The sequence below is a fragment of the Delphinus delphis genome, chromosome 9 (genome assembly GCF_949987515.2).
Source record: "Delphinus delphis chromosome 9, mDelDel1.2, whole genome shotgun sequence".
Lineage (NCBI taxonomy): Eukaryota > Metazoa > Chordata > Mammalia > Artiodactyla > Delphinidae > Delphinus > Delphinus delphis.
Genome location: NC_082691.1, coordinates 97,545,943 through 97,618,031, shown reverse-complemented (window position 1 = coordinate 97,618,031; position 72,089 = coordinate 97,545,943).

The window sequence follows — 72,089 nt, the reverse complement described above, 5'->3', positions numbered from 1 at the left end:
TGACTCTAACTGCATAGAAGTGAGCAAATCCTTGTTGAATTTCATTAAGCTTTATGTAACTTGATTCCAACGTAGATGCACCACACAAGACAGCAGCAGGGAGCCCGACTTTGAAGGTTAACCTTTATCGCCATTTTCTACGATATGCATTGATCACTAAGACCACCAACCCATGGCAACAAAGCCGGGGTGAAAGTACTGGAAAAGGGAAGAAGAACCTTACATATCTTTGGGGATAATTTTTCCTGGTAAAAAATATTCTCTGGAACTAATTTTACCTCTTTCCTAAATATCAAAACATTAAAGAATATATCACTGTGTATGTTTATGAAAGCATTTCAAACACATGTAAATCATAAGGATAACTTAGACTATGGCCCTCGGGAGCTTGCCGTACTTTTCAGCACTTTTACAGTATACCACAAATGGGATCTCTTCAGCAAGCAAGCTCAGAGCCAACGAATACATCTTTATTTCCAGATTTCCTACTATCAGGGGAGGTTTTAAAATCTGGATGCTATTAAAAAAAAATAATCAGTTACTTCAAGCTATTATTATGAATAGTCTACCCCCAAAATGAACTAAGTAAGAGTTTAACAAGCTCTTTTTCAAAATTTACAATTAAGAAAATTATCAACTTGGTCTTCAAAATGCAAACGCCTTTTTTTTTTTTGAATAATTGACCCAACCCTTCATAATTGTGCAGTAGGAACACGAACAGCAAGTAACTACCAACTCAAGGCATGTCAAATTCACCTGATACTTAAATGGACAACATGGAATTGAATGTGTAGCCACTAACATCCATAACCAAGATGTGTTTATAATGGTAATGTTATTAACCATAGATAAAGAAATGCTTTTTTAAATGTCTCTCTAAAATTAATATCACTAATAGGACCATGCAGATATGAATAACGAATGAATGAAGAGAAGGGCTTGATGGGCATAGTTTAAGTAAATTCTCCAACTCAACCTCAAAGGGGAAAAAACGAGTCTTATTTCACTGCTGGTTTTTAACCACATTCATCTAGTTCAATACTAAATAAGCTTATTACTGGCAATTTTAATATTTGGGGGTTTGATAGGGGAAAATAAACGGCCCTCTTTTCTCTCCCTGAGTTCTCAATTAGAAAAGAAGCCACAGATGGAGAGCAAATATCACCCTTTACATAGTAATTGCTAATACGGAGGAAAAGTACTTCAATGCGTGGCAACCATGGGATGCATCAACCTTAATTCTGAAATTAAACAGACCTTCTAGCCATAGGAAGAGTTGAACATCGTAAGGCTCCTCATATTATCACGGAAGTTATTGCAGAAGCATAGCCTACTCTTGTATGTCTTTTAGTAGAATCTATACCTTCTGCAGGCAGCGTGGAGGGAAGAAGGAGGAAGGGCTCAGCTCAACTAGGTCCTTCTCCCAAAGTCACCTAACAGGTAAATCACTCTACCTAACCTGGGGTGGAATTCGAACGGATTACCATTCACTGGAACAGTAGAGATAGAAGCTAAGAATGTTACAAGTGCAGTTTTCTCCACATAACAGAAAACAGTAAGACGGAGAAGGAGGTTGCGCCTCAAAATCCCAACATCTTTAGTTGGTCAGAACTACAACAGACAGGTTCTCTAGATCCCAGGAGATGGGAAGATGCAATGTTTTAACTGAGCACCCTGTTAAGAAGTAGTCTCTTTTAAGTTTCTCATTTGAAAAGTTAAAGCCCAAAGATCATTTCATCATTATTCTTACATAGTAAAATGGCAAAAATAAACACATAATTTCTTCCAGCAGCCAAATATGGGATGAATATAGAAATATAATTTATTTTTCTACAAGCTACTTATCTTAAAATATGTATTTCTCTAGAAAACTGATAACATCCAATTTCAGATATAGATATAAATATAGCACTCACTTTATTTCCATAACACTGTATTTGTGAGGCTTAAATTATTATGTGCTCTGTTGTTTAACTTAGTACACAGTGATGAATGATAAAATAAAGCACTTCTCAAATCCATTAGATATGGGAAAACTTTGAAATTACACATTTATTTCTTTATCCCATCAATATCAATCACTACAGAGAGACAACATGCAGAAGTTGGTTCTCTATATGTTTAATACTTTTAAGGAAATCACCCACTGGATTTGAAGTAAGAATCTCTCCCTATTCTGTACAACATTTACAAGAAATAAAATCTACTTTAAAAAAGAGAAGCAAGCCAAGGGGAGGTACATCAAATTCTTTTTATGTTTCAATCATGAAAAGGATACATCAAACAAGAAGACTTACTAGTTCACTTTTAAATACTTATTAAGATTTTCTCTGGAAGAATTTATAATTAAGGGAAGTGATTTAAAATCTCAAAGAAGTTACACACCTTGAAATGTCCTGCCAATTAGAATAGAAAAAAATATTAGAAGTGTGATTTTTAAATATATATGATGCACATCAAATAACTTTGATGTTATTTATCTAAAGATGATACGCTATATGTTTATACCTGTATAAAAGTTAATAAAAACTATTTTGAACTTGTGGATTCATTTTTTTACCTACTTTTTCCATGTATTGATGTTACAGGAGAAAACTTAGACAAAGATCCCTGTTTCCTGAATATCAGTGCCTACAATGAAATCGGGATTATATATTTCTCTCTAGTGAGTAAATAATACTTTTCATTAGTTTGCATTAGGTAAATAATATACTGCCTCTTATCAATCAATAAATTTTGCTAGCCTAAAGCACTTTTTAAGTTAAATTCATTTTATTAAAACAAACTCATTACTATGTACAAGCTCAGTATAAACTAATGGTATTTGCTTTTATATTTACTTATATATTTTATATTTAATTCAACTATTTGAAAGATACCATTTTAAGGGTGGTATATGAATAAAAGAGAGAAAATAGAAAAATATACTATTGTTTTGATATTGTTGGTTTATTTACTTGGAATACTTGCACAAAAAGACCTATCTATAAACTTGTAAGCAACTTAAACCCCTTGAAAGACTTGTTAGCAAATATATAAATATACACATATTTTACATATAATAAATATATATCTATATTAAATAATATTATATCTCTATATATTACATAATATATATTTAAAGGATTTTACCATGTGTATGTATATGTATATATTTATACACATTTGCACTCATATATGTAAAAACATATTTGTCACAAAGTATTGGAGCACACTTCTCAAATGTGACAGTCAGTGAAATTATAGTTTAATGGCTATATAAAATAATGTAAAGTGACTTTTATCAGAAAGCACTGTTTAAGCCAAAATTTAGTAAACTTTGAGAACAAATTAAATTCACTAAATGTCAGCTCAAGCTCATCATTTAGAACTGTACTGTCAGGGTCTTTCAAATATGTTCAAATAAATGCAACTCCCTAAGAGTAAAATATTCCACTTAAACTCTACATATGTGCCCTGTACAGATACATTTACAAGAAGGGAGGCTCTACGATTCCATGGGCTCAGCAGCAGCTCATTTCCACTATCTGGCAAGAAATTAAATTCCACTTCTACTTCATCCTAGAGATAAGCTTCTTTAAAGTTTATTTTAGTTTAGTTACAAAATAGATAGTATCAACAGGAACAGCATAGGCATATATAGTTCAATAACAGAGAAGAAGAAATATGCCAGAAACCAATGTATATCTGAAATGGTATTGTTATCAAATTTAAAAATATTACCTGCCTCTTCAAAAAATGTCCATCATATTAAAAAGTTATTTGGGGACTGAAAGTCTTAGCATAGTCATCATATTTTAAAAATGGGTACCAAATAAAAACATTACTTTTAGACTTTTAGGCTACTTTTTATCTTGTGATGACCTCTCCTGGTTGAGTTGTTCATTATCTTACTTTCGTGTAGTTACCATTTTTTCTCTCCTTTGGATGCTTTTAATATTAAGAATTTAGCTATCAAACTTCTTCAGAGCTGCATATACTATAAATTCAATTTTTCATTAAGGGTAGAAGTATAAATTTAAAGTACTGAGTACGTGAAGCTCATTCTAATCAGTAAAATCAATATCATTCTTATTTATTTAATTCATCTCTAGGATGGGGGCAACTTTGAGTTTTGGTCACAATTTAGATTCAAATGAAACAAAAAGTCATATTAATTAAGCCATTACACGTTTTCAACAATGAGGAATAGGAGCTAAATAAATAATCTGAATAATTGAACATAACCATTAACTATCTTAAAAGTAATGGTCTCTGCTCTTCCCTCTTCCCCTGTGGCCAAATTCTAAGTTGTAAGAACTAAGAATATATTTCAGAGATAACAACCTTCCCATTCTTAAAATATACTAACCCAATAACTGAAGGTAAGCCATTCTTGACACACGGTGAATTTTTCAGATTGATTCATTATAATTAAAGTCTACAGAAAGATCAGGAAAAACTCTGGCTGTGAGGGCCTTCAATCCGTGAACACAGTAAATTGAATGTATAATGAGCTTATTTTCTGAGAAAAGTGTCAATTAGTTCTATATAACCAGACCTTGACATGGAAACTGAAATTTCATCAGAATAGTTTTCTCAGAATCTAGTAACATGTTTATGTAAATATGAATACCGAGCATTAATAGCTGCACAATTTATATTTAAATCTATAAAACTGACATTAAATATTAATAACACATCATGTTTTTGAGGTTTAATCTACTTTGGAAAAAACTATAAAAGTTCGTTTCAAGTTCATTACAAACTCAGATTACCAGTTAGTGGCTTCTCTATCTTTAAATGCAAGGAAAGAGAACCAAGTACTCTATTTCGGAGAATATGTCAAACAGTAATACTGGTTCATCATATGATAATATTATTTAGTAGATCCTTTAGCACAACTTATGAAGTCCTTTTTCAACGTTTATTCTTATCAATATTTACACACTGGGATAAGAGCATTCATATTAACATATGGACAAAGATGCATTAATGAATCCCAGGATATGATAGACAGAAATAGTACTACTTCATATATGAATACTGGAAAACACTAAACTTTTTTTCCTGCATGGAAAACGCTTATTTTGAAACTCTAAAATCTCCATGATGATTCTTTAACAAGTCGTCCATTCTCAGAAACAAGTATGTCTTATGAATATTACCCTAAGATTCCTACAGGCTATTTTCTAGTATTTAACTCTTTCTGAACCAAAGGAGCGCTCATGCATTTCCTCTCTAGATGCACAATACGCACTTCTAAAGCAATGCAGACGATGGGCTGGAATCTTCCATTTCTTTCTACTTTTTCTAACCTCGTGAACAAATGAACAATCTTTTCTAGAAAAACTAGCCAAAACACACAGAGATAAACATATTTCACAGCATCATTTTTTCTGAGAACTCTTTTAAGAAATCTGTTCATTACTGCATTAATGCTATTTTGCACCGACTGTCCCAAGTCCTAGACTGCATTGCACTTAGCTGCCAGAGAATTAAAGCAATTTCAGCTACAATATTGGATTCACTGTCTTCCATTTTAATAAGCAAATACTAAACGCTCATTAACTTGGGGCTGGGGTGAGGGGGGGCGAATAGAAGTCCATAGGAGCCCAAAAGACGCTCCTTTTTCACTCCCATAGCCATGCTTATTTAAGTTAAAACCATAAATAAAACGAAGAAACTTATTTTTGCCATGTTTTCACTTTTCATTCACTGACCTACCTAAGCAAAAGGCAATGAACTTCCTCTACACAAACACACCAAAGTGGAAGAATAAGTCCTAAGACGCTGTCCCCGACACTAATGACTCTAACCCAGCAGTTGCCAACCAATCTCCACGACCAGAAACAACTTTCTAGAAACATCACCAGCTTCAAAAACCCTCTCCCCGCAACCCGGAGCGCGGGGTTTGGAGTATCCCCTGCTGCAGTGGCCGCAAGTGCGTGACAGAGAAGCCACACACACACATCAGGCTGCGACACCTCAGAAGGCACCTCCGAGTTGGTACCCTGGGGTGGAACATCAATGCGGCACTGAAACTGCTCCAGCGCAGAGCGAGCTCGCGGGAGGGCTACTTACGGGACGTGGCGGGAGCCGTCCAGGCTCTGCAGAGGATGCTGCCGACCAGCCAGAAGGAAAGCGCTGCCCCGCAGCCGGCTCCCCGAGCCACCGGCATCCTTCGCCTCCTGGCTCGCGGTACTCCAAAGGCTCGCTGCAGAGAGATGCCGTCAGGCTCTCTGAGGGGTTCTCGAAGGGAGATGGGCCGTCCTCAGGCACGACCGAAAGCCAAGCCCCTCCTACTTCCTCTTTTCTCCCCTCACCCGCGCCGGGCTCCAGTCCGGCGGGGCTGGGAGCTGCAGGGCGGTCGCAGCCTTCGTCTTCCCTCCGCGCGGGTCTTGCCTCTTGCTCCTGCGAACCAACGCCAGGGGGAAGAATTCAAACCGAGAAGGAAAGGGAGGGGGGAGCAGAGGAGGGGACACCTACCCCGCCCTCTCCCTCTCGGGAAAAAAAAAAAGAAAAAAAATCACCAGGGGACGAGGCGGAAAACCAGAAGAGCGGAGGACGCAGAAGGAGCAGGGAGCACGCCGGAGACGGCGGTGCTGAGGTCGCCACTGCGGGCGAGCGCTCCCCCGGCCGCTGGGCAGCGTGACTCGGAGGGGTTTCCAGTCGCCCACCAGCTCACATGGAGCGACTGTGTTTGCGCGGAGCGGAGCACGCAGCCGGGCCGGCGGAGGGGCGGGCGCACGCACGGCCTCAGCGCGGCGCGGCGCGGGGCAGCATCTCCCAGGCGGTGCAGCGCGAGCAGCGGCGGCTGCGGCCGGAGGGCTGGAAACGCCGTCGCCAGCAGCGCCTGCGAAGCCGGGCGGCGGACGAGGCGGGGGGAAAACCCTCCCTCCTTTCCCCCCTCTCCAGGCCCCTCCCTGGCTCCTCCTTCGCCGCCGCCTGCTTCTCCTTACCTTACCCCTCTGGCTGTCACAAACCTTCCGCCCTGCCCTCGCCTCGCTGGGAAACAGGAGAGAGGAGGAACCCAGGGGCCCGGGTCCCTCAGCTGGGGCGCGGGCCGAGGAGGGAGGCGCGCGCCTCTCCCCGGGTGGGAGGCGGTGCTGAAGTTGGGAATTCGCAGTGTGATCTTGGAACCCGGCTCCAACCCTGACTGCCCCCTACCCAGCTGCAGGAAACAGAACCCCTTCGCTCGGATGCCTTCTTCTCCTGTCTCTCCTCCCCTTCAGATAGAGATGGTACAGGCCCCGGGAGCTCCGGCCCCCCGGGAACTAGAATCAGGCGTCCGACTGGCAGGTCTTCCGAGTGGTCCTAACACCAAGTGACGGAGCTGAACATCCCGACTGGAGCGGCAAGGACTGCAGACGCCGCTAATGCAGATGTTTTCAATATGTAATTAATTCATACTCAGTGCACACGTACACCCAGCACTCGCTGCTGCCGGGAAAACTCCATTCAGGCAAACGCGCACACAAACAGATACAAACACAAAACTGAAATCAGCAGGCATACAGGTAACTACTTCAAGGTATCGGATGCGTTGCAAGTACGAAGAATTACGAATATCTAGGGAGACCCAGATTTTCTTTTCTCATTCAGATCATTTCAATAATAAATCTCAGGCTCTTCTCCCCCGCTCACACCTCTCCGGACACCATCCTCCATATAGTTTCCTTCCAGCCAGTCTACATATAGTACTGGGGATTCTTATATCTCTGCAGAACCAATCCTTTTACTGACTCTACTGACACAGTTAAGAATTACTGGTCATCTAACTATCTAACGATGTTTACGGAGGGCTAAGGGGGAGGAACCATGTCTTTCAATATTTTGCCATGAATAAGCATTCGCCTTTCAAGATAAATAAAATTTTTATGGAGACTTGCCTACTCCTGGAATATACTCTGAGTTTAATATTATGGTTATTTCTCAGAAAGGTCCACTGTAAACAGTGCTGTGTGTTCACTGCATAATTTGTATGGTGGTAATGGGCCTGATTCAGCATTCTTTATTAGAGCTTTGTTTCCTATTAATTTAAAGGGATGTTTTGTCCTAGTAAGAACTACAGATTGGGTACAATCTGGAAAATGAAGACACACAGAGATGACTAACGGGGGAAACTGCATCCTATTGCTGTAAAACTCGCCTCCTATAAAATGATACAGTAGATGCATTCTTATGGAATATAAAATGCCCTTTTTCTATTTTAATTCCCACAGACTGTCAGAAGTCAATGAGCGCTTGCGAAAACACTGTGGTAGAGAACTGTCCTCGACCATCTGTAAGAACTCAAAGAAACCAGTCATAGGAGAAAAATACTGTGCAGGAGCACAACTTTTCAGAAGTCAGTTTTTAAACTATGTCTGTCTATTTTAACCATTGCAGTAAATGCCACTAAAGTAGGGCTCAAGTTGTTTAATAGAAGAATAAAAGTGGGAGCAATTGAAAGTATTACCATTTCAGTATCTCAGTGGATGCTATTCAGTGGCTATCTACTTCAGGCAGGTTTGAACTGAGTCCATCTATTAGGGTACTGAGTTTAAAAAGCTGGCAGAAGATTTCTATTTAATTGTTTTGTAACAGAAAATGACATACCTGAGGGTGTTGCTTTCCTACAAAAACATTCTGACCAGTTTGTAATCATTTCTCTTAAGGAGTAAAAACAAACAAAACAAAACTTTGTTTTAATGACGCGTGTAACCACCCTGCGTCACCACTGTGCTATATAGTATGGTCTTACTTCATGCCAGTGTGAGCTAAGACCCTGCCTTTATCAATTTTCAATGTACTTTGCCATGTTTGAAAGTTAACAATGTCACATTCTTTGTAGTGCAACTACCTTTGCTTGAAATTTGTGTTAACTAGATACGGACATTGGAATTTACAATTATACTTAAATAAGACTTCAGTAGTTTCAGGATCAGACATTCCTTAGATTCTAATGCTACATTCTCCATATCCAGTTCACCCTTTTCATCATTAGATATTAAGAAGATTCTTTTTGACTTCAATTATAACTCTTAATGAGAAGGTAGGAAGTACCAAGCCCATTTGGCCTAGTCAACCTTTAAGAACCTGTAAAAGTGAGAAGCCAAACAATAGATTCAGGATACTTCTATCAGAAGCCTATTAGATACAGTAAACATGGACTGTCTTATTCCAGAGAGTGAACTCATCATGGATATGTGCATTACACTGTATTTGAAAAGAATCGAAGACAGCATATGATGAAGTGAAATGTTTCTTTAGTTCAATGTAAGAATATAAGGTCAATCAAAGTTTGAGAATAGTAAAACTAAGTGGACCAAAGGCACACAAAGAGAAAACAAAAACATGATGAGGAAAGAAGATGGGCAAGTGGTATTATTTTGGAAGTGAAGTAATATAAAATAAGAAAGGATAGACAATTCCTGTTTCCCACCACTCATGTCCTCTTTTCTTCTTCTACAGAAATTATTGGGCTTATTTTTTTATATTAACATGACCCCATAATTGGAACAAGTTATTGCTTCACAAACAACATATGCATCATTCATTTATATCTCCAATATTTGTTGAGTTTCTACTGTTATTGAGCTGGACGTTGTGCTAGACACTGGGATTATACCTCTGAGTAATCAATAACCCTCTTGACCTCAGAGTTGGTGGCTAATGATTGAATAAAGAGATCAAGATAAATATGCATAACGTTTATCCTGACATCTATTCAGGTAAATATTGACTGGGTAATCTAGTATCTTCATATTTTCTTTAAAAAATGAAGATCATCAAAAAACTTTCTTATCACAATCATCATCATAAGCATTCCAGAGACCTGTAAGTATTCTGCCACCCGGTAAATTATCTCAAAAGTCGTCCCCAAATTCTGGAACTTCACTGATGAAAAGAATCACAATATTTTGGTTTTAATAACACTTTGAAGTGACTAACTCTATTAATGAAGCACTGAAAAAATTCAGGACTTTCCAATAAGTAAAGAAACAATTAGTATATCTCCAGGTGTGGTCCTTAGAGTGGAATTTGCTTCTGGAAATCAAGATGTTCAGCTATGCCCAGAAATCAATGAATTCCCCCAGGAAAATGAGTCTAATGAGGATAGAAACTCTTGCCACTCTGACTGTATACTCCAAGAAGAATTGAGTAGCTGGATGTACAGGATCTGTCTGGGATGCATTCTCTAGTAAGGATGAACATAATGAGATCAAGTCTTACAGGAAAGCTCCTGGTATACAGAAAGTCACCTGCAGTCTGGGCCTTTGGCAATGCTAATTGGCCCTGGGCACAGTGAGATACTTCCCATTATAATCAAATATTAATTGTGAGAAAGCCTGTTTGAGGAAAGTGGCATAAACTAAAAGTAGCTTCCAAAACCCCGGTCTATTTTAAAGGTCTCAGAGAAATGCATGACAACTACTGCTATCTAGATTACACTCTCTGAAGATATTTGTTTAGAAACAATTCATGTTTAATGATTTATTGTTTTAATATTAATAGAAAGAGTACAGTTGGGGAAAGGTGGTCTGAATGCATGTATAAAACATCTTTGAAATCAATGATCAAGGTTAGGAAACTGGGAGGAAGCTGGCTGAATCAATATGTAATATTTGGAATATAGAATCTGATCTTAACTTTTATTGCATTCTTCACTTTCTGTACACCAGCTTTCTTTTGATTATAGTCTAATGTGAGTACATAAGAATCACATAACTCAGAATAATTGTTCTTCCAGAATTGCAATTAAGAGTTACTTTTTTCTATAGCATTTTAGTGCTTTAGCGCCAACAAACCTAACCCACAATTTATGTAGTGATTACTTTCAGAAATCTCCCATTATTTGATGATCTCACAGATTAAGGAAAATATAATTTCAAATTAGTGTCCCCAGAAAAATGCCATAACTTTGAAAAGTAAAATATAATATTTACCTTTCAGACAAGGAATTACTGAATAAAGGATATAAAGAAAAATACACATGCTTTGAATATCAAATTGTATGGTAATTTCATACTAATATTATGGATGTAAAGAGGGAAAGAGAAAGCTCTTAGAATTGACTTTTTTTTTTTTTTTGCGGTACACGGGCCTCTCACTGTTGTGGCCCCTCCCATTGCAGAGCACAGGCTCCGAACGCGCAGGCTCGGCGGCCATGGCTCACGGGCCTAGCCACTCCGCGGCAGGTAGGATCCTCCCCGACCGAGGCACGAATCCGTGTCCCCTGCATCGGCAGGCGGACTCTCAACCACTGCGCCACCAGGGAAGCCCTAAAATTGACTTATCTTTTTATTACCTTATCATTTCTCTTTAAAGTCTTGTGACGTCAAATCAAATCATAACTATAGAGAAGAAAGGGAAGGGTCGAGGAAAAAAGTGAATGAAGAGAGATAGAGTTAGCCTATACCAATCACTTCCTTGTTGTAAACGCTTATGAAAATACCTAATTACGTAAAGGAATGATGGCTAAACAGTAATTATTTAGCGGTGAATGTGATTTTTAGGTTTCTGAAAATTCAAAAACTTTTTAAGCAAGTTCAATATTTCTAAAGTCTCAGTTTGATTTTAAAATAGAATTTTATTTAGATGCGACATTAAAACTAGCTAGAAATGGGTTGCCAAAAAAAACCCTCAAGAAATAAAAGTTATATTCAAGGAACAAAAGAATTTCCCCCCCAAAAAAACCCACTCCACCCAAAACACAATAATATTAAGTAGATTACTTTTTTTTTTTTTTTTTTTCAGTACGCAGGCCTCTCACTGTTGCGGCCCCTCCCGTTGCGAAGCATAGGCTCCGGACGCGCAGGCTCAGCGGCCATGGCTCACCGGCCCAACCGCTCCGTGGCATGCGGGATCTTCCCAGACTGGAGCACGAACCCGTGTCCCCTACATCGACAGGCGGACTGCCAACCACCGCGCCACCAGGGAAGCCCAGGTAGATTACTTTTGAATGTTATAATCGCATAGAAAGGAGAATCAGGTGATCATACAAGAAACCATTTATAGGGTGGGTGTTGAGTCTGGTCTCTGGGTCTTTGTTTCGGCTCTACAACTCTCTGTGACATACACAATGTACGCCTTAATTTCCTCATTTATAAGATTAGATTATATTTACATCTAAGGAATTAAATTATTTCGAGGATTAAAAATAATTTATATATCTGGCTTATATAAAGTGCTTATTTATGCTATGACATAAACGAATTGTACCAAAATTCTACTCTGAATTCCAGTTCATGCCTCAATATATTTATGTTGCAAATTCATTCAAAAAATTTTGGATAGGGACTTCCCTGGTGGTCCAGAGGTAAAGAATCTGCCTTCCAATGCAGGCGACGCTGGTTCGATCCCTGGTCAGGGAACTAAGATCCCACATGCCACGGGGCAACTAAGCCCCCATGCCACAATTATTGAGCTCACGTGCCTCAACTAGAGAGCCCATGTGCCGCAAACTACAGAGCCCATGTGCCACAACTAGAGAGAAGCCCTGCGCCACAGTGAAGATTCTGTCTGCTGCAACTAAGACCCAACACAGCCAGAAGAATAAATAAAATAAATAAGTATTTTAAAATAAATTAATTTTTTAAAATTGGTGAATTAAAAAAAATTTTGGATAAAAAATAAGGCTTCCATCAGAAAAAAATGATTTCAAATTCTCTGGACATAAAGACAAGCAGTTTATTAATTGATGCTAAATATTACCATCTTTCCCACAGAACAAAATGCATACTGAAATAAAATTTTAGAAATGTGTTTGGAATTTGAGAGGACTGTGAGAAAGTGAGAGCTGTAGAGTGTAAGGCAAAACGTCGGGACCTTCCGAGACCTTCTTCAGGTTTAGAAAATTATCATTATTTCAATTAAAAGAGTGAAACACAGTTGTTTTCAATTATTCTAAGCATTAAGGTGAGGGTATCCTACTGAGACTGGTAGAGAGGTATAGATTTTCCTCAGCAACAATGGACACCCATTTTCTAAAGCAATATTTTAAGGAGAAGGAGGTGACAAAAGAAATTTTCAAAACTATAGACGGGGCCCTGAGAGGAATGAAATAACAAGGAAAATTCAATTAGATTGGCGATGGGCAAAGGAAATCTGGAAGAAGAAAGTTCATCTAAAAGAAGTTGCAAGCTGTGTATTTCCCCCTCTGGGTTGTTCAAATTTTTTCAGTCTGTTCATCCTCGAGATATTTCTGGACCAAGATCTATAGAATCTCCAGCTGACTTAAAGAGAGAAACCCTCTGCACTCAGAAGTTTTAGTGTCAGTGAAGGTAGAACCACTAGGTTGGATATTAATCCTAATGCTTCACACACAGTCTAGATACGAATGAACTCATTTCTGAGGCAGAGAGTCTAGAATTGTCTTGAATGGTCCCATTTTCTTCATTGCTAATATTTTTCTAGATACTTAGCAGATGGGAGAGCATACAGTTATGGTGGGGATCATGTGATACACAAAAAGCAACTTTTCGGCAGCAATAACAACATCAACAATAAACTCACCATCTAGTATATAAATTATTAACACTTAACCCAATTTAGAAAATGCTTTCCATGTTAAATTACATCTTTACATGCTGTACTGTGTGATGCCTACCTGTTGAATGCCCAAACATCTAAGATCCTCCAAGTTTACCTTAAATATTTCTTGGACTTCCATCTTCCATTTTCCTCTCATCAGTTTTTGATAACGCCAGGCCAACTGACACAGCTGAAGGGCATCAGGAACTTTCAAAACCCAATATAAGTATTAGATTAAACGAGTAGTCAGGTTAGACCAGGGAACATAATAAAGCAAATAGTGCATATTGTTCTGGGGAATCTGGGCATTTTAAGAACAAAACAAATAAACAAACAAAAGAATAATGAGAGGGCTTCCCTGGTGGCGCAGTGGTTGAGAGTCCGCCTGCCGTTGCAGGGGACACGGGTTCGTGTCCCGGTCCGGGAAGATCCCACATGCTGCGGAGCGACTGGGCCCGTGAGCCATGGCCGCTGAGCCTGCGCGTCCGGAGCCTGTGCTCCGCAACGGGAGAGGCCGCAACAGTGAGAGGCCCGTGTACCGAAAAAAAAAAAAAAAAAGAATAATGAGTGTTCTCACTGTAAGAGTTACCATCACTAATTTGAAACTCCAGATTGCTAAGAACATTCTTTTTACTCCATCCAAGAAACTGCTTTGACTTAAATCTCTGTACAATTTATTATGTCCTCAGTTTGCAGTGGTGAAGATATTGAGTGGAACAGGCTTGGAGGTGATAATTACTGCCTAAACGTTTTAAGCTAATTTGCAGAGTTACTGCCAAAACATTTAAAGCTAGATTCCATAGTTCCTAGTGTTCTTAACTCCTGGGAGGATGCAGTGCCTCGTCAGGCAATAGGAAATGATAAGGCCTCTTTTACTTACGCAGAGTTGAAGAAAATTACAGAACCTATAGCTGTGTTTTATATCACCTACATAAAACCAAGAATAAATTCAGTTTCACTGGGATCTGCGTGATATTTGTAAAATGACTTTCAGAGATGCCTTTAACTACATGCTTCAGTATAAACATGGTTAATTCTTCTTTTTAAAAATGTTTTCCATTTGAATATATAAATGTTAAAGTTCTCCTAGTATAGCAATGCTACTAACACCTAAATACCTTTGGTATTATAATTTAATGACACTTAAGGTAGTTTATGTGATAATATAATAATTAACGATCTCTTGGTCTATTGAACTTTCTGCTTGGTAAGCATTTAGCCAGGAACAGGGAGGAGAGAAGGAAGAAGGTTTTTCCATTTATGTCTTATTTAACGGTATTTCTCATGTGTAATTAGGTCATATATACCTGCTTTAGTATGTTGAGTAGACGGACGTAATTGAAACTTTCTTTAATAATCCATAAATTCGGTAATCCAATCTTTCATTTTAACTGCATATACTATAATTGATGGTATGAGATCGGGTTTTTTCTAATTTCAGAATTAGTGTGGTGTCTTTCAAATTTGCTTTTTTCTGATCTTCTCATCTTCTTAAATCCCTAAGGGCCCGTGCAGCAAGTTGGGACTGAACTTACCACATGGCAGGTAATTCTGCACGCTCTTAAAGACCTGATGGGAATGAGGGTCAAGATGCACAGAAGTGGATGAACGTTAAGACAGGCTGAGCTTTTCATTTTAATGTGGTTTATCATTCTGTGTTGTGTTGTTTTGTTTGGGGCATGGTGACGCATTTCCTGGGGCAAAGAAGTAGTACTAGATGGTAGTAAACAATTATTTGACGGTTGTCTCTGATTATATCACTTTGGGACTGTGGTTATAGCTTTCTGGAAGAAGAGATTCTATCTCTTTCATAAGTAACTTCAACTCATATCTTATATATGCCAGTTCTCATATATTCAGTTTATGCCATCTTCATAAATGCCCAATACAGAAGACAATGCTGGTTTATTGTGAGTTCCAGTTACTGACTTTAGGCTAATAATTGGTTGTTACTATAAAGGTTATGGACTGACCTGTTGGCATTTTCATTCCTCAGAAGGTTCTGCATCCTTTCGTCCCTCATCCAGAAATTCCCAGTGGAGATTAAAAGTCATTTTCAGACTTCCATATTGGGAGTTACTGAAATAAATTAGCTAAAACTTTCATTTCGTGAGGTAATTTAAATTGTGTGTGGGGGGAAGAGAAGGGCAAAATGCACACGTACCAAATTCTTATAAGGCTATACTTATTATTCTCAGTTTAGGTATAATCTTGATAAATACACTTTGCATTTAATAAATCATGAGTAATATCATATGCCAACACTCAAGCACTCTCCAGTGTGTAGCATACTTCATAGTTATGTAATTTAAGAGTAAAAATCACTAGCATCTACTTTTAAAAGATTTGAAAGGTGACAGTGTTCATTTTTACAATGTATAATGTCTAGAGTTAGTGAGAAGGGCTTTCATCATATTGCTTTTAAAATTCATGTGCTGTGGAGGTGTTTACATTCACACTGGGGTGAGTTACCAGAAGGATGGGCTCAAGGGAGACTTTTCTGTTCTTTCTTCTGTCAGAGTCCATTAGTTGAATTCTACCAGATGCAGGAAAGGATGAATTGGGTAGGGAATGGCTTATGCTTAACGTTTCGTAGACACTCAGTACATTATTCTCAATTGATTAAAATGTGTCTCTTGTTCAGGGTCATTCGAATTATTGGTTTACATGTGTGATCAAAGAATCTTAATAAGAATTCTCTCAGTTTTATTGATGAAGGAACTGTAAGGACTTTTCTGATGTTCGCCCTCCTTCTTGATGTTGGTATTCTGATAGGAAAAGTCATAGGGTAGCTTCAACAGAAGATAATCAACGTCACCCCAAAAGGATCAACTTGGCTAAGATCGTCAACTCTGATGATTGCCCACTGACTCCTTAGAAAGGAGGATGAACACACACAAAAATTAAAGTAGTAACACAACATCTGGTGACTTCACAGATGTGCTTGGGAAGACCCAAAGCTATTGTATGAAATCAATCTGTGACCCCAGGCTTGCTCTCTCAATCTTCCCTCCCAAGTCACCATCACTGCCTCAAACAAACAGCACAATTTGTTCCATCCTTTCCTCCTCATCCAATTTGATACCCTATAGGGGAATTTGTGTGTGGTTTATGACTCACAGAAAGATACAATAAGGACAAGCAGAGGAGTGGATAAAGATATAGCTAAATGACACACAGTGAGGTTTGTCCTGGGGAAATGGCATTGGTGCTGTTCGCACTTGAGTAAGTTTCACCTAAACTGTGAATTGAGATTTGAACCTTATAGTTTAATAGAGTTACAAAAGTCCATGCTATTATAATAGTCACACACACACACACACACACACACACACACACACAAACTAGCCAGAATATTCCCAGGATGCCCTTTTGAAAGTAGAATGGGATTGCATAAAACTAAACTCAAAATTTCAAAACTGAATCAAACTTTACTGCCTTCAGTGGTGGAAATCAGTAATGCAGTTGTATTCCCCTTATGCTTTGGGGAGGACTTTTTAAATAAATATTTAGTTAAAGCAGATACCACATAGATTTGGAATTCTCTGGGTAAAGCATTCTCATTAACACATTTCTCAAATTTAAGTTTCTCAAATGAATTCCCCTTCTCTCGTCGCTACATTTGAGGATTATTAAAAACGGAAAAAATTGCCTTGTAATAATTAACAAACTAATTATCTACTTCAGACTACTCTGGAAAGAATATATACAGAGAAATTAAATAACTTCTCCCCCTTATTTAACTTCAAAGACCACATAGCCTATGCTTCTTATTTTCAGAGATAAGAAACTGTGTGTGTGTGTGTGCGTGCGTGCACGTGTGTGCGTGTGCGCATGCGTGTGTGTGTGTGTGTGAAAGAGGGAGAGAGAGAGAAACAAAACATAGATATTTTAGTTTCTCTAAGCAAAGTAAAGAGGGAAATTGTCCAGATAATTACAGCCGTCAAGCACTTTTTGTTTACTTATCCCTGTTGAAGAGTGTTATTGGAAAATACCTTCCTCCATTGTACAGAAATTGCTTATAGTGTACAAAGAAATTTAAAGATGGCCATATTCCACTCTCACTTTAGAATAAATAACAATAATTAAAACAGAAATCAAAACCAAGTAAACAAAATACCATCAGAGCATGAAACAGTTTGCAAAGGTCTAAGTCTTGAAACATCTATTCCTGAATTGAGACCATTAGCTCATATTCTACAGTGTCTGTAACAGTAAAATCAAGGGACTAAAACTGGGTGAAGGAAAAAGTACTCTACAACCGGTTACTTTGGATTCCCCAAAACAACAATATCAATTTAAAACACAATCAGAAATATGTCAAATCCAAATATTAACTCAACTTTTGTACTATTTTCTTTTTCTCTTAGTTCTTAAAATACAGAGTGATATGTTAATTTTGATTGAACAGTTATTAAAACATTAGAGGAAAGGTTTCAAAGATCTTAATATTTAAATTAATCCCCAAATTGTAGTTTTGAATAGTACTTATAATTATTTTTTAAAAATCCTGGAGAAGGAGTCAAAGGAAGAAAAGAAAAGAAATTAAAACTAAAAACAAAACAAAACTGTAATTTATGGTCTACAGTCCTATAGCAGGCAGAGTATGAGATTAAGAGTAACATGATATGATGTTTTTTAGATAAAAAAAGAGTAGAAGTACTTCCTCTTTTGCTCTAACTGGAAAGACTGCTAAAGAAAATGGGTGTTTCCATACACCAAGGAAAGAGAATTCCTGATTAATCTAAAAGGCATCATTAGTACCGTTTTTTTTAGATTCCATATACATGCGTTAGCATACGGTATTTGTTTTTCTCTTTCTGATTTACTTCACTGTGCATGACAGACTCTAGGTCCATCCACCTCATTACAAATAACTCAGTTTCATTCCTTTTAATGGCTGAGTAATATTCCATTGTATACATGTGCCATATCTTCTTTATCCATTCGTCTTCCAACCTAGTGGCAGGGTAGGAATAAAGACGCAGATGTAGAGAACGGGCTTGAGGACATGGAGGTTGGGGGGAAGCGTAAGTTGGGATGAAGTGACAGAATAGCACTGACATATATACACAGCCAAATGTAAAATAGATAGCTAGTGGGAAGCTGCTGCACATCACAGGGAAATCAACTCGATGCTTTGTGACGACCTAGAGGGGTGGGATAGGGTGAGTGGGAGGGAGGCACAAGAGGTAGGGGATATGGGGATATAGGTATACATACAGCTGATTCACCTTGTTATACAACAGAAAGTAATGCAAGATTGTAAAGCAATTATACTCCAATAAAGATATTAAAAAAATTTTTTTAATGAAAAAATAAAAGGCATCATCAGCCTACTGTTCACACAAATTTTGTTTCCTCTGTTTCACCAGAAAATAATCTCTACTCTAATTACCCCCTACTCCAGGAAAAATAGAAATATTTATAAGTTGCTCTATTTACATTCAAAATAAAAATAAATTTAATTAATGTCAAGAAAATAATTTTATAATTTAGATAAGATTAATTGACTAGAAGAATGTCACTAAGAAAACTGACACTTTTTTTAACCACTAAATGTTCATATCTGGGCATTTTAAGAACTGGCAACATGGAGGCTGTTTTCTTTTTTCAACAAGCACGTTTGCCTAGCACTTCAAAGTCCACATAATACATTGAAATCATTCTCATTTCATCCTTGAAACCATTTTCATTCTACTGTTTGGGGAAAAGAATATCAGAAAGGAATATCAAATAAAATTAGTGATGCAAACATACATCATACAAACTTTTGCTCATTCATTCATTTCATTCCACAAATTTCATGACTCCCTTCCATGAGTTAGGCATTGTTCTAGGTTTTAAGTATAGAGCAATGGACAAGACCATTAAGATGCCTGATCTTCTAGGTCTTACATGATAATAGGGTGGGATGAAATATTATGCAGTGATAAATGATAGGTTAAAGTTAAAATTAATGTAATTCAGAGCCTGGTAGGCTACCATAGATTGAATGATTAACAAGGACTTCTTATGGAAGTGAAGTCTTTTTCTTGCTGAGACCCAAAGAACAAATCAATCATATGAAAGTGTAAAGGAAAAGAATTTCTTCTCCTCCTTCTTCTTCTTCTCCTCCTTCTCCTTCTCCTTCTCCTTCTCCTTCTTCTTCTTCTCCCACAAAGGGAATAGTTTTGCAAGACTGTAAAGTGACAATGCATTTAGTACCATTGTGATGTGGTAGCTTAGTTGGATTAGAGGCCACTGAGCAAAAAGGAAAGGCGTAGCTGATGAGGTCTTCAAAATAGACCAGCTAGACAGGGTGACAGGACAGGAAGGAGAGACGTCAATTAGCATAGTCAGGCCAGATAATGGTAGTTTAAACTGCTATAATTCTAATGGAGATGGAGAGAAATGGATATTTTGGGTACAGTTTTGAAGTAAGGTCAATAGGACCTATTAATGGATTATATATGAATAGAAAAGGAAATCAAGTATGCCTGCTATTTTTATGCATTTATGTGTTTAATATTTTAAATTTTTTATTAAGTAACTGGATGCATAACGATACCATTTACCAAAACGAGGAGGAGTGGGGCAGAAGAAGATTTGGCATGAAATGAATTATTCTCTTTCAGATAATTAAAATTTGTAATGCCTCTGAGAAATTCAAGTGTAGATGTCCGGTATGTGGGTAGATGTCTGGTCTGGAGTTTAAGATAGAAATCAGGGGTGGAAATAAATTATATAAAAGTGCCTGAAAAGAATGTGAAGATTGAGAAGGGAAGGAAAGTAAGGATTGTCTCTGAGCCCTCCAATATTTAGAAATTCAGCTGTGCAGGAGGAAAAAAGCAGAAGTGACTGAGACAGAGAGGCCAGTGGCTAGGAAGAAAGCTAAAAGCTTTTGTGTTAAAAAAAATTAAGAAAAGCAAGAGTTTTGAATATTGAGATAGAATGAATTAAATTTTTTCTGGGCAACATTCATGAGCCCTTTTTAGTTAACTTTCATGTGCTTTTACTCCCACCATTCTTTACTACCTGCTAATGTTTCCTTGTTTCAGGAGTGAACATAGAAGCTGCGTTTTCTAATTTGTGCTCTCCTCGTGCACACTTGGGGCTGGAGGGGAGCTGTCTCCCTGAGTGCCTGTTAAGGGTGTTACCTATATGCCACGTGGACATTAGCATGAGTTTAAAAATAGGGGGTGTGCCTCCAGGAGGAGGGGAGATGGCCCCCTGAATGCTCTGGTACACACATATATCCCTTCAGACTCAGCCTACTGATGCCAGAGGAAAGTAACTCCTGGGCTGGGGAGCCAGGATTCAGGTTGCAGAGGAAGAAGAGGCATAGAACCACACCTATCTCAGCACAGTGCCTTTGACTTTTCTAGGTAGCGCAGGAGTATTGCTGTAGACTTGCACTTTAATTCAGTGTCTTAGATAGATTTTATCATGGTCCTTAATGATAATTTATAGCTACCATAAGTAGATAGTGTTATGGGCTGAATTGTGTCCCCTGAAAATTCATACATTGAAGCCCTAACCACCAGTACCTTAAAATGTGACTGTATTTGGGGATAGGGTTTTTAAAGACATAATTAACTTAAAATGAGACCTTTAGGATGGGCCTTCATCCAATAATGACTGGTTTCCTTGTAAGGAGAGGAAATTTGGACACAGAAAGATCTGGAGAAAAGATCACAGGAGGATGACACAGGGAGAAGATGGCCATCTACAATCCAAGAAAGGGACTCCTTGAGCTCAGACTTCTAGCCTTCAGGACTGTGAGAGGATGAATTTCTCTTGTTCATGCTGTCCAGTCTGTGGTGCTTTGTTATGGCAGCCCTAGCAAACTAACACAGGGAGAAACAGTTTTCTACCTGACACAGTTAAGGTGGAGAATTACAAATGTTCAATCCTGAGTCCTAAAGACAGTTTGTCTGAATCCTCTTTTCCACCTTTCGTATTTCTCTTGATGTATAAGAATGAGAATTGAATGAAACAAGAGCTAAGCTATGTCACTTAGTTGAGTAGTCAGGCATGGTAGCCACGGGCAGTAGCTCCGTTCCCTTTCCGGCAGTATGTCATATTTGGTTAAGTGTTCAGTGAAGCTGCCCATTATTATACATTACATGAGATTGCTAATGTAGAAATATGGAAATGAAGTTAACCCATCTGCAGTGTCTAGAGTATATTGTAGAACCCTGGTTCTGTCTAGTATCCCTTTACTGCATGGGAGTCATCTGTCAAGACAGGTCAATATCAAGTTTCTTCCTTCAAAAAGTTTTACCATTCTCAGAGCTTCAACAATCAACTATTTCTTCTATATATTTCTAAATAGAAAAACACCTTTTTAAAATGGAACTTTGGGGACTAATACATCACCACTAATAGGATCCCTGTCTCACCTGCGTGTGTGGGTCACAAAACCACGGGGACACTGAATGGAGTGAGTTCTGCAAACTGCATGGTGTTTCCCAATCTCATTGTGCTTGAGTATTAATATAGTTTATATATAGTAATTAGATAGCATATAATTTACTATAAATTATTTTTCTTATAGTTTCCATTTATATTAGAGTTAAAGCATTGTATTGATTTTTTTCTGGAAATTGTGTGTTTTAGTAGGTTATATTATCTACGACCTTTGATTCAAAAAAATGTTATAAAATATTTGTTTAATGTAGTGTTATGCCTGCTGGGGTTGGCTGCTTTCTCATCATCATGATAACGGGTTTTCATTCAAGTGTTCTCCTTGCAGTTATGCCTTTCTAAAACATGAGAACCCCAAAACAGATTCTCTGCCTATTTTAATCTCTAAATTATTTTCTAATTTAAAGTGATTGGAAAGGAAGAAAACATTTATTAGATGGCTGTCCAAGTGACTCTTTTTATTCAGATGTGCCACCACTTCAACAGTTTTTGAAGGACAGAATGAAGGTCGTCATTTCAGTGATGTGACTCTCGATATGCTCTCATTAGCAAGCATATTTTTTCACTGTTTCCACCTTAGACCCGAAATTCAGCATAATTAATCATATCTACGTTGGCGGCTCAGAAGCTGGTTTGCTACCTAGCTAAATTCCATGAAGCTAACCAGGTTTTTGATGTATCACTTAGCAGATATATATAGCACTTCCTAAGTGCCAGGAACCATTCTAAACTTTTTCAAACATTAGCTCATTTTAATCTTTACAACAGCTACCGTATTATCCCCATTACACAGAAGAACAGACTGAGGCACTGACAAGTTAACCTGCTCAAGGTCAGTGATATTCAGTAAGTCACAGAGCCTGGGTATCAATCCAGCCAATCTGGCCCTAGAGGCTATGCACTTGCCTGTGCTTCAGTGCCTTCTAAATTTGCCATTCAGCAAATGAGAAAGAATTTTGCAATAAAAAATGTGATGAGCAAACAGAATTAGGCTACATTGCTTGTTTTCAATAAAGAGATCTTTCAGTTTCCACTTATGTTAAATTAAATCGATCATCCTATATCAGGTATGAATAATCAATTGAAGATTATATTCAGGTAAAGATCATTTTAATCATTTTTAATACATAGGCAATTACATGAAAGTTGCAACTGCAATTTCCCTGTAATAGAAGAGGAGGAAATAAAAGACACAATATTATACATATTATGACATTTTGAAACAAGGAGGGAAGAGAGAAAGGGAGAGAGGGAAGAAGGGAGGGGTCGGGGAAGAGAGAGAGAGAAAGAAAGAGAGAGAGGGAGAGAGAGAATTTAGGGTAAAAAGCAGAGGAAAAATTGGGAGGAGACCAATGATTGATGAAAGGGAAACGTGAGCATTTTTTGTCCATCTGCTCATGGCAAATTTCCAGCATTTGACATTCTTTGCTTTCCTCATCCAAAGATTTATTAAAAATGGTATCCTTTTTTGAAGCCAGCTCAAACCTCCCCTATTTCCAGGATTGTTTTTCCTGGGAAAGCTGAAACAGTCCTGATTTTCTCCCTTTCTGGATGGACGCGCTTCCTGGTTTATACTTGGACATGTGCTGTCTTTCTGTGGCTTCCTCCATTTGACTGTATAATACAGTTAGAGCTTTGTTCACATGGTTCCTATTTTCTAAATGTGCCCAGAACATTTTAGTCTTTGAAGTAATTAGAACATTATGCAAACATTGAAGAAAACCATCCAGGATCTGTGTATTGATGACATTTTATAAATGGAAGTTGTTGCTAGGGAAGCCAAGCTACTTATATATCAATCAATTCAAATTATTGTGAGAAAATTCTGGTGAAGCAGAAATAGTGGAAGGCGAATAAAAAAAAAAAATTCCATCGGATGGAAACATCGTTATTATTGCTGCTGTTGTTACTGATTTTGCAGTTCCTTCTAAGTCTCCTTTATTTATTTTTATTTAAAAAAAATTCTCAAATGTTTAGCATTTCCTTAGCCTGCGATCCTTTGAGGACTTCCAAATATCACCATTTGGTCAATATTTACATTTTGATGTTATTTTCTCTCCCTGAACAAGAATCCTCTTTGAATAGGACAGCCACATAGTTCTGTTTGATTTCTCTGAGCGCTTAGAATTTGGGATCTGCGTCTCATATTTTTTCCTATATATAATAATATAGGAAAAATAATATAATATATAATACTATATTGTTATAGTATTCCTATTTCTTGTTGTTTAATTTCTTTTCAACAATAGTCCTTTTACTTTTTTTTAACTAAGTAAAGTTATCAATAGTCCTGGACTGAAGCAGTCACATGTCTTAGCAATCAGGAGAATATAAATTATCTCCTCTCTTAGGCTGGTCAAAGCAATACACGTCTCACATTTCTGATGGTTAAATTCAACGGAAAGTTTACAATAAAGAAATTGAGCCCTGCAGAATAAATGTCTATCTCTACCTGGGTTCTGAAGAGATCTGAGTATCCGGGGAATGAGACGCTCCAGATGCATTTCACTGTAGAGATTATAATTTTTTTTTCCAGGGCATGATCACTTAGTATCCTCCTAATTTAGTCATCCTATCAGTAGAAAACAGTTGCAATATGTTTTTCAATTAAAATTCATACAAATGAAGAGGAAAGACAGGGCCGATAGAAATCAGAAGCTGTAGGAACCAATGTATTATAATGATGAGTAATCATAAATCTGGATTGCAAGATGTCCACTGGCCTTCACTGATTTTATCTGACAATAGTCAACAACGTTTTTATAAAATATCTTGTAGTTCTACGCTCAATGGTACATTGCAAATACTGACCTTTACCTAGAGGAAATCTCTACTCTTTATCTTAATATCAATGGCTTTAAATTTGTTCTATTTGAAAAAAATGTATTTAGTGTTTGTGAAATCATCATGTTACATCAATTTCAGTGGAAAGACCTTGCCCCTCACGCCGCTCCATGATGCTAGTTGAACTTAAAAGAAAACAAACACTATTTAAAATTTCTTAAGAAGCCTGTCATTCTCTTATAGGTTAGTACATCCTAATTTCAATATAATTTAAACTCTTCATTTGAGATCTTTCAAATCAAAGTAGCTTTGATATAAACATTCATATAAATACATAGTTATACATATATATTCACAGGCACACAGATGTGTGTACATGTAAAACACATGTACATGCTTTATAAGTCTTCTGATTTAACTTAATGTAGCATAAATATGCCCATTTCAATAAGTATTCTTTATAGTATGCTTTTTAATCATTTCATAATTTTCAACTGAAAAGTTATGGGTCACATCTAGAATTGACTTCTTCAGTCATTTACTGTTGATTATTTATATTATTTTCGATGCCTTACATCTATAAGTAATACTGCACTGAACATCGTGTGCACACACTTTTGCACAAAGTTCGGCTAACTTCTTCAGCAATGGCTTGGTGAGTGTGCTGGCCATTCTCTATTCCTCTTGAGTGTCTCCTGCCCTTCTCTGTTGGGCTTGGGGCCCATAAGCCTTATCATGGGGCTCTTGGCTTTCCATTGGTTTCCCTTGTCCAGTGGAAGACACTGGCAGATTAGCTGGTGGGAGAAGAGAGCAGTTTGGGGTATTAATTCTACACTGCCCCCACCATCTAATCACTGGCCTCTGGTCTGACAGGGACTGAGTCCTGTGGTTTAATCTTCTCCCTTTTTCCTTCACACTTGAGTCTCATCAGTTATTGATTTGCCCTCTTGTCTGAGAGGTGAGAATGGCCTCCCCGTGTTCCCAGTCTCTGAATGCTTCACCACGCCTTGGTTCTCTTACCTGGCCACACCTCTGTAAATAGCACATTCATTCATCTCTCCTCATTTCTATCCTTTGGGTGAGTCATCTGTTGTCTGCCTATGCACAGCATAGTACACGGCATCCGTTGATTACTAATGAGGATAAATGTTAAGCGTGTGTGTATGTGTGTGTGCATGTGTGTGTGTGTGTTTACAGATCAAATACTAGCTAGCAGACTGTCGAAAAAGCACCATCTATGGACTAGTGTTCACATTTCAGCTCAAGCACACATTAGCTATGTGGATTGAGGCAAGACCCCCTCTTCTTTTAAAACATCCGTAAGCCTTCTTTTTCTTTTTATCATATATGTGATAGCGATAACGATAGTGTTCGAAGTAAAGTGATTGGATGTGAGGTCTGTGGTCCCCTCCAACCTTAAGCCTGTGATCTTACTTCTCCAGCAGTAACAAGACAGAAAGAGACCCTGCCTAGTTTGATAATGCATGACTGATACAGCGAACTACACTTCATGTGTTAAGTTACTGACGCATTTGTATGGCAGCTTTGTTTTTCATTTTATTTTCTCCAAAGACTGATAAATATGATGATTTTTTTAAACAACGCCACATGAGGTAGACTTAACATTTTACTGTGTCAGATCCCATTAACCCATTTAAAAGTCAGATCCCATTAACCAAAAGTAGCCATGCTAATAAGAGAAATGGAATCCCGCATCTCTATCAAGTCACGTTTACTTATTTATTGCTTTTTCTGAACTCCTTGGTTAGCAAATTTCATTTTTGTTATCCATAAGTTATCCAGAAAAGGCTAGAAACGCTATCTGAAATTAAATACGTCACTTAATCTATTGCTATAGATCACATTATTTCTCTTAGCAGAGGGAACTTCCTAGGAATTTAAAAAGGCTAGGGGTCTCGAGGCACATGGAAGGAATGGAATATTTCTTGGAACACGAGCAGCATGAACCCCGGAAGCAGGTCGTTTGTCCTGGGGGTAATGGTGTGAGAGAAAGGTAACGCAGAGCCTCTGAGAGTTTCAATGGAGCGGAAAAAGTGGAGAGAGAGCTTACAATATTTTTTGCAAATGTCTAAAATTTGCAGTGCAAGGATGAAGGTTGCGAAGAACATACAGGGTGTGACGTACTTGCTTTGCATTTGGGTTTGATGTTATTGACTCACCTTCAGTGGGTCTTGTGCTTTGAGTTGTGTGTGCCATGGATTTGCCCTGCTTCTTCTGCCCATCCTCCGTGAGCGCAGCCTGGGTTTGTGAGACATCTGTGTAGGGTTAGGAGGGCAGCAAAAGTTGTTGAACAGAACGGAACGAACAGGCTCGTGCATAAATTCAACTTGTAAGTGTGGAGCCATCCATGCTCTGCTGAAATGCTGAGCAACCATTGCTGAGGAAGAAAGAGAGAAGTCTCTAGCGAGGTGATTTGGAGAGATGAATGGATAATTGAGTGGATGGGATATTTACTAATGCTATTTCTATGCATTCTTTGCAAGAAAAAAGAATGTACAAGAATATCATAGCAGATCTCAAAAGGACATGTAGATGTTTAAAAACACATTTGGGCTTCTATGTTTAGTAAACTAGATTTTTAAACATTTTTCTCTAACACTTAACAGAAAATCTGGCATTCAAGCAAAGTATCATTGAAACAATAACAGCAAAAGCCCTCTCCTACCCTCCCCACAGAAGAGTGTAAAGGCTCTCCCCCAGAGGACTCAGGTGAGCGGAAGGGAAGACCGCAGGCCCTGCGCTTGAGGGCAGCTGGCCAGCTTGGCCAGAAATGGCCAGGGCTCCATGACCCTTTGGCTCTCGTGGGAGAGTGTAAAGTTCTGTCAGCTCATCCATTTGGATAATTAGCAAAAGATATTATTTCCCTGCTCCATCTGCTTGCATTTTTGCTAATAATTGGAACTCTGAATAATGTTCCCAAGTCCTTTAGCTCTCTGTCACCACCACTGAGCACATAACCTCTTTGGGGAAAGGCCGGGCACTGAGAACGCTTAGGCTCTTCTCCTGTGGGACAGACGACCGTAAAACCCTGGGACTCTCACCACAATCATCCAGAGGCACGTCGGGGCTCACTGGTCATGGAGCTGACCGAGGCCAGGGTGGCAGAGACCACTCCATTTGGAAAGCCACAGCTTATACCCTTAAGCACAGACAGCTGTCTTGTAAACGCGGGGCTTAGCAAACAGGAGCTGACCCAAAGGGAAGAGTAAAACCATTTAGTCAATCAGAGACCAACTTTAAGAAATTACCTCCTAATGGTGGGTTGGATGTATGCTATATTTTTAAAAATCCTATAGCAGTTCTCTTATGAGTATGAGATTATGGATTTCTCCAGACCGGGACCTGGCCTCATCCTTCTTTCTGCATGGTAATTCGCAACAGTAGTGCCCTCAATTAAGTCCAGTTGGCTGGCTGCCTGAGAACACTTCCAACCAGTGAAGAATGAACTGAATAGAAGCAGAAAGAACAACTTTTGCATTTTGAAATGAGTGTTACATTATCCTTTCAACTCTAAAGCCCTTCTCACATTTTTTTTTTCAAAGAGCCTGTGAGTTGAATCTCAATAGGAAAAAATGCTTCACATCCACCCAAGCATTCATTCACTCATTGTTTTTATTGAGTAGCTACTATGTGCCAGTGGCTTTGGTGGGCACTGGAGAGGCCCAGTTGACCCCATTTCTGCAAGACAACCACTATATTTTTGCAGGGTCAAGTGCTCTAATGTATTACCAAGATAGGTACATTCAAGTTAATAGTAATTAACATTTGCTGCTAGATTCTATGACATTTAGAAGATTTTATTAATAATAAATTAAGAGAGGAAGTAGCTATTTAAAAACTAAATTCATTCTACTAATGATGCATGTTTTTCCTGAAAATTCATTCTACTGAAAATATATGATTTTTTTTTCTTCAAAGAGCTAATAAGTGATAGAACTGGAATATCGACATATTGTTAAATGTTTTTTCTCTTTTCTTTCTCCTTTCCATGACATAAGAATGGGGCTACTGTTCATTTCAAAAAGAGAGCAATTTCAGTGTTTAAAAAAGATTCTCTTAAGCAATGTTTTCATGTCACAATTAAGATGTAAGAGGTTTTAGAATAGAAAGATCTTTATATTGTAAAACAAAGTTGCTCTTGTCTGTAACAGACAGAAATGAAAGCAAACATGCTCTTGTCTGTAACAGACAGAAATGAATGCATTTCAATGGTCAATTTAAAAAATATATTTCCATTATGTTTAATACTTTTGAACTACTGGTAGGAAAAACATAATTTACAGATATGTATTTTGGGTTTCAACTTTTCTAAAAATTTAAATGCCACAGAATAAGTCAATTTTCATTATAGTATAAAATTAATCAGACACAGTTAGTTGTTACGTATTTTACAAAATATAATCTGTTGATCAAGTTACTGGATTTTTTCCTGAACATCCCTTTCTCATAAAACTCCCGGCAATTAAGTTGATGTATTATTGAGATAAATTGTATGTCATTTTAAAATAAGTTATGTCTTTCTGTTGGTTTGAGTGCTAAATCGATGTCACTGCTTTATGCTACATTTCTGCTCATTAGGCAGCCAAGTTGGACTTGATTTTAAAACTTGGTGTTTTTATAAAGACCACCATTCCCAACACTTCATTTTGTAGATGAGTATAATGAGACTTAAAAGTTTAACAAACTGGCCGATATCACAGCACTAAGCCAGGGCTGGGTCTCGTAGGCTGATTTTATGGTTTCATCCATTGATATTCTACCAGTTGGTTGATAAACAGCTCCCTGGAGAAAAAAGCATTGAATTGTAGCAGGTGCTAATTTCCAGGGTGTGCATAACTCTCACCATGGCTGATTTCAGGACACCAACCTGATGTCACTGAATGAGCTACAGAGATGTGCAGTAGCTCACTGCTCTACGTTATTTCCAAAACATGAATTTGTATTCATATTTTTGGTGTGTATGACAAAATACAGATAAAATAGATTTAAATAACTTGAAGAGCAGAAATAACAGTATATTAGCATAACTGGGAATTGATGAGTGTTTATTGTCTTTGTTTTCAATACAGTTTAGTTAACTAATATAATTGCATATACAGTTTATAAAATTTATATAATTTTATATAATTAAATACTAATAGTGGCTTTGTTTAACAACTAGCTTACTGAATCCCTGAATATTTAACAATTGGCTCTTACAAGCTGGGACAGGAAGTTTCTAACACAACACTGGATCACCAAAAACATATGGTAAGTCAGTTTGGTTGGTTGAAAGTGTTTTCAGTGTGTCTCCTCTCATTGTTCTTTTGTGTGTGTGTGTGTGTGTGTGTGTGTGTGATAGTGATATGTCATGAAATTGTTCCATACCAGTATCAAGTCTGAGACAAGTGATGGCATAAACTGCAAGATTGTAAATGTTTAAATTGTATATCATTGCAGAAAGTTTCTGCAAAATAGTTAATCATTTTCTTAACATTTTTAAATCCATGTGTTTAAAAAAATAAATACTGTGTATACATTTCATGCTCCTTCTTCCTGGCTCTCTGACTGTTTAGTCCAGATAAACTTTTGCTAAGATTCAACCCTAGATTTTTCATGTGAAAAACTTTTATCAATTAAATATAATACTTGTACCAGCGAATTATTGCCCTGCTAGCATGTACAAGAAAACCTGATTATGTGTAATAGCAAAATCTGTAACCATATTGTCATAGTATTAGTTACATATTAATGCTAGTTCATGTTATGAACTACATTACTTTTCCAAATTCTATTTTGTTGTGACCATTCTGTGCTGAGTGAAAACAGTTATTATATGGGCTGATGTTTGATTTATGTGGTTAAAAATTCATAGTAGCTAAGCTGATAATGGTGGAGGGGATTGGATACAAGCATCCAATATTGCTACCAAAGCGGAAAAGAGATTTGAAGTGATGAAAAGAGGCCCTTAGAATGATAGTCACAACAGAAGCCACCCATTAATAACAGGCCTCCAATACAGGTACATAGAAAGGACTTTTATGCAAGGGTGTGGCAGCAGTGTTAACATGCATGTCGATACTTCTAGTACCTCACTCTCTGCATGGTACGGAACAGTTGGGCACTGGAGAACTATGTGTAAGTCTATATCATGAACATGGCTGCTTCATGAGCAAAACAGAGCAAAGTAGAGACGGCTGAGTTAGTCATCAAATAGGGGGTTATTGAGGAGACCCTCAATAACAATATCAAGCATTCTTGAAACTCGGTAGCGAACACACTAAACCTTTTAGAATCTGTTATAATTCTCCAGCTCTGATTTCACTATATGGATGTTGGGATGATGCTTATTATCTGGGGAGGAAGTCCCGATGGGCCAGACGGTACAATGAAACCCCACACCCATGACTCACATTATGAAAATGCAGATTGACTGCTTTCCTGGGATCCCTTAGGTGTCGGCAACGCCTGGAAGTCCTAACAGCTGCTCTTGGTCTGCTATCAAGCTTAAGTGCCCAATATTAGAGATTTATTTCTTTGGGCCTTGAAAGACTATCCTAATAAAGATGCAGCAGAGAGTAGGAAGAGGGGTAGAAAAGGAAAAGAGACAATTGCGTTAGTTATTCTCGACTAATAGCAGAGTTCAACTTTCTCTCCAAACCAGAGAGATCAAACAGAGCAAACCTCTTACCACCCCAGCCTATGTGGGATGCTGGGTAGAAACCCAATAAATGGTCCAGCGTGGAACATGCACTCTAAGTGGCTCCAGGGATAGGTAATGGTCATAGGGGAAAGAAGAAGGACTGGCAATGTAAACTTTTACAAAGGACTGGTCCTCTACAGGGCTTCATTAATTTGGTATCTCCAAAGAGATTTTATATAAATTTGTTTAGAGGAGTTCTTTTGTGTGTCTCCCAAAATATTCAGATGGCAAAACACATTTAGAAACTTCTTGACTGCAGTATCAAGGAACACATACAATGCACACTTTATATTATGAAATGTAACGGGTGATGTACATGCTCTGTAGCACAGATTAATTTAAAAATTACAATGAATGTCCACTAGGTGGCGAGTGTGCCATATAGTGTTCAGATCCCCTAGTTAAGGTGGAGCTGTTTCATCTTGCACATCAAGGGATCCGATCAGACTGTTTGGGGGCCAAACAAATGTCTGAAGTAGATTTTAGAAGCCAGATAAGAGTTTCCAATTATTAGAGAGTAACTCGCTTTGTGAATTAAATGTCTTCCCCAAGCACTAAGCAGCACGAAGGGGCTACTTATTAGAGCGTATGTGTTTTAATACCACTGCTCACTGCTATGATGATTTTTATCTGAATTCTCTGTTCCAGTTACTCTCCTAATACCATGAAATCTAGAGTTAAGAGCTCTTTTCTGGGCTGCAGTTTCTTCCCCATAATTTTCTGTGTATTAAGCATCGTTAATCGACCAAATAGACCTGAGATCTTCTTCCTCGGGCATTTTACAAGTCCTCTCTTCACAGTCTCTTCTGTGAAGGACCACATTTTAAGCACTACACACTGAGGATTAATAATTGCAGGGTTGGAAGATAAGGTGAGCTGATTGGGGCAAGTGCATAGCCAAGGTTACTATACAGTGAGGCTTCTAGCTTAGAAAACTTCTCGTTTATGAACCCTTTTTCTTGCGGGGGGGGGGAGTAATTTATATTAAGTGGATGAACCAATTACGCACATTTTAATAGTCATCTTTAGGCTTTCTAAAGTGCATTTTCTTCCAGTTTGACTTACTTAACAAGAAATATTTTCTTCCTAATTTAGGATGAACTCTAAAAATGAATCTTACATCCTTTATTTTTTACCTCTGATTTTACTGTTTCATTATAGAAAAATTACAAAAATATCATAATTCTCATCTAGTAGTGCTGAAGTCTTTTTCAAATGTTTCAGCTATAATATTAATCTTGAATCAAGTTATTCATATATCCCTTCCTTAAGTTCATTAAGATTTTGCATGTTGTGATTTCTGACGACTTTAACTTGTATAAAGCATTACAGAAAAGATCATTAAAGAAAAAGATCATTTGGAAAATCAAGGTAGAAAAATATCTACAAACTTATGTAAATCAACTATTAACTTAAAATTATGTCTGCATAAGTTACATGAACCATGGATAGATAAAAATAATTTTTACTCTTTTTTAAATAAATTTATTTATTTAATTTATTTTTGGCTGTGTTGGGTCTTTGTTGCTGCGCACAGGCTTTCTCTAGGTGTGGAGAGCGGTGGCTACACTTTGTTGCAGTGAGCTGCTTCTCTTGCCGTGGAACACAGGCTCTAGGCGAGCGGGCTTCAGTAGTTGTGGCATGTGGGCTCCGTGGTTGTGGTGCACGGGCTTAGTTGCTCCGCGGCATGTGGGATCTTCCCGGACCAGGGCTCGAACCCGTGTCCACTGCATTGGCAGGCAGATTCTCAACCACTGCGCCACCAGGGAAGCCTGAAATAATTTTTACTCTTAAATCAGTTCCCCTAAATGCCAATTCGTCCTTGTAATTGGCTCTGATTCACTGACCTTTTCTCCTTTGACAACATCTTCACTGTCACAAGGATATTGATAGATTCTGTCAGTTAGAAGTAATGTGATAATCTACATTCTTATTAATTACTCATAAACTCGTATTATTTTCCTCAAGAAGATTAACTTAAGAATAAAGAAACACCTTAGCCCCCCAAACGATTTTTCAAGGATAGTGACTTTGACAATAATTAGAATATTCTTTCACATCCCAGCGTCATCAGTCTTGGCATTCCAGTGAGCCCAGATTCATGCTCTTCAGATTTTCTCCACAGTAGGAGGCTTAGACCAGTGTGGTGAAGAGAAAGTCGACCAGTTAGAATCTTGGTGCCACCACTTATCAGTTGGGTGATTTTGCACAAGATCGTTAATCTCTCTGAACGTCTGCCTACTACTCTATTAAAAGACAGTGCTGGAGTGGGAAATAATAATGACTAATACATAGGATCATATAGGATACATACGATGGGGTTTTAAATGAGATAATACATGTACTTAATACTTCGCTTGGTATAGAATAAGTTCTGAAGCCATAGTTGCATGATTCATTTTTGCTACTGTGATGGAAGATGGATCAGATAAAATACTAAGAGGCAGGTTTATTACCATTGGGATTTGTTTATCAAATTTTCAAGGAAAATACATTTAAAACACTTTTAAAACTGTATTTTTAAATCACTTATTTGGCAATGTACACAATTTCTGTGATAGTTTCATTTCAAATGAGCAGAAAAGCTTGTCATCAAGCCACTTGATATTTAAAGATTGCCTTTAGATCTCATTTAGACATGTTCATTTTCTCAATATTACCCACACCACCTCTTAAGTCATTTAAGCCTTCTCTAAATATATCAAAAGCAATATGAATAAAATATAATTTAAATATTAATTGAATATGTTTAAAATATATATGATATAGTTTAACATTATCTTTGCAAAACATAGAAAATGTTAGTACTGTATAAGATAAAATAACTTTCTAAAAGCTTTTCCGAGAAATTATAATAATAACATTAAATATATTGTTGAAAACAGACTTTATGTTTTAATAATAGATATTGTAAAAGCTTTATTATTTTACTAGTAATATTTATTAGAGGGTAAAACACACATCTAGAAACACATTCTAGAGAAAAAAAAATTGTTGTTAGTCAATAAGGTCATCATGAAGTTCATTATCTAATGTAAATGCATTAAATGACTATAAATTTTAAGACACCTGAGATTTATTCAGATTTGCTTTCCCAGGACTTAGCAACAGTCTCCTTAATGAATGCTTCTTAGGACTTCCCTGGTGGCACAGTGGTTAAGAATCCACCTGCCAATGCAGGGCACACAGGTTCAATCCCTCGTCCGGGAAGATCTCATGTGCTGTGGAGCAACTAAGCCCGTGCGCCACAACTACGGAGCCCAAGTGCCACAACTACTGAAGCCCGCACGGCTAGAGCCTGTGCTCTGCAACAAGGGAAGCCACCGCAATAAGAAGCATGCACGCCGCAACGAAGAGTAGCCCCTGCTTGCTCCGCAACTAGAGAAAGCCCGTGCACAGCAATGAAGACCAAACACAGCCAAAAATAAATAAATCAAATAAATAAATTTATTTTAAAAAAATGAATGCTACTTAATTGTCATATTTTGTTTTTAAAGCTTTTTCAGTGATATTTTCATACTTTAATAAAATTTCACTTTTGAAAAAAATCACAAATTGTTATGGAAACATGCTTAAAAACATGTTCAAATATCCATACAATTGTAACTTGGCTTATTGAACTTTGTATTTTTTATCGGAAAATTGGTGATTATTACAAAGAAACATTATCTGGTATATATGTTCAGAATTAAAAATAAAAAACTTCGATTTGTATGTCTGATCCACTGGCTTCTCTATCTACTTTATTTGTCTAGGCTCTATTTAAACATTTGCTTCTCTCTGTTTCTCCCTAGTGATATGAGTATCCTATGTCATGTGATCTCCATGACAAATTATATGTATCTGCTGTAACCTAGATGTGTATCTATCTGACCCTAGCAAATGCAAACCAAATGAAAGGCTGATAGCCATAATAAAAAACTTTGGCCTTTATAGAAATGCACCCATATACACACATAGTCAGTACAATGTGAGATTATATGATATGATTCTTGGACAGTGATGTTTGGCTCATATGCAAAGATAAGAAGCAAAAGCCAGGGTGCTAAGGGAAAAGAGTAAAGGAGAGACAAAGGGCCAAGAAAGAAAAGCTTCCATTTCTTACAGCTTTCACAGTCTTATTTCCAGTCTTCCTGAAGCTCATGTATTTCCTTTTCCCTTTGATTCCATGAATACTCAGTATATCCCAATAGCATATTTCCCTATTTTTGCTTTAGCTAACTTAAAGTTTGTCTCCTGCATATGTATATAAGCAAGTAATATTTCTTAGGAATACATTGTGGCATTAGAAGTACATAACATCCCTAAAATAAACTCTATAAAAGCATACTTTACTAAGCTCATGATATGTCAAACTCCTTTTAAAATGATGCTACAATATGACTGAAGTACTGAAAATAAATTTTCTTAGACGTCAAAATTATAAAGATATAACTCCCTCTTTTTTCTCAAGTAATTATGCACTACAAGAGACTATAGTAGAATTCATTGTTTAGTGAATAAAAATCAAACTAACCCAAGAATATCAGTTGTTTCAAATCTTTCTGTGGAAGCTTTTATTAAATCCATATCAGAATAAATAAAGATTTATGAAGGGCTAATGCTTAAGGTAACCTCTTAAATGAAGGATGATTTTATTGATCACACTGATTGTTACAGAATAGGAACAAAAATCAGAATTATCATTAAATAATATTTTTTAATGCTTCCTGGATAAGAGAGAGAAATTCATTTTCACCTAGTAGATGTAGCTAATATTTTTGGAAACAAAGTGGAGGAACCATTAAAAACAAAAAAAGGGAAAATAACACTGAAGAAATTTTGGATATATTGCAGATAGGAACGATTTGTAGACCACGAGGAAACAATGTACTGAAGAACTCAGTAAAAACATGGATTTTTTTGGTGCATATTTTCATGTTTTCTCATTCACACTAGTTTTGGAAAGTTTGAAAGTTACTTCATTTTTTAAGACTTCTGGAGTAAACATTTCAGCATTTTTACCAAATTACTTTCTGAGACAATTTTCTTCTATGGTTAAACTGTGACTTTGAGAAAATATGCTGCTTCACAAGTAGATCTGAACAAATAAGAATATATGTTAATTTGAAATGGTAGAGAAGGTGGCTTAAGCCATATGAAACTGCCATTTTTTGTAGGTAAACTTATGATGATAACATCATGCATGACTATGGACAGGATCTCGAAGTCAATTTGAAAAAATAAAGTAGATATGTTTAAGAAGTAGAAGCATCAGTGATTTAAAGAGCTGCTTTCAAGATCTATTTTAACCTTATTAATATGTCATATGTATCTTTTAACAGCATACATTTTAGTTGAAATTATTGATAACCTTTTGGTGTTGTTCAATTATTCTTCTAAAGAGCTTCTTCCTATTACTTGATAATCTGCTATTATGAAGTCAACTCAAAGTCTCCCACCCAGAAGAGATAGTAACTTTGATATATAATTGATTATGTTCTTGTATAGCATTATTTTCTTGGAATCTAGACTATTTTATAAACAACAAATATAAAGTTGCTGGTCAGTTATTCAGAGCTATGAGGTTAATCTATAGTTATTTAAATGGTACCTTTTTTTTTTTTTTTTTAAGTTCTGGCAAACAAACTCCTTTAGAAGCTTGAAACATTTCAGCAGTTTATTATTACAGAGAAGCTACATCTGGTATAAATGATTATTAGTGGCTGGCATAAATGCATTATTAATTCAGTGGATTGTACTTTTCAATGTTAATTATCCGTGGCATGGGTTTTCAGATCCAGTCTCATTAATCACAGGCCCTGGGCCAGTATGCTAATTTGAAGACTATGCAAGAATTAGTAAATATTTGTTCCTTGGTAATACAGTGATAAAACTATGAACTAGAGTATATCACATCCAAGAACCATTGCTCTGTAGCGTCATCTATTGAATAACCCTAATCAACTTGAAAAGCCTTTCTTTTTTCATAAACCTATAAATACCCTAATAGTTTGGAACAAATAAATTAGTTATTAATTTGAATCAGACAGTGATTTGGGTTTCTCACTTGTTTGTGTGTCCTCTTTCTACCTTATTTGTTTTTATAGCCCAACAATGTTATTCGGTTAATTATCGGTGAATAGACAATTTGAAATATGAAATGTAATGAACTATATATGAGCCAGGATCTTTGTTAAGGAAGAATCACTCTCTTAATTACAAGGAAATATATACAGGGAAAATTCCCTGACCTGTTCAGTTGACTGTCATGTGTTATAAATAACTGACACATTCTCTAGGAATTGCTGAAGATTATATGCAAGGAACCTGTTCTTGGGACATAGGCTTAAGGACAGTCTCTGGTCCTCATTCTTCTTGAAGACGTTTCCCATATAAATTTGAAAGTGTCTCTCAGGAAATGCTTTTCTTTTCTTCCTCAAATTACACATCATCTACCCTAAGATCCAAATCCTTAGAGCTTTGTTCTGGTTGTGTTACTGCCTCCTAGTTTGACAAACTAAACTGTGCCAGTGGATAGGAGTAGGTTAATATACTATTTCTCCAAGATGATTTATTTTCAAGTTAGCCATGCTATAACCCAAAGAAGTGATTCTGGCAGAGAAGATTTTAAGTTGACAAGTGGGGTACTTTTAGATGAGTCAGCATTTTTACGCCCATCAAAGATTTTACATCGCATCAAACCTGCGCTGCTCTTTTTGATTCTTTGGTTGGCTTTAACTAGACATTTTTAATTTCTCAAATTATCAAGTCTTCTTATATCATTGTAGATTTATATCACTCCTTTTGCTTATGGTTTCATTTCTACATCTCTGAGTCCCATTGCTCTCATTTATAAAAATGGTCATTGTTCTTTTGTCCTGTTTTGATTTACACCTAAGAGGAATTGTTACCAAACCAAACTTGGGTCTACTCACCCGACATGAAACAAAGATGAAACCACACCGGGTTGTGGTGGAAGAAATTACAGTGTATGTTGCAAGGTACCCAACATGGGGTCAAGCAAGGGGAATTGGCAGCTCATCCTCAAAATTACCAAACTCCCCTGTGGCTTTCAGGAAGGGTTTTTAAAGGTAACATTAGGAAGGAGGGTTGCAGGGTGCCTGATCAGCTCACGGACATTCTTCTGATTGGTTGTTGCTAAGGTGACAGGACAATGTTTTGGGAATTTCAATTATCAGTTTTCTGGCTCCAAATGGTCTGGGGTCCAAGTGCTTGTGGTCAGCATGCAGTTAACTTCTTCCACCTGATGGGGGTTTTAATGTCTGCAAAACAACTCAAGGATATGACTCAGAATATTATCTATAGCTCTCGAGGAGGAACTAAAAGTCCTTGACTTTGTTTATGGCTAAACTATTATTATCTTGTCTGACAGTTTTCCTTTGTTTCTGCATTTCTTGATTAAGTTTGCTCTTTGGAACTCAGGGAAGGCCTAGGAGGCTACAGCTTTTCTACAAACAAGAGGCGGGGGACATTGAGGGTTCTGATCCTGCTGGGTTTCTGGATTACAAAGCCCAAGGCACCAATTCCCTGTACTGCTTGTTAGTGCTTTGATTTCCTAACCCCCTAAGAATGTCTTCTTGAAAGTTTATGTTTAAATAATGGTTTTGACAGTTGAGCTCTCCATCTTTAATGTCTAAATCTTAATTTTCCCAACCAATGATAATTCAAAGCGATCAAGGCACTTTGTCAAGCCACTTCGTTCACACTTCCAATTCCTTCCATTTTCTTTCTTTCTTTCTTTTCCCTCATTATGTGTTAGAATCAATTTTGGAATAGGAACCGAGTACACCTTTGTTATGTCCTGGCCTCTGGTGGCTTTGTAGAAGTTATTTAGCCTTTGTAAACTTCAGTTTCTTCATTGGTAAAATATGGTACATAATCTAATCCCACATGCTTGTTGTACCAAGTAAATGCATGAAGATACACAATTCTTGTCACCTAGTGGCTCAGGAAAGTTTTGTTTTCTTCTCCTTTCTTATGAGGCTATTGCCTTTGCTGACTTTTGATAAATACACCCATTGAAAAACAGAGTACTAGTTGTTGTTCAAGTGCTTTCTCCCCAAAACACGACTTAGCAGAGATCTTAGTTTTAGTTTACCTACCATCCTTAATAATGATTCCACTTCCTATTATAGACGAGCCCTTTCATCAATGTACATGTAACCACAGCAAATCCTCAACACGTCTTCCTGCTCTAAAGTTTGCTCTCCTCCACTTAATTCTCCACGTGATAGCTAAAGTGATTATATATATGTATGGTATAATTATATGTGTATAATTATATAAATACGTTGATGGCTTGACGTTGATGGCTTAACAGATTTTTATTACTCATACACAATAAGATATATGCATGATAAAAATTTATTAAGCCATCAATGTATTTAAGTAATTACAAAATTTCTAGTCACCATTTAAAAAAAATTAACAAAATTAAAAAAGAAATACCTGGGGAAAAAAACCTCTTAAGAACAATTGATATCCCCTAATCTCTCTCTTAAAAATCAATGAGAAAAAGATAAACAATGCAATAGCTAAATGGACAAAAACATGAACACAGCCAAGACATATAATGATCAATGATGCTATTAAAAATCAATGAGAACAAGATAAACAATGCAATAGCTGAATGGATAAAAACATGAACACAGCCAAGACATATAATGATCAGTGATGCTATCACTTAATGTTATTCTGTTCACTATTTAATTATATTTAAATTAAAGGGGATAGATTTTTTATTTTACATGTGAAATTGGTAAAGATTAAATGTTTAACAATCCCTAATACGTTAAGAGCATGGAGTATATTATCATAAACCATGAAGTCTGCATTCTTTAGCTTGGTTCATAAGTCTCTCTGACCTGGACCCTTCCTGTCCCATCAGTGTGTTTCCAGCATTCTCTGCCATGCACCAGCCACAATGACCTTTGTTGCTTTTACCTAAGAAGATATATTATCATCAGTCTTCACATAGGTGTTTTTTTCTCCTGCCAAAAACGTTTTCTCTTTCAATTCAATTTGTCAATACATCCTTCCTTTATGTTTCCTTGACTAAATATTTCTCTTGGAAGGGTCCACTATCTTCCATAAACTCTGGTTGAATGGCCCTGCCACATCTTCCTCTAGTACCTCTCACCTCTCACTTCTCATGTATATGCTGTAATGTTCAATTTTAATCGCTTGTTCAATTTTAACTACCCCTGCTGGACCATAGGCTTTCTTGAGCACTTTTCTATCCCCGCCACCTAAAAAAAATGCCTGAAATATAGTGGGTACTCAATAAATAATTTGTTAACTATTAAGAGTTTAATACTTTCACGAATAATATTTGCTTATTCATAGAACAATAGACTTATCACAAATACCCCAACTGTGATTGTCAGAGCATCAAATCATCCAGGACATTGAGCCACCCATAAGCTTTTTGTTCTAAAGTCGCAATACCCTTTACTAAAATAATAATATAAATATTTAATCAACATATTTTATTGTTAAAATAAAAACACAAGCAAGATTGAAATGCATGGCTTTGTAAAGATATGTGTAGCCATCAACGGCCGGTTTTTAAAGCATCATTTACAAACTTAGGAGTCAGTTTAGTTGTGGTTTTTGGAGCCTGTGAATTGGGTCTGCTGTGAGCACTGAGAGCATTTAACTGTATTAAATGTTTTAATGGTTAGAAGTAACAGAGGGAAAGAGTAAGGGAGGGAGGCAAAGAGGGAGGGAAGGGGGGGAGGGGGAGAAAGGGAGAGAGAGAAAGGCAATTGGGATACACTGGGTCTGTCAGGAATGAGGAAGTTAGATTCAGGTGCAGTTATTCAATAACAAAGAACTATTCAAACTACAAAATTACTAGTATACAAATTCCTTAACACTAACGAGAGCCAGTGCTCTTTACTAGTTAGAATTGTGCCACAAAATAATACCTTTCCTTGGGACTAAGTGGTTTTTTTTGATATAAAAGTTAAATTAGAAGGTGAGTGACATTTGTTTGGGTTATTACAAAACGAATTCTCGCCATAGATGCGAGGTTAGACTCTAGTCCCTCAAATCTCTCAAATTCTGAGAGTAATGAGTCCAGGAATATGTGAAGACATTATAATCAGTTTGCTGTGATCACAAATGTTATACAAGCAGAATCCATCTCAGGCTCATAAAAGTTTTAGCTGCCTTGTAATGAAGATCTAGTTGATAGGGTGAACTATACTCTGTGCTAAAAATGACAACTGACCCGAGGATAAGCTATCACAGACCAAAGTCTCTTACATTTCCTATAAAAACACAAATTGGAATGCGTTAAACCTCATGATGTATGTTTGCCAGGAAAGATGTTCTGAACTAGTATGAATCCATCTGACAAGTGATCTTCATTATAAAGAGTGTGTTTATCTATCTGCACTTTAATCTTATTTTAAAACTTAATAGCAAAGATATATATTTTTTAGACCTTTTGTAGTTAGAAGTTAAAATGCTATAAAATCATCAGCCATAATAAATAGTTTAAAGTACCAATGGATATACATCAGATATATACAAATATTTGTATATGTCAGATATACATCAAATATTTCTTTCTGTTTATTATTGTTACCATACAAATTTTCCGGGTGGATTTTTCACTGAATGTAGAGAGGCCATTGAAAATAATCTCCTGTGAAATACAGGCTCTGTGCCATGTGCTAAGTTCACTTCTGGGGACCCTGGAGTCAGCCTCTGCAGCAGTTAAAGTAGAGAAACAGAACATTGTCCATTTAGCTGCCCATCAGGAGAGATATTTGTGTGTTAAGGTACTATACAAAATAACTGTTGTTTTATTATTTTTTTTATTTATTTATTTTTTTTTGCGGTTTGCGGGCCTCTCACCGTTGTGGCCTCTCCCTTTGCGGAGCACAGGCTCTGGACGTGCAGGCTCAGTGGCCATGGCTCACGGGCCCAGCCGCTCCGCGGCATGTGGGATCTTCCCGGACCGGGGCACAACCCGCGTCCCCTGCATCGGCAGGCGGACTCTCAACCACTGCGCCACCAGGGAAGCCCATAACTGTTGTTTTAAATAGTAACCCCAAATAATACACCACAAAGGCAGATGCTCTGAATTGTGAACAGTGTTTTGCCATTGAGGTGTTTTTCGATGACAACATTTATGCATCCGGCACAGCTAGGAGTAGTAGGGAGATGAGGAATAGCCATATAGGGATTTTTACATTTAAAATTGGTTAATGATTCTAAACAATGATGATGAGGTTATTTAGTAGAGAGTAAATGGAGTTCACTTTTCTATAAACCATTTAAAAGTCAAGGATTATATTGCTGTGGCCGGAATTGGCCCATTTGTATGCTTGTTTACTCTGTAGGATATTTGGAAGTACATCTGTTTTACATTGCTGGAATGCAATTTTGTTCTCATAGAAAGGTTAGTTCTTTAATCATTGGGGAAAACTTTTAAAGATATATTTTTAATTGAAATATAGTTGATTTACAAAATTATATTAGTTTCAAGTATACAACATAGTGATTTGATATTTTTATAGATTGTACTCCATTAAAGTTATTACGAAATGTTGGTTATATTTCCTGTGCTGTACATTACATCCTTGTATCTTATTTATTTTATACCTAATAGTTTGTACCTCTTAATTTCCTTCCCCTATCTTGCCCTTCCCCCACCCTCTTCCCACTGGTAACCACTAGTTTGTTCTCTGTATCTATGAGTCTGTTTCTGTTTTGTTGTATTCATTCGTTTTATTTTTTAGATTCCACACATAAGTGAAAACATATAGTATTTTTCTTTCTCTGTCTGACTTACTTCACTAAGCATATTGCTCTCCATTTGCATCCATATTGTTGGAAATGGCAAATTTCCATTTTTTTATGGCTGAGTAATATTCCATTATCTATCTATCTATCTATCTACCACATCTTCTTTACCCATTCATCTGTGGATGGACATTTAGGTTGCTTCCATATCATGGCTATTGTGAATAATGCTGCTATGAGCATTGAGGTGCATATATCTTTTTGAGTTATTGTTTTTATTTTCTTCAGATACATACCCAGAAGTGGAATTGACCCTGAAGTTTCTAAAAGTTGTACTTTCAAGGACATATTAGGATGATCTGACTTATGTGAAGATATTATCTCTAAAAATCATTTTCAGTGCCAGAATTGCAGATTGATAATGAGTTATTTCTGGAAGTCATCAGAAGCACATTCAACAATTAATTTTAAGATAATGACTTCATTGTCAATCAAGTGAATTAGTCCAATTTAAGAGGCTTATACTTATAGACGGAGGTTAATACTGCCAAGTAGTACATGCCCGATGTCCTAAATTACATAAAGGTCAGCCAAATTAATTTTCTTTAAATACATTAAATGTTTCATGAGAGCTTCTCTTTTATGTACCTAGGTGATGATGGGAAAGCAGGACTGCTAGGATATTTCTCCTGCCGTTTCCTCTCTTGCCAATATTCTCTATCCACGTTCCTCCTGATTTCTATGATAGCACAATAGATTAAATTGTCAGAGCAGATTCACAGGAATCAAGCTATTTACCTGGCACCAATCTTTACTAATGATTCAGATACCAGCAAACAGCAAGTACAGATAAAACAGTCTTTCCCAGAAAGAGGCTGAAACCATCAGACAACATCCAAAAGTGTTCTCTTTCTTCTTTCTTAGGACATCTTTATTCACAAAGAGACTGACTTTAATTTGGGGGGGAAATCTCTTTTGTATACACTGTTAATTATATAACTTACTAACCCTAATTCTCTAGGCAGCCCTGCAGCATAAGTCAACAATGCCAGGTAAATTGACAATATTGCAATCTATATGGTTTAGTTATATCCTGATATAACCATTTAAGAGATAGGGGCTTCATAAGGGAGACTGAGTCAAGGAGACTCAGCATATTTACAAGGAGATCTGGGTGAGGCTGTTCATTTCCCTGAACTCTCCCAATAGGAAAGAAACTAGTCTTAGGCCTTTTCCTTTTTAAGTTCCCACACAGTTAATTTCCGTATGTTGATGTATCCATTTTTCTGTGAATTCCCATATAGATAGCAGCATTATACCATTTTTTGGAAATACTGTTCTTATAGGAGTTGATATGAGTTTTATCAAAAATTTGGAAAATGTATCAAACTGTAAAATCTTTAAAAAGAGATATAGTGCAATGAACATGATATTAAGTTCCAGTTGAACCTGAATTTGACTTTAAATTTCACAGTCTACTTGCTTTACAGCAGAAGGCATTATTTATATTTTCTGGGAAGTGGTTTCCTCATGTGATGAAAATCAAAATGGTGATAGAGTTTAGTGTTCTTGTGTGGGTCATGAGACATAGGTATACAGAAAGTGCTAAGAAAGTGCTCAACATGTAACGGGCTCAGAAAACACTTGTATTATTTGCCTTTCTGTGAAGTTAATCAGATCTCAGAGTTTTCCTCTCTGATCAATAATGTTGCCCATTTTCCTTGCTCTTATCTCAGCTGTATGAATACTTCTTTCCCATTTCCTTTGCTAATGTTCTCTTCCTTCTCCGTTACCCTAAATCGGTATATTCACTTTTCAAATTATGTTCTTAACCTTTTTCTTTTCTCATTCTACATTCGTATTTTGAGAGTCCTACATGTATGGTAAGTATTTTATTTTGAAACCATATCCATGATTTGAAATATCACTTTTATTGAAATAAGGCTAAAACCACATTTCAAAAACACACTTTTAAAATAAGATAATAGTAATCTGCATATAAGACATCTCTGACCATACTCTCAACTTCCATCCTGATTGTGAGTTTATATGTCTAGTTTTATGAATGACTTTATCATTTGAAAAGTTCACACAGTTTTCACAAACCAAACGCAAACACTTCTCATGGAATTTCAGTTCCTCATTCGTTTTTGTTCAAAAATATGTATTGAGTATATACTATATACCTTGTACTGTGTTGGGTTTTATGTGTGGTGGTAAACAAAATCATCATGTTTCCTACACTCAAGTATCATATAGATTGAAATGATAAAAAGACATTAGTCAAATAGCTGTCCCAAATGTAACTGCAACTGTAACAGATAATACAAACAAATTAACTAGGATGGGCTTCCCTGGTGGCGCAGTGGTTGAGAGTCCGTCTGCCGATGCAGGGGACGCGGGTTCGTGCCCCAGTCTGGGAGGATCCCACGTGCCGCAGAGCGGCTGGGTCGGTGAGCCATGGCCGCTGAGCCTGCGCGTCCAGAGCCTGTGCTCCACAGCGGGAGAGGCCACAACAGTGAGAGGCCCGCGTACCGCACACACAAAAAATTTACTAGGATATGGTGGATTAGTGAGAAGAGGGGGACCAGGCAAACACTCCCAGATTCCCAGGTAAAGTTTTTGTATTTTACTATCCACCATGACCATTGTCAGGCAAAACTTCATCCTCTCTTGTCTGGAATGTAAGAATCAGCTGGTTGTCAGAGAAAAGGAAAAAGATGAAAAGATTTGGGGGCTTCCAAGAAATCCAGAATGCACGGGTGGATTTATTAATACCACCCCTTACTGTCCAGGTAATATACATATATAGTTATTGCAGTCAGAACATCAATGATATGCTCTCTTTGGCTCTGGTTTTGTATATCTAAGATCTTCAGCTTACTTTCAAATTTTCTCCCTGCTGCCTCCAACCTCCCCACTGTTTTCTTAGGATGGGTTAAAATCCACTGATATCAGCTGTCCCTATTTGTCATCACCTTGCTTTTGCTACAATTACACCTTTTGGGACTAGAGGTCTAGATCTTCGTGCTTACTTTATCCTTGTGAGGCAAAAAAGTTCTATTATAGTCCTTGTATATAGATCAAACACACAACTTAAAAATAAACATTCATGGGCTTCCCAGGTGGCGCAGTGGTTGAGAGTCCACCTGCCGATACAGGGGACGCGGGTTCGTGCCCTGATCCGGGAAGATCCCACATGCCGCGGAGGGGCTGGGCCCGTGAGCCATGGCCGCTGAGCCTGCGCGTCCGGAGCCTGTGCTCCGCAACGGGAGAGGCCACAACAGTGAGAGGCCCGCGTACCGAAAAAAAGAAAAAAAAAAATTCATAATCTTTTATTATTTGTTAAGATCTTCTTGTGAAATAAGGATCTCATCCATTATCTTTGGCTGAGGAGTTTCTCGTAACTTAACTGACATATAGGGTATTTATAATCATAATTATTTACATTTATAATCGATTAGGATCTCTCTTTTACCTCCTGACTCCTTGATCTTCTAAAAAGTGTAAGATCTTGTTCAGAGATCTGTAATCCTGCACTTGTTGGGGTGCTCCATGATGCAGTGGGAGGAGGGCCGTTCACTGCCTTTAGTGCTCACTCAGTCCTGAGAAAAAGCCTTATTCCAAACAGCCTTACCGGAATATCCCTTTTTGGAGGAATCCTGGGAATTAACTGCTATTTTCTTCTTGTGAAGACAAATATTTGTAACCTTCTCTTAACAAGTGAAGACTGGGCCTTCTCCCTCCACAGGCGGTGATATGTGTTTTCTTCTCTCCTTTGTTACACGATTTGCTCCTATCTGTTCAATTGTTTTCTTTTGCCCTCCAGATTACAACCATATATCTCTCTAATTATTGCAAAGACAAGTTGACTTATTGACCAAAACATGTCAAGAAAGCCCAGAAGTGTTGCCTCACAGCTTGATAACCATTGAACCAAGTTCACCCTTTCATTGAGGTTCAGCTTAAGTCAGAGAACACCCTGAGGCCTCATTCTTTCCTCTAAATCCCAATAATCCTTTCTTTCTATACCATTCATTTTTTTATTTGGTCTCTTCTAATTTGTATCGTCATCGTAATCTTCCTTCAAATTAGGGACCATTTCTTCTAGTCTTCACAGAGTCAGGCTTCTGAGAAAAGGCAAATTAAGATGTTTAAGCTCATCATTGCTTTATATACGCTTTGCCCTTACTTTATTAGAGTGTAAGAAATGTTGACATTTTCTTCTCTTGCTTAATCCTTCATAGTTAATTACAAGAGTGTTTCAGAAAAAGCTGGAGTAGAAATAAGCATATGATATTGAAAGGAATAAAAACTATAAATCCCTTTGATGTATACAAAAGGTAAGAAGGAATATTGTGTGGGCTCAAAGTTTTTACATTTTCTGAAATATGATATATTTTCTCATATTTAAATATACTTCATGAAGTGATATTGTCTTCTGTAAAAATTCAACCGATCCGTGTCATGCTTTTCCTGACCATTTTATTATTGATTGGAATTTACACAGTTAATAATCAACAAATATGTGTCTAAAATCCGTTAACTCCAAGAACATGTGCTATAGACTATGGAGGGTCTGAGAAACTATGTTCTAAAGTTTGTCCTTATCTCAAAGAACAATGCAACATAGTGTGGAGACACAAGATAGAAAGACTGAAAAAAAAAGTGAAATGACTGACCAAACAAACCACAGAAGATATTCCAACATGTGAAATCAATTTTCTAAAAATAAATATGAAATATATTTATAATTTTATAAATTTTTATATTTTATATATAAATATTGAAAAATAAATATAAAAAGAAACCAAAAACATGGGGCATTTCATGCTAGTACAAACCAATAAAATTAACCTGAGAAATATTATATATTTAAAAAGAGGAATCATGTGAGTTGCAAATATCTGGATAGTTTCAAGGAAAAGGAAGCTCCTGAAATGGCACATCAGAGAAGAGATTTAAGAGCAGAGAAGAGAAAAATGCAAATCGATAGTAATTCAGGAAAGGTGTGTTCATGGAACGTGATGAAAGCATTCTTGAGATGAGCTATATGGGAACATAGAGAGATTGTTTAGACACTAAAATATGAAGCTAAAGAATTTGAATTTATCCTCTGCTGTAGTTGCCAAAGGGATTTTTTCTCTCCTGCTGTGGTCTGATTACCTATCAGAACTTTCAAATTCTTTGGAGCACATTAGAAGTGACACATGACTTAATAGTTTCAAAGGGAAATATCTGATCATATGTAATTCAATGTGTAGGTAATGAATGTATAGAAAATTGGCACTAGTCCCAATCCTTTTGTCTCTGCATATTGCTTTGATTTTTATTTTGTGTTAGTAAATGACAGACCAAGGAAATGAGACACTAAAGATTTTAAATCCCTTTTCTCATCCATTACGTATATATAAACTCCAATGCTACCAACTGACTTAGGCTTCATATAACTTGTTCCTCACTGTAACACTTCATAATACGCCATGTTACTGTTGTCAAAAGTGGAGTCCAGCTGCTGGCTACTCTAAAGCCAATAAAGAGGCAAGGTTGGTGGAAAGTTTGCTTGATTTCAGAGGCCAGCAATGGGGGAGGAGGTTGGAGGGAGGGAGGACTCCTGTCCAAAGGCTGACTCCCCTCTCCCCTGACAATCAGTGGGCAAGAGCTTTTAAAGGAGACTTTCAAGGGTGTATAGGTGGAGGGAGGGGGCTACCTGGAGAAACAACACAGTCGTCTTGAAAGTGGTCCTGCGGTGGTCTGATCAGCGTCATCTTGACTGTTTTAAGTGCAGTTAGTCTTCAGTTCCAGGGTTTGTTTGCTTCCATTACTTTGAGGCCAGTTCTCTTGGAATCATTGCAGCTTAAGTCATGGCTACAGTCTGGTCATCATGTACTTAACTTCTTCCACCTGGTGGTGGTTCCAGTATCTACAAGACAGTTCAAAGGATATGGCTCAGAATATTAGCTATAGCCCTTGAGGAAGAACTAAAAGTCCTTGACTTGGTTTAATGGTTAAACTATTATTATTTGGTCTTGTTTGACTGTTTTTCTTGCTTCTGCATTTTCTCACTTCCCTGATTAAACTTATTCTTTAGCTAAGGTTTTTCTACAGACAAAAGACAGGCAGAGGACATGGTGGGGGCAGGACTATAGGGTCCTGCTCTGTTTCATTGCCTCATGTTTTGAGATAATTTGATGAATGATGCATTACACAATATTGGAGAAAAGAAACAAAATTTATGTCATTCATCTGTTAGTGGTTCAGAGTTCCAATTTCATTCAAACCTATTTATTTTAAATTTCTCCTTTCTTTTTGCAAAAAAAATACAACTTATAGAAGTATAATTTTAAAGGTGTATTTTAAAGGTTGTAAAGACAGCTTTGATAGGAGAGATTACTAAATTAACTTAGTAAACATTTTATTAAATGTTAATAAAAAATGCTTAATAAATTTTAAACATTATATTAAAATTTTAAGGAAATGAAAGAAAATGAAATTAATTTTAGGAATTTTGAATCTAAAGGATTTTTTTAAATGGCTGCACAAAAAAATATGAAGGAGATAGCATTTATGCAAATTTATTTATGGTAACTCTAGTGGATTCAGTAAACACTTAATAAGCTCTTAACACTGTATCTAATTCTCCATATGTATGCTGTTGGTGTTTGTAGAATGTCAGGTTTTCAATCATCCCTGTTTATTTTTGCATATTTAATGATATTAGTTACTACTATTCATGTCTCCTGATAGAAAGAATATACCTGGTTCTTGTATTTCTGCCATTTAAAGTTTTTAAAAATTAAAACTCTAATGATAAAACAAGTGTTTTATGATAATAGCCACCATTTATTGTATGCATATTATGTGGTTTTTCCTCAGAATAAGGACTTTGAATGACAGCAATCGTGAGGGTGATAAAATAGTTATATGCCAGGATCTGGGCTATACCTTTGACATAAATTAGCTCAATTAATCTTTTTTTAATTATAATTATTTTTTTGGCTTAGTTGGGTCTTGGCTGCATCATGCTGGATCTTTCGTTGTGGTGCACGGGCTCCCCGCTGTGGCACGTGGGCTTCTCTCTAGTTGTAGCGTGCGGGCTCCAGAGCGCGTGGGCTCTGTAGTTGCGGCACACGGGCTCCAGTTGCCCTGCAGCATGTAGGATCTTAGTTCCCCGACCAGAGATCGAACCCTCGTCCCCTGCACTGGAAGGCGGATTTTCAAACCCTGGACCACCAGGGAAGTCCCAGTTCAGTTAATCTTTTAATTCTCTTAGACAGGTATTATAAACCCCATTTTACAGATGTAAAGAGGAAGGATTAACTTGCCAAATTGTAGACACCTAGAAAAAGTCAGAAACCAAATTTGCAATCCAATAACAGTTGCTTTGGGGCCTGTCCTTTCTCTCCTATGCCACAAAGTTTCCTAAGCTGTTTCTCTGTGTACGGTTTTTAAAATTTTTACCACACATGCTTTGAAACCACAGTTTATAATTCACAGTTTACTCTCTTGCTGCAGTGTCTTCTCTGCCCCTTCACTTCATGGACTATTTCTATCCTCCTAATGTTGTTTGTACCCTTAATCTTTTGTTATCTTCCTGGGTCATATTTTTTTCTGCACTCATCTCATTTGTAACGGCATGAGGGTTTCAAGGGCATATAACCTTCCTCTGGAGTATAAGGCATAATGAGGCTTCATTCTGCCTATCAAATGCATGGCTATTGTTGTGGTTGTTGCACTATTTTGTTTAATTTTGTGTCTCTTATTTATTCTGTATCAGCAAACACCACTCAAATCATAAGAGCCTTGACTACTTTAAAATGAGGTGGGAAAAGGTGACTCTCCCTGAAATGCAAAACGTCCTCTTCTTCCACAGGCTGGTAAGGATTACTTGTTCACCTCTTTACAAGAGAAATAAATTCCTGGAGGTCACCTCTCTTTCCATTTCCTTTTTTTCTTTTAAAACCTTTCTGTTTTCCACTCCAGAACACAACTATTTCCTATTGTACTTAAACAACAGAGTCAAAGAAACCATATATTCCTGGTCTATGATTCTCAGCACTGTTAATTTTAACATATTTCTGGGAGTGATGTATGGTTTATATGCATACAATGCTAAGTCTGAATCTGCGATAGATGGAGACAGCTGTGGGAAGTGGTTAAACCAAACACTTCCTTTGCTCTTGAGTTCCTTATCCTCTGGTTTAGAAGAAAAGACAAAAAACATCCAACCAGAAGAGGAAGCCAGACTACAATATTCATGAGACCACTAAATGTTTTAAAATTTAAAGGAATAGAATAGAATATATACATATATATATACATATCTCATACGTTTATACATCCAAATATATATATATACATCCTAATATATTACATATATTATATCTCTTACTATTATGTATTACCTGTTTATATTATCTTACTAATATACTACCTACTTCCTTACTAATCTTAATATATATAACTAATATATCAATATAACTATTTATTACTAATTCTAATATATTTTAGGATTAGTAAGAAAATAGGTCTTGAGCTAGATAATCCTCAAAAGAAGTCCAGGTTTAAGTCCATGCCCAAACCAAGAGCAGATACCTCCAGTTGTGCTGGGGGGGAAATAGGATGACATGATTTCCCATTTGTTCAATTCCCTCACGTGCCTTCTAAAAGTGCTCACATATGTTTGAAATATTTCTTGCTAGGTTTATGTTGAAGTATTTTATTTCACTCTACTATCTCTGTACAACTCCTAAGCGTACATGGGGCCCACTAGGGTCCTGTCATTTGTGGTTGGCTTCATTCACTCTTATTCTGCAACACCTTTGCAACTAGTTTTGGTGAAGATGAAGGTGAGTATTTTTTTCTTTATCTCTTCTAGTTGCTTAGTCTTTTTTTATGAGGAAGTTTGTAGAAGTTCAAAAGCTTTGCTGCCATCACGATCTTGTCCTGACCAGAAGCCTGTACTTTGATTATTAGTTTTTATTGAAATATATTTGACATATAACATTATGTAAGTTTAAGGTATACAACATGTTGACTTGATACATTTATATATTGCAATATGATCCATTGTAGCATTAGCTATGACCTCTATCTCATCACATAATTATCATTTCTTTTATTCACATTAACCAAGATATAGAAACAATCTAAGTGTTCATCAATGGACACATGGATAAAGAAGATGTTCTTTGATTATTATGGACAATTCTGTTTTTTTGGAAGAGTTGCCTGTACTTTAAATAAAAAAAGCATAAACATTGGCTTTACAGTAATTTCCAGTAATTGATAGGAAATGATTTGTTCCCTCTCTTTACTGATATTTGACTCATCTAAAATTATCAATTATTAATTTATTAAGTGAAAAATAAAATAGCTTTAGTGACAGAAGTACAAAAGCATATTGATATGTAGTAAAAATATAAATAGTTGCCTTTATAAGTATCAAGGACTTAAACTGATCATAGTTTTAGGTCCAGGAATCATACCTCCAAGGATCTCTTCTGAAAAAAAGCTTTAGAAATGAAGATGGTAATTTATCAACAGGATTATTTCTTATAACTTCATTTATAATAGTAAAAAAATCAGAAACAGTCCAAAATCAGAGAAATGGTTAAATAAATAGTAATAGAATATAGAATAATAACAGGCATCTTCTTTTGGTTAGAGCTGAAATTCATATAAATCTGTTGGAGTTCTAGGGGAAAAAAATTGAACCATGCTTATAATTAGCTTTGAGATACATGGAGAAGTGCCCAGTAGACTTGGCAGAGGAAAGAATCATCAAAAGAAGCCCCCAGTGACAGTGATTTGCTGAGAATTGAGGACAAAAATCATCATAAGGGAAGAATCTTGCAATTCCAAGTAAAACAGTAGAACAGGGCTTGTGAGACAAATGGGGGTAGTGGTTCCAAATATAGTACAGTGTCTCTTGAACTTGTCTGATACAGATATCCTGGCTGTAAGAAACTCTCTTGGGGAAATGATACGGTATCATTTCTGAGCCAGCTAGATGAATGAAAACAGCGTACCATGGCTGATTTGAATATATACATTTTTAAAAAGCCTGATTAAATAGTCACATGCCTACCTGTTATGTTTAATTTACATTTAGTTGCATACATATTTTAAAATATTATATTAAGTAATATATTACTATAAAAAGTTAGTTTTCTACTATCACATTTCAAAGTTAATTTTATTCAAACTCTTTAAATTTTGACATCAGTATTTCTGTCATCATTACAGCCAATTTTTGAGTCATCTATCACAGTTTTCAATAGCACATTATCCTCAATTCTCAGCCAAGTTGTTTTAAGTACTGAACTTTTTCACTCTGTGTATGGTACTGTTTCTGGAAAATTTATCTTAATTGCCTAAACGACAGGCAATAATTTGCATAACATCACAATTTTATTTTTTCAAGAATCTTGTTCATATGTATTCCTGATTTACACAGAGTGATTAATTTTAAACCCAACGTATTTATAGTGCTATCCAACGTTTGTAAGTAAAGGCTTAAAAAAACAGAAAAAAGAAAATCACCAAGTATATTTTCCCAACTTTTTACCTGTAGCGTAACTGAGATCGGGGAAATGTATATGACCCTGAGGAACAAAACGAATGTATATTTCAGTTAATTCAAAGCGAATGCAAACTGATCCTATTTTTCTGATCGGATCGAAAATAATTGATTCGCCGGATCAGTAGGTATCCAATGTGCGTGATGAGCTGTTGCAATGAAGGTACCACATTCAGCACAAGGGTCTGTGGTTGGGGCCACCGCCTGGGTGTGTTTTGGGTGGTGCACCATCATCTACCATATTCCATCTGGGGTTTTAACGGCCAGACTGGAGAGACCAATGCAGACACAACGGGGACCACAACTCCTGTATCTCTTGTGGCTTTGAGGGTGGCGCGAATATCTGCTGTTCCGCCTAAGATACAGTTTTGATTCTGGTTTAGTGTCTTGGCCGAGGAAAAATACAGTATCAGGGTCTACCGCTTGGCCTTCATTACTATTATGTATCTTACCCCACTGGTCAGGAAATCAATGTGAGGATACTGCCGGAAGAACGTGCCTTCCCTATGTTCCCATTGTGATAAGGGGTCTGTGAGCATATTGTTGGACACAGGTGTCAGTGTTAGCTCTGATCCTCTACCCAATAGGTCTTGAGACAACTAGCTACGTTCTTTTTTTTTTTAATTGATGCATATTTGACAATTATGAATTATATCTATTTAGGGCATACACGTTGATGATTTGATATATATTGTGAAAAATATCACCACATTCAACGTTATTTAACATATCTGTCACCTCAGATCGTTATCACTTTTGTGTATATTTGTGTAATGAGAACAGTTAAGATCCACCGTCTTAGCAAATTTCAGGTACACAATACAATATTGTTAACTCTAGTGGCATTGCTGTACATTAGATCTCCAGAACTTATTCTTGCATAACTAAAACATTGTACCCCTTGACCATCACCTCCCTATTCCCCTCCCCACCATTCTTCTCTCCACTTCTATGAGTTTGACCATTTTAGATCCCACATGTAAGTGAGATCATACAGCATTTGTCTTTCTGCATCTGGCTTATTTCATTTAGTATAATGTTCTCCAAGCTCATTTATGTTGTTGCAAATGACAGAGTGTCCTTCTTTTTTAAGGTTGAATAATAATGCAATATGATGTATAATATACAATATATATTTTATTATAATATTATATTTACTTTATTTATCCATGGATATTTATGCTGTTTCCATACCTTGGCTATTATAAATAATGATGAAATGAACATAAGAGTGCAGATATCTCTTTGAGATCCTGATTTCATTTTTTTTTTCCTTTTTGGATACATACCCAGAAGTGACTCTTCTTTTCTTTAATTTACTGACATTGGGGAATCCATTCTGTATACATCAAGGGGGTTTATTGTTTTCATTTCTTTAAATATCATATGCTTAGTTCTACTTCAGTTTTTCCTAAAATACCCTTGTAATTGTAACTAGGAAGGATTAAGCAAGAGAGGAAAATGTCAACATTTCTTACATTCTAATAGAGTAAGGAGAAAGTGAACGTAAAGCAATAATGAGCTTAAACATCTTAATCTGACTTTTTCTCAGAAGCCTGACTCCATGTGAAGACTGGAAGAAATGGTCCCTAATTTGAAGGAAAATAACAGTGACCATACAGAGTAAAAGAGGCCAAATGAAAAAAATGAACAGTATAGAAAGTAAGAATTATTGGAATTTAGAGGAGAGAATGAGGTCACAGTATGAGACAGAGAGAGAGAGGGGGGGTGGGGAAAGGGAGTTTGGTTCATCAAGGTTTATGAAGAATAGGGATATTCAAAAAATTTTGACCAGTATAAAATTTTTATTCTTGCTATCTCCTTTCCTTATCTTTCAAGGTAGAAATCTGTGACAAGTTACCTGTTCATACACCAAATTCTCTAAACTGTGTGAGTCTAAACAAACACTGGGAGACATGGCATATGATTTGAAGCTTCTGGTGATATGGCTTTGATGACCCTAAAGGGGAGGGAACTTTAGATCTTCCAATGGTAAATGAGTCCCTTCGTACATAGATTAAAATAGAAGCACATCAATCCTAAATGATAAAAGTAGTAGTCAGTCTTATGTGATATGGTGGATACATAAGTAACTGTTAAAGACTAGATCATCTTATCAATCAGTGTCATTACAATGAATTGTTAAGTAACTGCTCAATTAATATTAAAACTGGAACTATTAATATGATGGCCTTGTCTGGAAGGAACTGGAGATTTAGAAGGATGCAACCACTGCTAGAGACTCCACCTAAGGTGAAGAGCTAGCAGAGAAACAACCTTGATTCTCCATTTCTTCCTAGTACCGATTTCCGAGCCTCCAATTTTCCACCAGTGCTTCCTTTTGGGCAAACTAGCAAGAAATCAGCTCAATTGGATGCCTAGGAAATGTTGTCTGCAAAGCAGAGTAGAAGAGAGAGAGAGAAAGGCAAAAAAATAGAACTGAAAGCAAAGGACTGGTCTGAGAAAGGCATGATTTTTAAAAAAATTTTATTAGAGTAGAGTTGACTTACAATGTTGTGTTAGCTTCAGGTGTACAGCAAAGTGAGTCAGTTATACGTATACATATATATGCTTTTTCAGATTGTTTTCCACATATAGGTTATTACAGAATATTGAGTAGAGTTCCCTGTGCTGTACAGTAGGTCCTTGTTGGTTATCTATTTTATATATACTAGTTTGGGTGTGTTAATCCCAAACTCCTAATTTATCCCTTCCCCCACATTTCCCCTTTCCAGTTAAAAGAAATAACTATATTCTTGGGTATGGTATATGGTTTAGGAGTTTTCTGTAGAGCAAAAAATAACAGAAGGAATGGCTGAAAGGTCAGCTTCACCTCAATGAGAATTATGCGGTTATGTCCAAAAGTGAAGGACTTTTTCTGGGTGCTATTTGAGAACACTGGCTATGAGAGCAGTGATTGGAATGGATTACGAGGAAAGCTGCCATGGTCACGGAAGAGCCCACAGGACACTGCCAATAAAAAGAGCCTGGGTCCCTTTTATTTTGCTGGTTGGCTATTTGGACTAAATATCAATGCCCTTGTGAATTCAAGATGCCAATACCAGAAATGCTCTTTATGTCAAGTGAATAGAAATAGGAAGAGTTAGGAATGAGATTTAATTTTGTGAGAATAACAATATAATAACAGAGATAATACAAGAGAAAATGATCTGTTCTTTAATATCATAATCTACATCATCAGAAACTAGCATTATACAATCACAATGATCAAAAATATTTACCAATGGTTAAATTGTGCATGGCAATCAGAAAGTTATTTAGAAGCAGAGAATATATTTGTACAGGTTTTACTTTTAAACAAAAGTATGTTATATCGTTAAAAATTATTAGAAATTTTGGTAAAATGTATTACTGTTCCCAAAAGTTTGCTGCCCCTCCCTGTAGAGGGGTTATTGGCTAGGTGGTTTTCTTTGGTCAATCAACATGAGTGGTAACATTTGATATCACTTCTAGGCAGACGATTTAAGAGCCAGCACGGGGGTCTGCCATTGTTCTTTTCCCCGCTGCCTTGAGATTGTCATATCACAAATAAGGTACAGTTGGCCTGTGAAAGATATTTAATCTTACTACAGAAAAAAAATCCCTAGTTGTTGTAAACCACTGAGATCATGGGGTTGTTAAGGCTTCTAGTTATTGCAGCCTAGTTGAGTGGAAACTGACTGATGAAAATCTTGGAGGATTCTTCTATCAAGGTGACAATTTAGGTAACCCTTTTTTTTTGCGGTACGCGGGCCTCTCACTGCTGTGGCCTCTCCTGTTGCGGAGCACAGGCTCCGGACGCGCAGGCTCAGCGGCCATGGCTCACGGGCCCAGCCGCTCCGCGGCATGTGAGATCTTCCCAGACCAGGGCACGAACCTGCGTCCCCTGCATCGGCAGGCGGACTCTCAACCACTGCGCCACCAGGGAAGCCCCTCCTGACCATCTTGAAGATGTCATTTAAGTTACATTTCTTCTGGCAAAATTTTTTTAATCCTTGTCTCCAGATTAGGCTAGCTTTCTTTGTTTAACCCACTGTAGAACTGTATTTCTTTCTTTGTAAGCAACCATTATTTTTGCATTTTAGTTTAGATTTTATTAGATGTTTTAGTTCATTCCAATGATCATTTCATTATCCGTGAGAAGCACTGCACTTTCAGGCAGTCATTTCATCACAGTTATTAAACCATTCAAAAGTCCTCTATATTCATACTCCTTTTAAAATGCTCCCATCACAAACAAGCATGTATTTTGAGCAATTAAAGGCACATGACACAATCATCTGTTTTATCAACAACACAGCTATTATGTCACCCATCTGATCCTTTATGCATTTTTAAATATATCTGTACTTGTGCTTATTATGTTGCTAAAATTCTCCGTTCTCAGATATTTATTGTTATTGCGGTTTAATTGACATACAGCATTATAATAGTTTCAGGTGTACAACATAATGATTCAATATTTGTATATATTGCAAAATGATCACTACAATTAGGTCTAGTTAACATTTGTCACTACACACAGTTACAGAAGTTTTTTCCTTGTGATAATAAGTACTTTAAAGATTTACTCTCTTAGAAGATTTCAAATATGCAATACAGTATTATTAACTATAGTTGCCATGTTGTACATTACATCGCCATGATATTAGTTTTTAAATATATAAAGGTCTTCAATCCAAAGTAAATATCTTAAAAAATATATGAATTTTTATATTTTCTATTGAGATAACAAACAATTCCAAACCCATTATTTTTCAAAATTCAAGATTCTGCTATGTCTCCATCTATAGCACTGATGAACATTGTGGAAAGTTTGATTTGTACTATTTCATTTCAGATGACCTAAGGTCCACAGAGTTGCACTTACTGATTTAATTTAGAGTGTCAGGTGTCTGGAGATCTCTAAATTTATCTCATGCCAGTCTTATGCCTTTATCCCTTTACTGTTGCTTCAAACCTTCATTTCTTAGGGATGATATATTTTACAAACTGATCAATTTATATTCAGAATAATTAGTAGCTTGTGTTAAAGGAAAGCTCTTCAATCATAAGAGACATTAAAATAAAATTAAAATAGCTTATGTCCTCGTATGCTTTAGCTGTTTGTATAAAGATAATATTTTTTTGGAATTTGTGTTGTGTGTAGAGATAATTTCAGTGATTTTCGTTTCTCTCTAAGCTGGAGTGGAGAGAGGGAGAGGGAGAGAGAAGGAATGCTATGAACAACTTGGTTTTAGGTAGCAGTCAATTAATTAAAAGCTTAATAGTGTTTTTCATAAAAGTACTAGTCTTCACTGTTTTTCTCCATTTAAGCTATTACTTTGAACTATCTCCATTAACTGTGACTATTAATGACCTATCAAATACAATGTGTTTAATCTCATTGACAAAACAAGCCATGAAGAGACAGAAAAATCAAACTATTGGGCTGGCCAAAAATTTTTTTCGGGCTTTGCCAAGGAAAAATCCAAATGAACTTTTTGGCCAACCCAATATTTCACTTTACTTACTCATAAAAGTAGGGAGTGACATTATTTAAATCTAAACTGAGATTTCCCTTCCCTATAGTGCCCAAACTTCCATTTCAATATATACTGTAAAAGTATGTATTTCTTTAATACAAAATCCGTTGTATTTCTACACACTATCAATGAAAAATCAGAATTAAAAATTTTAGAAAATGTAACACCATTTGCATTAGCACCAAAAATGGGTATATACTTAGGTATAAATCCTACAACATATGTTCAGGATCTATGCTAAAAACTGCAAGCTTCTGATGAAAGAAATCAATAAACATGGAAATAAGTGGAGAGATACATTGTATTCATAGATTGGAAGATTGAGTCTGGTTGAGATGTCCGTTCTTCCTGTTTAGAACTATAGATTCAATGTGATCCCAAATGAATTCTCAGTAGGCTTTGTTCATAGGTAAGTTGCTAATAGATCACTCAATATGGCAGGTTCACTCACTCATTATTATTACTTTTGCTGTTTTATAAGACTCAAGTAAAGAAATGACTCCCATGCTATTAGATGAAATACCACTGATCTGGGTGTAATGACAACCTCCTTTGGCCTCTGAATTTGGTAGAATCTAAATGAGCAGAGGATTCTCTTGTTTGAGTTCCATTGACATAATTATAGATACTATCATTATGAGAGTGTTTCCTTTTTTTCTGTATAATCTATTGGACATTTTAGAGACTATATTATAGTCATTTGGAAGAAATAAAATAAAAGTTAAAAAAAAACCCAAATAACTCCAAAGTTAGTGTTAAAAAGAAATTTAAATTGGTATATTGAGATGGCTATGAAAAGAAAATAGAGAATCAGATCATCATTATACAGTTTTATTTTATGCAAATAAATTCAGTTTCCTAAGGGAATAGAAGTTGGTAAAGGATGTAAGTCTGTAGTCATCAAGTATGGCATATAAGCCTCTGTAGTGAGTTATTTGTCAGTAAAACGTAATATTAAAATTTTTTGTATAAATTACATTGCCATTTTGAGACAAGCATATATGTCAAAAGTTAAAACAATTTTGTGCCATTTCTAAATGAGAAGAGAAAAATGCAAAATTCATTTCTATTCTATTGCATGACTACTAATGTATGTGTACATTATTAATTTAAGAGCATAAAATTAACCCCATTTAGTACATATATTTTTCTTTAACACTACCCTTCTAAGCATGGAAAGAACAAAGGATTCATATCATCACTGAGAGAGTGATTCATATATTAACAGTAATAACTATTAATAAATATTAATTGCTTTGAATCAGGTATTGAAAAGACAGTGGGGACAATTACAAGATATCTATTCAGGTGGCAAGAAATTTATTTCTTACTCACTCATCAATGTTTTAATTTCAAGCCTCCCATTCTTCCTAACACCAGAAGACATATTAGTCACTTCTAGGTAAATTGACTTACAGGTTTGCAGAAATCTCCAATCTTATCCCCACCCCACTATCCCCCTACAGGCATCTTCCTGGTATGTCATTCTAGAGTCATAATGTTAGGAGTTAGGAGGGTTGGAACATTAGTTCATCCTTGGTGTGTCCTTGTCTGTCCAAGTTTGCATCCATGTGCATTGCCCCATCCAGTCCTCAGAACGATTCCTTGTAAACACTGGTGTCTGCTGAGATATTCCATTTTTATTCATTCTCTGCTGGTGTAGTTCACACAGCATCCAGTGCTACATCTCCTTGTCCCAAATTAAACTCTTCCTCCATTCTGCTAACCTCTACGCCCTTCATGCCCTTGCTGGCATGAAGAAGCTTTAGACAGTCTTCCATCCTTCCCTGAATGCACATGTCACCCCATGTTTCCTTACCCAGTGGGTCCCCTTTTCCCACCACCTCACCTCATCACCACCATGCTGTAGCTATCACTCCTCGGTGGTTGCACTGAGGTAGTCACCACCTAAGTTGTTTTTGTTAAGATCATAAGTTACATTTTTTAAAAATGTTCTTTCCAAAGGAAGCCCAAGTTCATTATTTTAGAATGTACAGTTTACCCAATATCTGAATTCTTTGCATATCTACTTTCCCTATATTGAAAAGAGAAATCAAGAAAAATGCTTCTCTGCCCAGTCCCCTCTCCAGCCCCCACCCTTTTTTCTACTTCACACATGCTGTCAGGAATCAAAGCAGCTTCCATGACTCTTTTTGAATTTCGGTTTTCTCAGGGTATATGCCCAGTAGTGGGATTGCTGGGTCATATGGTAGTTCTATTTGTAGTTTTTTAAGGAACCTCCATACTGTTCTCCATAGTGGCTGAACCAATTCACATTCCCACCAGCAGTGCAAGAAGGTTCCCTTTTCTCCACACCCTCTCCAGCATTTATTGTTTCTAGATTTATTGATGATGGCCATTCTGACTGGTGTGAGATGATATCTCATTGTAGTTTTGATTTGCATTTCTCTAATGATTAATGATGTTGAGCATTCTTTCATGTGTTTGTTGGCAGTCTGTATATCTTCTTTGGAGAAATGTCTATTTAGGTCTTCTGCCCATTTTTGGATTGGGTTGTTTGTTTTTTTGTTGTTGAGCTGCATGAGCTGCTTGTAAATTTTGGAGATTAATCCTTTGTCAGTTGCTTCATTTGCAAATATTTTCTCCCATTCTGAGGGTTGTCTTTTGGTCTTGTTTATGGTTTCCTTTGCTGTGCAAAAGCTTTGAAGTTTCATTAGGTCCCATTTGTTTATTTTTGTTTTTATTTCCATTACTCTAGGGGGTGGGTCAGAAAGAATCTTGCTGTGATTTATGTCATAGAGTGTTCTGCCTATGTTTTCCTCTAATAGTTTAAAAGAGTCATGTACCAAAATGTTCATCGCAGCTCTATTTACAATAGCCCGGAGATGGAAACAACCTAAGTGCCCATCATCGGATGAATGGATAAAGAAGATGTGGCACATATATACAATGGAATATTACTCAGCCATAAAAAGAAACGAAATTGAGCTATTTGTAATGAGGTGGATAGACCTAGAGTCTGTCATACACAGTGAAGTAAGTCAGAACGAAAAAGACAAATACAGTATGCTAACACATATATATGGAATTTAAGAAAAAAAAAAAATGTCATGAAGAACCTAGGGGTAAGGCAGGAATAAAGATGCAGACCTCCTAGAGAACGGACTTGAGGTTATGGGGAGGGGGAAGGGTGAGCTGTGACGGGGCGAGAGAGAGTCATGGACATATACACACTAACAAACGTAGTAAGGTAGATAACTAGAGGGAAGCAGCCGCATGGCACGGGGATATTGGCTCGGTGCTCTGTGACAGCCTGGAGGGGTGGGATAGGGAGGGTGGGAGGGAGGGAGACGCAAGAGGGAAGAGATATGGGAACATATGTATATGTATAACTGATTCACTTTGTTATAAAGCAGAAACTAACACACCATTGTAAAGTAATTATACCCCAATAAAGATGTTAAAAAAAAAAAAAAAAAAAAGCAGCTTCCAGAATGCTTCTGTGGTGATCAGCTTCAGAGACACTGAAGTAAACTTCTAACTGCCAGGACCACAGTGGTGGTCTTGGATGATACTGTGAAAATCAAATTATCTTCTTAGAGTTCAGAATTAGCAGGAAAAGCACACGTTTGAACTCAACTACCACTGCTAAGAAAATAATGGCATTTTGTTTTTCTCGGCAGAAATTTCTTAAGAATATAAACCAGTCTCTTAGATGCAAAGGGATGTAAATAAGGATTGTTTATTTTGAAAGAAAAAATTTAAAAGGTGACAGGGGAGATACACTGGAAGAACTAGATTACCAGTATTTTGCCAGTGTTTGCTTAGTGACTTTGGGCACGAAATTATTTTCAAAATGCTATAAAGAATACTCTTATGAAAGCGACTGAAGCAAAATGTCATAAATTTGTCTGAAACTTTGATAAAAAATCATTACTAAAAGGTGAAAGAATGTACATATATTATCCAATTTCCAGAGTCTTCAACAGTTGAAAATGTCCAAAAGAACTGGTAGTCATGGGGATATGTTTTAATCGCTTCCTATTCACTTCATTGGTGAAGAGAGATTCCCATCGTAGGGCTGAGGGGATGGTTGCCACTAGACAGATGTGATTGATAGTAGTGCATTAGTCACATAGACTCACAGCTTGGGGGTGGAGGACACCACACATCATGCAGGACCACCAGGGGTTGCACTTGGAAACAAAGTGAATGAAAAGGCCGATGTATGACAGGCTTCATAGTATCAAGTGGGGAAGGTGGCTCTTGGTTCCTGCAGGAGGCTGCAATTGTTGTGGTTGACTAATTCTACAGGCTGGCAGGGAGCTGAAACCTACTACTCAGGGATAATCAGGAACTATGCCTGGAGGGTCAGGAACTGTAATAGGGAGGGTCATTTGTTTGGTTAGGGGACCTTCTCCATGGGAGCAGAGTGGGGAACTTGTAGCTAAGCCATTGGAGGCTGTTCTGGATTTTCCCAAATGTTGAGAAATTCCATAAAAAGTAAAGTGTCATAGGAAGAAATTTGAAAATGACTTATTGTGAAATAGATTATATGTATTATAGAATGAGTGATTCCTAAACAGTTAAGGACTACCACAGAAATGATAGCCCAAATCTGTAAAAATAATGCCATTGAAGGCAAAAGTAAAAATGCCTGAGCTCCAGGAAAAATATGCAGGCATACTCTCCCAGTCAACTCTGCTTGACAAAAAAAAAAAAAAAAAAAAAAGAAGAGATCCACTGTTTGGGTAAGCTAGCATTTGATTAGTATAAACCAGTTATCTCTTTCTGTAATGTGCCAAGCAGGTAGCACGTATTTCAGGGCCAGAAGGTCTGTTACAGCTACTGAACTCTGGTGTAGCATGAAAGCAACCATAGGTAGTACGTAAATAAATTGGTATGGCTGTGTTCAAATAAAATTTTATTTATAAAAACAGCAAGTGAGCCAGATTTGGCCCATGACGATAGTTTGACCATTACTGGACCATATATTGAAAACATTAAGCACATAATCAGAGAAACTCCAGGCCTCTGTTTGTATTCTTTATCAGGAGGCAAAGTATGCCTTATCAAAACGTTTTATCTAAGAGAGAAAAAAGTTTCATATTAATATACATTACTTGTAGTAATGGAGGAAAAATTTTGAGTACAAATTAAAAGGCTTTAAAAGAATCTTTATCTGAGTACTTTTAATTTTATTAACTTTTTATTGATTCCAATTATTAATGTGCCATATCATTACATATTTAAAAGGCTTTTTTGGGACTTCCCTCGTGGCGCAGTGGTTAAGAATCTGCCTGCCAATGCAGGAGACACAGGTTCAAGCCCTGGTCTGGGAAGATCCCACATGCCGCAGAGCAACTAAGCCCGTGCGCCACATCTAAGGAGCCTGCACTCTGGACCCCGTGAACCACAACTACTGAGCCTGCACACCGCAACTACTGAAGTCTGTGTGCTCTAGGGCCCGAGTGCCGCAACTACTGAATCCCGCTCACCTAGAGCCGGAGCTCTGCAACAAGAGAAGCCACTGCAATGAGAAGCCTAGGAATCATAAGATATATGTTATAATTGAAATTATAACCAGAGAATCCAAAAAATGAAAGTGTGGAATTAAACATTTTTTTAATGGAGAGGAAAACTGTATATCTGATTTAATCTTTACATAAGTACTGTGAGTTATAATGAAATATAGTCTCTTTCTCTTTTGTAATAATAAATGAGATAGACTAAAAGTACCCATTTATTTTAGATAATAAGATTAGCATAGTGTGAAGAAATTGACTGTGCCATTTTTAGTCTTCTTTAAGAATGACAAAGACAATTACAATATAAGGTTTTCAAATTTCAAGACTATTTAGCAGTGGAAATAAGTTTATATAAGTTTAACATTTTCTTTTTTTTTAAATTAAAGGTATTATTTTCACTCATCTAGACATGCCTACACCATTCTTCACAATCAATAATGGAAATTAAGAGTGATCTGCACATAATTAAAGATCATGTTAGAGGATTATCACATGCCTTTCAAAGCCAATTGTTATGGACAAAAATTCAGAATGTAGCCCTAAGGCCCACTGTGATTGTATTTGGAGATGGGGTCTTTGGGAGATAATCAGGTCTTGATGAGATCATGAGGATGGGTCCCTCATGATGGCATTAGTGCACTTTTAAAAAGAGATCCCAGAAAACTTTCTTCTCCTTTCTCTCTCCCTCTTGCTTATATGAACAAAGAGAGAAGGTGGTCATCTGCAAGCCAGGAAGAGAGTCCTCAATGAGGAACCAGATCTGCTGGCACCTTTATCTTGGACTTCCCATCCTCCAGAATTGTAAGAAAATACATTTCTGTTCTTTAAGCCCCAAGTCTATAGTATTTTGTTATGGCAGCCTGAACAGAGTGACACATCAATAATTTAGTTTCAATAAATAGCTCCATAGGATATAAATGTATTTTGCTTGTATTCAGTTCAAAATCGCAGAGCCGAACTCAATGCTCTAATGACTTTCTTTAAGTAATTTATTTACATGAGACTTTAGTTATGTTTCTCTTAATTCCTCTGCCCATTCCCTTTTTATTCAATAGTACTCACTAGAGTTAGTGTGGTGCATTACCATGTTTTAGAAATAACTAATGTACTATATTTTAGTCCTGAAGTTATTTTAGACAGTGCATTGAAAATTCAAACCAAAAGCTTGAAGCAATTCTGTTAGATTTTGGACCCTTAAAATATCAGCAAACAGATTAGAGAGGGAGGTCAAGGAAGCTAGAGGCAGAGACCACTAATTGACTGAGTCAGGAAATGATACAGGCTTACACCAAAGAATAGGGAGTAGGGCTGGAGAAAAGAGACAGATGAGAGATACTAAGAAGGAAGCATCATTGGGATTTTAGTGACATACGATATGACAATGGATCTTTCACTTATTTCTCTTCCAACCACTGAAATGTCTCCAGTGGCTTCTCTTCTTTTTCTACACTTAGACTAAGCTGTACAGAAAGTGAACTCCCTGGTGCTGTGTCCTCCTTCTATGTCTGCTTCCCCTGGGAGTAATCTGGACTGCCATAGATTTGTCTGCATGAAAGATGACTTAGTGTTAATGGCAACTGACCTCTCTGTCTCTTTAACCAACTTTTGGTAGACTACCTCTCATGACCATGCTGGGAGTTTCTGAAGCTTACTGTGATAAAATGGAGCTCAACATCTTCCCCCCTAAAAGTAGCATCTCACCATTATCATTAAAAAAATTCCAACAGTCATGCTCTAGATTTTTCCAGAATGTTCTTTTTATTATTCTCCCCTATACTCATTACATCTATTAAGCATTCTAGTCTTACCTGTCCTTCATTGCATTTCCAGCCAAAACTTTTTGCTAAGGTCCCTTTCTGCCCTTTTCTACATAGTGTGCTATACCTTAGGAAAACAGAAAGCTTTTCTTTTTATCACTACTTCAAGACTAAACTCAAGGTTTTTAGGAATGTAAAATCACATTTATCTATAAGTTTGAAAGAAAACTTTTTTGCAATAGGTAATAGTTTTAAGTTGGTAGGATGATCACCTATTAAAAGAATCTAATACAATTGTGTATGTAAAATAAATCAAATTTTATATAAAAGAAAAAAATATCTTATTAGAGAGACTAGGGCAGAGAAATTCAAGTAGAGTTTTCAGTAGTGCAACTACAGATATTTTTAGATGCATGAAGTTTTAGGTGCCAAAGTATTAAATCTACTTGTACCAAAAAATGTCTATTATAGGCTAATGAAGATGTGATTATTAAAATCCACTTCTTAAATGAATCCTTTTATTTATCTATTTGGTATTCTTTCTATATGTTCAAATATTGGTAAATGGGGCTCCCCTGGTGGCACAGTGGTTGAGAGTCAGCCTGCTGGTGCAGGGGACGCGGGTTCGTGCCCCGGTCCGGGAAGATACCACATGCTGCCGAGCGGCTGGGCCCGTGAGCCATGGCCGCTGAGCCTGCGCGTCCGGAGCCTGTGCTCCGCAACGGGAGAGGCCATAGCAGTCAGAGGCCCGCGTACCACAAGGAAAAAAATATATATATATTGGTAAAGGCTTAATCCAGTGATTCTCATGAATTGTGAGTTTTCTGAGCTGGAAATTAGCATTTTATTTATTTGGTATTGTAAACTACCAATTAAAAAATGTAATAAAAGCAAGAAATGATAAAGATAATATCATTGTGAAACTTACTGATTATAAGATACAAAAATATCTTCACAAATCTCAAAACACCTCAGCAGAGCTTGAAGTTCTTCCAGAATGGGCACAGAAAGATCTTAAAGGTTTGAAAATATTTTAAACTTCCTACATTTGTGAGAAAGTCCCAAGAAATGTAACACAGGTGAAATGATTAATTTATCACAGATTCTATATCATATAATATGTAATTTTGAAAATTACATATTACAATTACATATTACAATTACGCCCACTAAATCTACATGCACAGTAAAGAGACAGGAAGAATGGCAAAGTGCCTCATTTCTAAGCTATAAAAGTCTTAGAACTGTGAATTTAAAATAACTCAATAAAAATACTAGGAGAATTTATAAGATGTGGTCCTTGCCCTTAGCTCCTTCTCTTCCATAAAAACTGCAAGTAAAACTCATATGCATTTTATTATTCATAAAAACAAGCCATTGCTGACTGCTTAGCAAATAGAACCACAAAGGGCAGGAACAAAATACTGTGAGAACAAGATAGCTCATTCACAAACTAACCAGAGCAACTTCTTCTTCACTTCTATGATTTTGGATGCATCCTCATTTCCATTGGATAAAAATATAAATGTTGGTAAGCCATTCAGAAATGCATCAATGAAATAAACACAGAAGCAGACTTTGAGTTCAGGGACCTTCACTATAGTTATCTTATTTTGATGAAAATAATGTGTTGCTATCCAAGGACCTATTTTTATTTTTTTAACTTTCGATTTGGAAGTAATTTTAAACTTACAGAAAAATTGCCAAAATAAAATTCGTACAAAGAACATCCACATATTCTTTCCCTGGTTCCACCTATTTTGAGCATTTTACCTCATTAGTTTATTGCTTTCATTCTCTATTTACATATACACACTTGTGTATACAATTTACACACGTGCACACACACACGTAATTTTTTCCTGAATCACTCGAGGAATAAGTTACATATATCATGGCTCTTTACCCCTAAATACTTCAGTAAGTATTTCCTAAATATAACAGTGTTCTCTCACATAACCACAGGACTGTTATTAACCTCGAAAGCTTTAACATGAATATAATAACAATATATGAAAACCCATTTATATTTCAGTTTTGTCAAATAACACAATAATATTCTTTATAGGAGTTTTGTTTTGTTGTTTGTTTGTTTCCAGTATAGGATCCAGTCTAGGGTCAGGAATGGTACTTAGTTGTCACATCTCTTTGGATTTCCTTAATTTGGAATATTTACGCAAGCTTTCCCTGTCTTTTATGACATTAACCTATTAAAAAATGCAGCTGCCCCCTTCTTTGGTATTTGATAGAAACGTCCTCATTTTGTGCTTATCTGGTGTGTACTTGTGATTAGATTAGATGTTTTCATTCTGAGCAGGATTATTGCACAGGTGATGTGTCCTCAGGGTATCATAACTGAAGATACATGATATCCATCTGTCCCTTACTGTTGAAATTTGCTTTGGTCACTTGAACAATTATCTTTAAGTATAATTATTTTCCTTCATAACTAGTAAGTAGTCACTTGGAAATTTTAAGACTGTGCAAATATTCTGCTTCTCATCAAAACTTTTCCCCAGATCTAGCATTCAGTGGTGATTCCTGGCTGATCCAATCCCTACTATGAGGATAGACAAATAATGATTTCCCCACTTGACCTGTGCCTAGACACTTACAAGGTGACCTTCCCCTTTCTACTTAAGCAAAAGACCTCCCTTCTCTCTTATTTACATCTCTTTGTATGTGAGCATGTATGTATATATTCATTTGTCTACTCATTATCAATATGAAATCATGAATTTCAGTTTTTTCAATGACTTATAATTCATATTGTACTTAATTTTTATAATAATCCCAGTTTTGACTAGTGGGGACACTTTTGCACTAGCTTCTGCAGCCATGTTTAATGATCCTGCTTGCTTTTCTTTTTTAAGCACTTTTTAATTTCTGGAACAAGGAGATGTTCCAGGTTTACCCTGTAATTACTCTTTCTCAAACTTGGAAGGAGCCAATACCTGAGGAATCCTGGTTCAAAGATCAAGAGATCAGTTTTGTCATTCAGATTGACTCCTAGGCCACTGTTAACATTTTTCTGACTTTCTGCCCAAAATGAAGCCATAGAAGTTAGTTGAAATGACAAATATTAATAGTGGGTTTATTTACTATGTTCCAGGCACTGCAAATGGATTTATATATATATATATATATAAATTCAAATATATAACATTAACCTAAAAAGTGTTGCTATTGCTATTTTACAATGATAAAATGATACCATCTATATAATTAACTGGTCCAAGTTCATTTAAAAAATAATTGCCCAAACTGGTTCTGAACTTGGTTTTGTTTACCAGCAATTCAAGTCCTTATCCTGTTACACCACGTTCTAGTGCTATGGTAACAATATGCATTCAATGAAGCAGAGTATAACGTAAAAGCAAAGTTTAAGAGGATAAGGCACACAGGTTGCCCAGGATTTATTGTGTTAGGCATTTTCCTGAGTAGTCTGTGGGTTGGTTTATAAAATATTCAATAGACTTGCAGTTGTAACATGAGTTCTTTTCTTTAAGCAAATAGAAGGCACATAATACCTAAACATACTTTCCAATGATTATTGCTAGAAAGAAAAAATGAGGTCAAGTTAGAAAGATCCTATCCAGAATACACTTAGGGTGAACTTGTCCAGGTGCCCAGTCTTCCTAAATATCGTTCATACAAAACTCACGGACTATTTCAGTGTGTTTTTCTCGTTTTACGGCTTCTCTCACCTATTGTGAATTGATAGATACTGAGTTTGGCTCATATGCGCTCCCGTTTATACCAGCCTTGTATGCCAGCGTAATCTCTTTTTTTTGGAGTATCAGGAGTTAAGAGTCTCAGCTAACAGAAGTCCTGGGCATGCTGTCTGCTAGGTTCAATGGCTCAGCTTTGCTTTCCTCTGACGCATATGTTGGTAATTACAGGTAAGATTTATGACAAAGGAACCGTGGTATAGTACAGAAAAGCATATGTTTTGGGCCACCATTTGTTCGTATGAGACAAGCCATGCGCCCTCAGTGGGCTTTAGTCTTTGGGATGTACAATGGGTACATCCAAATTTACTCTGCCTACATCGCAGAGCTTTTGCTGTGATGACATGACATAATCCATGTGAAAGTATTTCGGAAATTGTGAATTTTTAGGCAAACTTTTTTTAGGCAAACTACTTTATTCTTTGTGGAATTATCATTATGAACATCCAGAGCTGGAGAAAAAGCCTCATCAAATGAACACACAGAAGAATCATTGCAGAATATTTACAAGTGTTGTATCTGGAGATGAACACTTCCATGCAGTACTACTGAAATCCTTTTCTGTCTACCCTCAAAAGCTACCTAGTTCTAATGTTGCCAAAAACAATTTGATAAAAAAATTATTAGGAAATGATAATATTTTGTTCTGTACCTGAAGCAAATCATCTCATATACCAGCTGTTAGCAAGGAACACCAGAAATCGGTTTCACACACATTTTCTTTATGAAGGCCTCCCTGCAACATTTAATGATGATGAATTGCTTCCAACTGGGCAAATAGAAATGGTGATTGTGGACAGTTTGATGGATAGAACCTTTGATGATCTGCTGATGTGTAGCAGCTACTGTTAAAATTGCATTTAACATACTAAAAGGAAATTTCCTTTTGTCACCACAGCAAATCCACGCCTAAAAAAAAGTCCCTGACATAGGAAAGGCTGGAGAAACAAGCAGCCTATACAACCGATGAAGCAGTCAGAAGCGGAGGTGTCAGCTGAAACATATAACAGGGCTCAGCAGGGCCATGTAGGGGGTTAAGGTCAGTATCGTTAGCCGGAGGAAGTTAGTGAAGTGTAGGTGCTAGGGTTGATTTGCAGAGCAATCAAATAAGGTAGAACACTGTCCTTTTAAACAGGGAAGACTTACAATTCATACGAGGTCAAGTGGCTCTAGAATTGGGAAAGTGAGAAGAAAAGAATCTGGAGTATAGGCAGAAGTTCCCGCAACAGTCATTAAGACTTCCGGAGCAAAAAGACCAGGTCAAAGCTCTAAGCAGCAAGAAACCAGAATCCAACAAGGATTTTATGTTACAGCACAGAAAGCTCCCAGCAAACAAGAATTTTGATGTGGAAATAGCCATCTTCTGAGGCAGCTTTAAAAAAATCCCTCATTCCCAAGGTAACATTTTTTTCTAAAAGTATGGGCAGTTTAATACTCACAGGATTGTGGAAGATCAAGATAAATTATAGATAGTACAGGAATTCATCGGAATCACTGCTCAGATTTCCTCAGTATACCCTATGCCCCCAGAGTTTAGCTCTAACACCTAAGTCCTTAACCCAGCTTGATGCCATGGCAAAGCAGTGAGGGGGATTCCGGAACAGTCCCCCTTGCCCTAAAGTGCTGTGTTAGGATCATATTTTCTTTGACTCCAACTTTTTACTAGAAATCATAAAACAAATCTAATTTAAAAAAAAATAGTTGACATGGGCTATTATATATCACAGAGGCCCAAATCTCAGAACTCTGGGGTTCCAGCCAAATCCCTGTCCAAGTTCTTAGGGAATTTCAAAACATTTTTCCCCCTTAAGGATACGTACACACTCACTTTTGTGACAATGTTGTGGTCTCC